Source organism: Magallana gigas, chromosome 8, assembly GCF_963853765.1.
Source record: "Magallana gigas chromosome 8, xbMagGiga1.1, whole genome shotgun sequence".
Lineage (NCBI taxonomy): Eukaryota > Metazoa > Mollusca > Bivalvia > Ostreida > Ostreidae > Magallana > Magallana gigas.
In genome coordinates this window covers 11,478,110-11,534,445 of record NC_088860.1, presented here as the reverse complement: position 1 = coordinate 11,534,445, position 56,336 = coordinate 11,478,110, and the positions used below count along the sequence as shown (strand labels likewise).

Sequence of the window (56,336 nt, the reverse complement as noted above, 5' to 3'; positions counted from 1 at the left end):
ATAGTTAAATTGTTCGTACCATTTAAAATCTGACTATTTCTAAGGTATTTGTAAATAAGTTTCCTTGAAAAACAATGCTTTAGCATACATTACATCGAATTCATCAATTAATTTCAAGAACTAAGTCTTGTCAGGAGCAATGATTTGTGCTGAGGTCCAAACACTGTTTCACTTTCGGTTTGTCCGAGTGACTGCATAGGAGAGTTGATTAAAAATCAACTCCCAAAAACCAAATGCAAAGATATTTATAAAAAAAAAATAGGCATATAATTTTCTCTAATATTTATGTATTAAAAAAAATTTGTTTCTTTTTTGTATATGTATTGTTTTGATTTAGAAAAATGAGAGAGAGAGAGAGAGAGAGAGAGAGAGAGAGAGATATTTATTCATTCATTTCCTAATTATGGATACGCAGTTATGAAAAGTCGAAATCAGTTTACAAGATCATGCACAGATCCAGAATTATTTCCCGAAGGGGGGGGGGGGCGGTAAATATAATTTTGTTTGCCCCCAACTCTCACAACTCCCCTTGAGATGTACCTCTGGATATGCCCAGTTTAGCCAACGCAGGCTTTTCTTAAGGCCCTGTCACACCAAGCTGCGTCCCCACGGCGTGTTCACGGCGTTGTAAAATTCATGAAATCGCCGTAGGATCGCAAGGAAAATTAAGAAAAATGTACAGTTTTATTTGCAAATTTTACAAGTGGAGTCGTCACGGCGTCCTGACGGCGACCGAGGCGTGTTTACGGAGCTCCCACGGTGTACTGAACATTATTTGTACATGTGGGAAAGTAGGCGGGTTTGTTTTGGTACGGGTGATTGGTTTTTACAATGATTGGCTATTTATATAGTAACTAGTACGCATGAGTGGAGATGTTATATAAGGGCGTGTTTTTAGTAAATGAGCCATTCGAAGGCTCCGATTCTTAACTTAGTTCACGTATTAGAGATATTCCCACCCACCCAACCCTTGTTATGATATGTTATTTGTAATAATCGATTTGCTATCAGTATTAAAGTTATAATTTATCTTTTGTAGTTTGATGATTGTACATATGGATGGAGTTAAACGAGAGATTGATTGATCGAGTTGATTTACGGTGATTGGATTTGATAAGAAACAGAAAAAGAGAATTTATGTAATGTGGTTGAATAAAATCTGAGCGCTTCGCCTCCTATCCTATAATAATGTGTTGTTTTATATGGTAAATGATTTATGTTGGTTTGGGTGTAACGAACTAAGAACATAACTGCGTTTCCACGGAGTTCTACTTGGCGATTAACTGCGTTCTCGCTGAGTCTCCGCCGAGCGGTCATGGCGTGCTAGGAGACTTTACCGTGCGTCCACGGCGTGCTCTGCGCGCTGACTGCGTGCACAAGACGTTCTTTACTTCTTGGAAGGTTAATGTTAATATGTACAATTGTATGGAAAACAAACAAGAATTTACAACTAGTAAACAAATGATTAAAAAATTGTTTTGATTTTATGAAAAGGTTCATTGTAATTGAAACATAGTTACTTCTAAACAATTTGTGAAGGACTAGGATTAAACTCTTAGTAGTCAGGTCTACAAAAAAGATCCGTTATTAGTTTTTAGAAAACATAGAAAAGATTTGAAAACATCAGAACCAAATGGCATGAATTCAATCTACGTCCATTGATAGGTCTTGGAATATTAGCAAATGCTACTTTTTACAAAGTTATCTACATCTAGTTTGATAATTATTACATCGCTTGCTATTGTACAACAGCCATTTTTCGAGTTTTCGTGGTCTTGATGACAACGCACTAGAAACGCCGTGGGAGCGCGGTATAAACGCAGAAGAAACGTCACGACAGCGCGATGAACGCAGCAACAGCTCTTTGGGGTCGCTGTGTGAACGCAGCCAAATGGAAAACAACTTTTTCAAACGCCGTGGATGCGCAGTGAGAGCGCGATAGAGACGCAGTGAGATCCCAAAGGACTACGTGAGGTCTCCGGGCAAGCACAATTGACTTATCACTGCGTCTACACTGCGATTAGCTGCGTTCCTTGAGCGCACCGACAGAGCTCTCGTGGCGCTGTTGGAGATCTTACGGCGATCTCACTACGCTTCTACGGCGTGTTTATCAGAACGCCGATGCCACGGCGCGTATTTTGTGCATGTTCAAAGTGCGCGGCGTCGCATGGCGTTCTTCATTGTTCATGGCGATCCCACGGCGATGGACGAAGATGCCGTTGCGTTGTTACGGCGCTGTAGGGGACTCTACTGCGTTTACCTCGGCGTTTTACATTATTTAAGGACGCAGCGGGATCGCCGTGAGGACGCAGCTCCGGTGTGACAGGGGTTTAAAGTAGCAAGCACAAAAACTTCGCGCAATGCCATGCATGTAACAAATAATATTACTCCCGCCATTTATAGACATGCAAAATTTTGAAAGATTTTCAGACTTGAGCTTATATTCTTGCAGCAAATATGTCAGACATTTTATAAATACAGGGGCATTGAAAGATATATCATATTGGGGCGGCGAAATGTATCGATATGTAAGAAGGAGGGGGTGTTGAACCAGATTTAAGTTGTTATTTTACAGTGTGTCAAGTTATTCATGAATTTGATAAATTATATCTATTGACGCTTATTTGATGGCACTATATTAAAAACCAAGCAAAATTGTTCTTTATCTGACAAATTATGTGTATCAAGATAACGCAACTCACACTTATATTAAAGAAGTTTATGTGCATCGTGGGTAGATGTAGAGGGGGAGGGGGTCAGCTGGAGGCTAATCAGCTTATTAGTCTCTGTTATCAGTCTCTGTTAAACTTCAAAGACGTTCAAAAATAATTTTACATAATATAATTTTATATTTTTATAGCTCATAAAATATACGAGATTCGTTGTTTCTAACTTACAACTTGTAATTGATCATCAAAGCAGAAGAACGGTATTTCTTTAATGTCGAACCTATGTAATTAATGTACTGTTAATTGTAAAAACACGTCAGAAACATGTAAATATACCCCCACTTTTGATCGTGTAAACAATAAAGTTAACACTTCGCCGCTCCATTGAACATAAATCGCCGTTATCATCGCCGCTCACATGAATCAAGGTCGCCGTTATAAAATTACAATTCAATCTTATTTTTTAAAATTCATTTTTTGGCAAAATGATCTAGGCAGCGACCACCTCTGCCGCCCCTGTTCCAACACCCTTAAGATATCAAAGACTTGTTCATGTATAACATGTAGGTGTTATTACTTAAAGGAAGAACGACATTCAAGAAAAGGGATGGCTTAATCTCAGACCCTCTCCCTCTTTATCATCTACATTATTGCCAGATCAGATTGTCTTACATGCATAAATAACTCATCAAAAATATGTTTTTATATCTAAATATAACTTATTCGTCCGAACTAATAGCTAATTCGTCCGAACAAATCCTAATTCGAACAAACAAATCACTTATTTGTCCGAACAAACCCTATTTCGTCCGAACAAATAGCAAATTTGTCCGAATAAATCGAAATTCTTCCGAACAAATTGTTATTCGTCCGAACAAATAGCTAACTCGTCCGATCAATTCTTAATTCGTCCGAACAAATCACTTATTCGTCCGAACAAATAACTTATTCGTTCGAACAAATAGCTAATTCGTCCGAACAATTCCTAATTCGTCCGAACATTTAAGATTTATTTATTTTTTTCATCTGGCCCTTCCACGCCGCCGTATTTCCAAGACTAAAATGTAACTTCTCCATATATTTGACGCTGTATTTCTAGATGGACACGGACCTTTTACACTATATAGATTACCAAATGTATATGTGAATGACATCTATATAGTAGATACCCCTGTGAGCAGTCCATCCCCCAGTTATAGGTGACTGTAATATTTTTGCCCGATTTTCAATTCATAAAAGACTATTTGAATTATAGGAATACAGAGAGCAATGCACTTCTAAAATGCAAAAATTGATTGCCACTCTCTACTATAGTAAATGCGCGTTTTAAAATGATATTTAAAGAAGAGTATTAATTAAATAATATTTGATAATGATAATAATTGATAATAATAATAACGTATAATTTGACAATACATGGTCATGTCTACATTGACATGAATCGCAATATATCACATGATCTAGCTGATTTTAAACAGGAAAGTTTGTTTCATTATACCAAAGGCCGTTGCATAAAATTACCTTGTTCACGGTTGCACGTGGTCTATATATGTGGCTGATAGATTTTGTTCGAAATGAGCAATTACCGGACCTTTTCTTTTAATACACCATTTTTTCAGTCAAGCAAACGCAAACATTCCTTTGAAGCGGCAAATGTTATGTACTGGTATGAAAGTTAACGATTGTATTTATATAGTTTTATTACCCTGATTCACAACGCATGCACTGATAAATTCATCAAAAGCGAGAAAAAAAACCCCAAAGCAGATTCAAGCTGTGTTAGAATAGGAGATACGGAGTCTTTTTAAACATAACTGTAGCTCTTGTTTTTCTTTCGCAGTAAAAACCTACGTTATCATAATATCACATAGTTTACTGACTCTTCCATGACCCACCCTTCAAAAGGACAAAACGTCGCCTGTTTATATACATTCCTTCGTCTGCACACAACGTCTCATGTTTACGCACTTTCAATCTATTTATAGAGTTGAACAAAACACAAACTTGTTGTAGTCCATGATAGTCGGGGACTAGCTGCTATACTGGAAACATTCATAAGAAAACTTGAACAGCAGAAGAAAATGTCAACCATGTGATACGTGTAAAAGTGTGACAAGGTAAGCGCATTTCAGGTAGTAATGATTACAGAAAGCTTTGTTGTGATGTATTCTCTTTTGAGAAGTGAACTGGCATAGCCTACAACCACTCCCTCATATTTTGATTCTGGAAAACGTGTAAATGTTGGAACCGAAGACGGTGTACGCTTCTACTAATTTGTTTCGACTCCAGTTTCCCTGAATGTTTGTAACAGACCTATTATTTTGACATTTTAAATATTAGAATGCATGCATATTTCACAAAAAATCAACAATAACCCGCTGTCAAATTATTTTCTCAACTTCTACATCCAGGGTTTAAATCATGAGATTGCTCGCTATATGTGGTTTAAAACGTAGAAAACCTATAGTCTGAAAAACTGGAGAAATATTTTTCGGTGTGAATGCTGTAGATATAAGATTAAAGGTATTTTTCTTATATGTATACAAAGAATGGGTTTTTTAAAATTTGCAAAATTCATAATTAAATAATTAATTGTGTCACAAAAACAAAAAAAATTATTTTAATCATTCTTGTATTCTATATTAACGCTCGTTTTAATGAGCATAAAAGAAAATAAATTTAGTGCAAAATTTGTCACCAAAAGAAATGATTAAAAAGAGAAGAAATACTACTGTGTACTTATAGCTTCAAACAGGCACGGTCACACTTCCCCACGGTTTCGATACACCTGAGTTCACAACTCCATCTCGTGATCTTATTATCTACTTTTTTTTCAACATTAACATCGACAGGTACCCTTATACCAACGTAATGGTTCGGCATGTTTTATAGATTCCGTATACTATGCACAACTGCAAACTTGAGGAAAGTTTATTTCGTGATCTTTTATTTCGAAGATGTGTCATCCCTGTTGTCTGTTTTAATAAATAGTAAATATGTATTTTTCATGATCATGTTAGCATAAATTGATAATTTCATCACGACCGAGTAATTACACTTTGATGTAAGATATACATTGACACGGGTGATATCTTTTCAGTAGAATACTTTGATCTATAATTAAAGGTGATATGTGACACTTCTAGACTGTAACACACCTGCCGACCTTCTTTCGAAATAAAAAATAAAATCAAGTATAATGTTATATCTTTTTGTTTCACAAAATTGGAGCGTTAACCATGAATCCGTAATTCATGATTTCGAATCTTCAATGGGCTTTTTAAGATTTCTACCTTTCCAAAAACTTTTAAAACATATATCTTCGTCAATAGTGTAAAATTTGAAATTTGTAAAATGGTGATTTTTGAAAAATTTAAAATGATGAAAGTGTTTATATTAAAATGTACTTTATCAAACTTATTATCGACAGGTGTCCCATACTACATGTACTTTAATAATTCAACACATTTTATAAACTGTATACACGTACATTGTGCATACGTGAGCTTTTTTTATATGTATTTTGAAAATTTGATTCTGGAAAAGTATATCAGAAAGTCATATCAAATTTTTATGAGGCATTTAGACCTGGTTTACCTTTGTATTTTCCAAGGAGGCCATGCATATCGATTTTACCTTCCAGTGTTTCTAAGTTTGTTAAGTGTATAGCAAATAAATCTACGTGACCTAATTCAAATGTTGACTATCGAAAAGAAACTACGTAAATATCAATAACATTATAAGCGATAGAATTTTATTTCACATCCTGGGTATAAAAACAAGTTCAAAACAAGTTTTTTTTTATATAAAAATATGCTCTTTAGTTTTTTTTTATAGCGAAAACAGATCTATGTCACAAAAAGTTATTTAATATTTAATAAACAGAACTTCTTTCTACTTTAAGGTATTTTGAGTCCCCAGTTAAATCGTTTAAAAACTGCAGGTAAAATGAAATTATTAATTGGTATGATCAAATTTAACAATCAAATGATTGTAATTAAGAAGTTGAATAAGATAGAAAATGTTTATCTTAAATCTTTAGAATGTCATACTTTATTATCATTTAACAAGAAATATTAACGTGTACGTTAATAATATAAATTAGAATATCGTCCTATCAATAAACTTTGTGCAAATACCTTTAAACATTCAGAATTACATTATAATGTTCATTTTATGTTTAATTTTACACGCTTGGATCGTGAAATTGTCGATTAATGGAAAAGTAATTATTTTGAATCTGCGGCGGTGCCTGTATGATGATTTACAATATATTTACATGAATGCTGCAAACAAATAATAATCATCGATTCTGAAAAACAAAAATCGTACTATCATTTAATATTCTTCACCTGACAGTATTTAGAAGACAAAAAAAATGACAGGTTTAATATGTGTCAATCAGTCATATGAATAAGTAGTGTATATTAAAAAGCATTAGATTGGTACTGGAGCTAAGCATCGGATACATATAAGGAAAAAAACCCACAAGCAATGTCACAGTAGTAAATGTATGTTTTGATTTGAATATTTTGACAATTTTAAAGACCTATCATAGTCTATACTGAAATAGCTAGTACACGCATTACAGATGTTTGATCCACCTCTACATTTATCGCGAGAAATATAGCGCGAGAGCACTGTGACGTCATCCATAACTTTGCTCGTCTTTGTTTACGTATCTCAACTCAATACGAAGATATGGAAGCAAGTAACAAATCTCTTGAGTCTCGACAAAGCATATGCGGTACTCTAAACGTGTCTTCAAACCTTAAGACACCGTAAATTACGAGTCGAATTCGGCCATTTTTGGTATAGCAAAACGGGTGAAAACATAAGAGAGCATTATGGGACGTAGACAAAAAATTTGTTTGATAAACTGTAGGTTTAGCTTGTTCTTTTTCCCGCGCACACTGGTTCTTAGAGCTCGCTAAAAGATTGTTAAATAATAGCTTTACTACTTCGAGACTTACGAACTGTTTTTATTTTTGTACCTAAACTAGAGAAACAACCATGACTAACTATCAGAATATTGTCTTCGGAGTTGACCTTGTGAAAGCCGCCCAAGATGAATACGACTTTCTGCTCAAGGTTGATGGCTTAGAATACCTTCGAAACGATGCAGTTCTTCAGTATGCCATTCACCGCTACGAGAACCTTTGGCTTCCTCTAGTCGCATCTCAAAACGACGAATATATCTTGCCAGAATGCTTAGAGCCTCCAGTTGATATAGCTTGGGTGTGGCATTGCCACATGCTATCACCACATAACTACGCCTCGTATTGTAAGTCGTTATTTGGAAAAGTGCTCGATCATTCTGTTTCTAAATCCAAAGCTGCTTACGACTTAACAAAGTCTACTTGGGCACGTCATTATCCCAATGAACCATTCGAATTATGCCAGGACATCGTGTATGGAAAATGTCCCACTGTTCCACCTTATCCAAGTAAAAGCGACTCGTTTGATCTTCTGGCAGCCATTCATCGGCAACAAGACTTTGTCTATAACATCCATCTGCCTCATTATAGAAACATGATGTTTCTTGAAGCGGGATTGACAAGATACAAACAGTATCTTTTTTTGAAGAAAAAACATCCGACAGTATTTCTTGTACCCTGCTACGATATTGATTTGATCTGGCACACCCATCAACTCCATCCAATTGATTACGAACGAGTCACAAAGTCGTTGCTTGGTTGGCTGCTCATTCATGACGATACAGATAGCGATAGAAACCCAGGATCTAAGCTTTCCAATGCTTATGAAGAAACAAGAAAACTTTGGCAAGAGGAGTATAATGAATCATTTATCAAATCAGGTGCCATGTACCGTGGAGATTCTCCAAAAGGTAGACTCTACCTTCTCACTAAACAAGACATTGAAGGCTTCTCAGGCAGAAAGGCAGAAGCAGTTATTGAAAATATTTCTATATCTTTGCCTAATCCAGTTGGCAACAAAAATATTAAACTGAAAATATTGAAAAACAATTGGTCAAAGGGACTTCAACGTATTCAAAAATTAACAGGCAAAATGGGGAACATGACCTGGAATAATCTCAGTAATGTACAATTTTCATATGGACCTTCAGATGCTACGCTTGTTTTTGAGCTAGCTACAAGACATAACTTTTTTGGTGGAGGATCCAAAGCAATTGGTGGTTTTCAAGAACGGTTTGGGTTTTATTTGCACAACCCCGAGCGTAGTAATGGCGGCTATTTCAAATTTGAAAGGGAAATGCAAATGTTAAGCACTGCATCGGCAGCCAAATGTATCGTTGATGGGAGATTTGGATGCCCGTCTCTTGCTGACATCGTTTTACTTTTGGAACCAGGTACCTATGAAGAGGCTAACATGCCAACAAATGTAGATCAATTATGGGGTCCTGTTCCTTTGCCGAAATCTGATGCCGAAAACATCTGCCAAGTTGCTTCGCATAGGTAAATTATTTATTTTAGTAGTTTGTAACCATATAATTGTTAAACTATTCTGTTAACAAAAACAAATATTGGCATTAAAATATAAATCATTCTTTATACTTTCTTTCATTATTAATCATAGATTGCAAAACCCGAATGGAAATATCGTTTTTACTTGCCGGATAATACACAGTGTTAAGACGATGACATCAGTTGTGCATGTTTTCTTCCACGACAAATTGGCAGCAGTTGCACATGTTATTGGAACTGACCAGCTACCAATTGAAACACAGGTTATAAAATGTCTTAACGATCTCCGATCCTCAGCCATGTCCAATAACTCTAAATTTTCGGATTTCTTTTATTTGTACCATGTATAAATATGCCTTCTAAATTGAAAATTTAGACACTTATGTCAATATAACGATCAGTAATTCAATGAAATGCTTGTCCAAGTGGGTCCACGGGTTTCTACTGTAACTACATATAACTAAGGAGTTCGAGTCATTGATGCACCGGTTCAACCCTTTTGATTTTCAACTTTTATAATTATTCGATTATATCTGTCATGGGATTTTTGTAAAAATTTTGTAAAACTCATGGATCCGTGATACATTTCTTTTAATTTCATTTTGGTTGAGGCTAAGGGTCGGAGGACATTCACATTATGTTTTATTTTTTAGAAAAAAAATTGTTCATATAGTATTTAAAACAATGAATGTTTATAACTGGCCATAAGGCATAACCACCAAGAGAAGTTTTGAAACAAACCTTGATTTTAAGAGTAATCTATTCTGAAGTGAAAATTTAGGTACATTGTTAAAGAAGAGATTTATCTGTTGTGACATTTTACACAGAAGGAAACAAAATATGCCACATGCTTTACATTTCAGAAATTCGTATGTTATTTTTTTTATCAAAAATATGTATATGCAGGATGTTTAATCATAAAAATAACACAGGATTGTATTTAAAATAAAAGTGATTTGCATCAATTAAATACAATGTATGTTTCAAAACAAATATTAAGGATTTTTTTCATTTTGACGAACTGATACTAAATTCGAACCTACAAAACTTTAACAACAATCAACATAAATCATCTAGATAAAGCATTTAACAAAAACAAAACTAAATTCCTAGATGAAATATTTTCGTGCTCAGCATGATGTAATTGAAGTAAAAATATCTTGTATCTTATAATTCGTTCACAAAAAAATTGATGTTGAAATGTTTATTTTGTATATTTTTACCTGATGTTGCAATAACTTAGTCCAATTGATTGTTTTCAGACATCTGAAAATATATCCCTCAATCCAGGTGCTGGGGAAAGAGCAGTCCTTATAAAAACTGGAGAAGGTGATTCTATGATACTTATAGGAAAATGGACAGGATTTGTCCGGGGAGTTGCTGGGACTCGAGGTATCTTAAGAATAATATCTTTGAGTAAATTTCAAGGAAATTAACAAATAATTTTTTATGATTTGATTAATATCTTCTTAAAGGTAAGCAAGGAATCCCTGGTAACCCCGGTCATTTGGAAGTTAGAGTATACCGAATTGATGCGAAAAGTGCTCCAACTGGAGAAAAAATTTATCTTTCTCAATATCAACCTCTAGAATATGAAGGTCTAACACTAGACTTGAATAGAGGCACAATAACCTGCAGTGGATTAAAATCGGATAAAATTCTTGAATATGTGACCCTTTCATTTTCTGTCGCTTTGCTACATGTGCTATGTGTTCCTCGCCCAACAAAATGGAAACCAGGAGAGTCTCTTAAACCGAAATTGGCAAAAAGAGGTAGACGAAAAGTGGAAAGGTTTCCAGATGAAGATATGTCCTTCATGATGGCTGCAGGATTGTTGTACTTGACGCCCTCTAATCACTATATATATCACAATTACGGTGCAAACGTCAGTGCAGGATGTGCTTCCGGAGGGATTGTGTCTGATTCTTGTGGCGTTGGCTTCGATCAAAGCCAATGTGTCATCAATTCCGATGGAGGTGATTTTGGTGGCGGGGGTGGTGGAGACATCGGGGGTGGCGACGGTGGGGGTGGATGTGGCGGATGCGGTGGTTGTGGTGGCGGAGGAGGTTGTGGGGGCGGCGGCGGAGGAGGCTGCGGGGGTGATGGTGGAGGCGGAGGATGCGGGGGTGGTGGAGGCTGTGGAGGTGGTGGTGGATGTGGGGGTGGATGTGGTGGTGGTGGCGGATGTGGTGGTTGAGCAGGTTGTCAATCTAAGATAGTAATTACAAGTCTTTAATGCTGTTGAAAAGATTTTTTAGGCGTTTGATTAAAACATGACATGACTGTTGTCATATAAGAGCTTTTTGTGTTGAAAGTACGGAACATGTCACTTAATTATTGCATATATTCTAACATTGTTTATTTTGCTGTCTTATGTTTGTATAATGTATGTTGTCTTTTCTACGAATCATGAACATAACGGATAATCAATGCAATCAATTTTGTATTGATATGTAAAGTGTGATGTCTTATAATTTATATTTACAATATATTACAAAGCTTTATTTAACTCATACCAGATGCCAGATTATTTGCGACGAGGTGGCAGGAGGGTCATGCAATCCTTTTTACCAAATCAATCTCCATTGAGGCGTATAAATATAAAAGTGCATCTATTTGATTTTCCTAAAATTTTGGGCGATATATATTTTATATATATTAAGACCGGTTTATGTTTGTTTCATCATATATTTATAACTGTGTACCGCTTGTATCCCTATCATTTCAGTTCTCTGTTATCTATTCTTTCAGTTTTGCAAAGAACTTTATTCATAAGACATTGCAGCAGAATGAAACAATTATATCGTAAGAATAAACTCTTCTTTATCAGTATCTTATGATTTTGCATTTTTACGCTTTAAAAGTCTTAATGAGGTAAAATTGAAAATGACTGTTTACATATTTTTGTTTTTCATTAAAGATTTGTTTTTATAAAAAGCATTCATTGCTCATTTATGTATAATTTGCTTATGCTCAAAATGAACGTATTAGCTATTAAACCATTTTTAATCAGATCAATGTGATAATGATTGATTTAGCGAAAGCAGCCTTCGTTATACATTTATAATGAATTAGGTAATGTTACCGAGTACTTTAACAATTATATCATATTTGAACAAATAATTACTGCAACACTAAATATGGCCTTTTGTGATTGATAGTAGTTTTTAGTGATAGTTAAAAAACACTTTAAATAGCCAGAATGAAGATAACGGTAAAAGGCGGGAATCACTAGGTTTTTGGGGTTTTTTTGTTTTTTGTTTTTTGGGGGTTTTTTTGTTGGGGGTGGGGGGGTTTTGTACTCAACATTGTCCAAAAAACGTCAAATCACTATATTTTTTCCTTTTATATAATTGTTACGTCATTTTCATTAGCCACTTAAAAGAATCCGAAAGCCCTAAGCAAAATTAAACCAAACCGGAAGTGATCGGGATATTCAGCAAAGTGAAAGTCTCGAGTTGCAACAAGAGGCCAAGATCAAAACACATTTTTTAACTACTTAAAAGTTAATGGAAAACAGTCTCTCCGACAGCAAGACAAATTAATTTGTTTATTCATTTAACAAAACATTTTTTAACTACTTAAAAGTTAATGGAAAACAGTCTCTCCGACAGCAAGACAAATTAATTTGTTTATTCATTTAACAAAACATTGTACTTGCTTAGGGTATACCATAAAATACAAAAAATGAAATATCAAGAATTTTCCTCCAGACAGTCTGCATCATGACCTTGAAAATAATCAATTCGAGGTTTGATAAAAGATGTATAATGGATATGTAATAATCCCTTAAAAATAAAATTCTTTTTTTATCAACTACAAAAGTTGTTTACACATGCAATCAATGACACTAGTTTGGTTTGTGGTATTTATACGCATAAGCGATCAGAATACAAGATATACGCTTGTATATCAATCTATGACTTGTGTAGAAATCAACTCTAAATATATCATACAGTTGCCTTTGAAGTGTACTTTCAAATTAATATGTAAACGGTGTGACCGTTGGACCGAGCGCAGATTAGCACAGTGCAGTTCGATTTTTGTATAATAAAATCTATTTTAAAAAACACACACATATCCTAATGCCTACTCAAATCATTCGTCAAAGTTAAACTAAACGTCGCGTGCTCAGTTTACATTATGACGTCATATTTCAGACGTAAAACGTTCAAGGTTTTTCAACGGAAATACCCGAAGAGAGTTCCATGATTCCGATTTTTTTTATTTTTTCTTTCATTGTTCATCAATTCAATTCATGTGAATGCCGCTGTAATAAATTTGAATACTTTATTTAGTATCTAAAAGATCAGTTCCTTGACGTTAATGTTTTTATTTTCCATCTGATAATTTGATAAGACATACATTGAACAAGTCGTGTTTCTTGATTGAAGCACTATTGAAACTTATCTGGTGTCCTCTTTTATTTCTTTTAATTCAAATTACCTTCTATTGAAACACTGGAACTTATTTAATCGAGTTTAGGGGCAATAAACATCGATAAGTACCAGTCAATCAATGATCGAACTAACTTTTTAAAAACAATATGGCTGCCAATATGGCGGCGCCCAGGGCTGGAAGAATTTTTTTTTGGCCTTAGTACCCCTGATTCAACATTCATTTTTCAATGATTTTCTTATATATACGTGTTACCATTAATCCTCGCTTCGCGAGGCGGGCTTCGCCCGCCTCTCGCTGCGCTCGGTATAATTACAATTTTGCAATTCTTATCAAATTTAAATAAAACATCTACTATCAAACATGTATTTTCGTTGCAAAAATTAATTCTACTGCGTACTTAAAATCATTTTTCAGGATTAATACGCATAAAATTTGTCATTTATTCTTACTCAAAGGAAAAACCAATTTTGATCTTCACATGCTTTCCTTTTTAATGTTGTTAATTTATTCTATGCGGGCTGTATTTAACTGATTTGTTTCATTGCGCAACGCCAGGGAAATTCCAATAAAATAGTTTATAAAGCACAAACGATAGGCATTATAACAAGAATATATCTCACCTTGCCACGTATTTGTATTAGCCGAGAGAATTAATGTCAAATATTTCTAAAGTGAGACAGGTAAGCACTAATTAACATGTTGTTACGATAAATCTTTGAAAAAGTAAACATTTAAGCCAAGAAATCAACAATGAATGTCATGTTGTAAATTTTGAATTAACTGGGCGGATGTACATACAAAATTTACAACATGACAAAATAAAATGGCTAAATTACATGTCTTGATATAAAAATGAATAGTAAAAATTGTATATAAGTAGCTTTAAAAGTTTTTGATTTACTGGGTGGATGTAAATACGCAGCACAGTTAAAGCTGTCAATAAATTCCGTTCAGACAAAAAGTTCGGGAAATGTACAAGTACATTATGACATCACAGTATATTAAAAATCTCAAAACTACTTATTCATTAATTTATTAGCAAAATTAATTTATGCTAACCTTTTAATTGAAAACAACAAATGCTATTACTTACAATTTTGAGGTCCGTTATATCCTACACACTGAAATATAAGCGAGATGTCGTTCTCGCTTTACTACAAAACATGACGTCATATGCTCCAAAATGACGCATTAAGTTAAGTCATTGAAGGCTATCATGCAGTTTTTTAGCGAAGAAAATTAAATGTCATAGATTAACGGAAAATCATAAATGAATATTTTGTTTAACATTATTATTAGTAGAATGCTACCTATATAGACTTATTTTCATTTTGTTATATAAGTATACATCGTATAAAGAGTCAACCTCTGTTTTGTGTAAAATACCGTATATCTTAAAGCTGAGTACCTAAATAAATCACTTAATTGCAAGGGCATACGCTTAACTGATCCTGACAAACTTTTACATGTGAATTTGAAATATGCTATGTAACTTAAAAACTTCTACGATCCTTGTAAAATCTTACAAATTAATTATTTTTTAATGAAATTAACCTTGTGACCTTCAAAATTATTCAACAAATGCATTATAAATTACGGTTACTACTAACAAATAATCTTATCTCACGAAGTTCGCAGCGTTTTTCAAAATCTACGGTATAACATTAAGTTATTTTATAATTCAGTTGTGAATTTTGACATGACTATGCCCTTGCAATATTGAATTTTTCAAATGACCTCAAAACTACAAATACATCTGCTTGTACCATGCGACTGTCATATCACGTGACCACTATGAACATAAAATATTGTACTTTTATATATATATTTTAGAAATATATATTATTTGAGTGACTGTTATCGGTTTTAAAAAGGACATGCCAGTTGAACTAAAGTATATGCGTTTTCATCACAAAAATTTGCCGATATTTTTATTGGCCGCCTTAACTGTACTGCGTAGGCTACAAAGTTTACAACATGGAAGGAACATGACTAAAATAGATTCGATACCCATTACATGTTACTAGCATCTCTTAGAATTAAACTAGACACAACAACGATATTTAATGTATGATAATTACAAAAAAAAGAGTTTATATAAGAGACTAGTATTATTTTTTTAAAGTATGGTTAATGAATTCCCATTTCATTACAAAATGAATTCGTTACGTTAACTTTGAAAGAGCTGGATGGTCAACAAATTAACCCTCTGATCTTCCTAAGATTTTGATATACGAACTGGTAAGCTATAAACTATTGTGTTGTAAAGAAAGAATCCATTACTAGTAATTTATCTTAAAAATGTTGGTGTTCTTCTATATTTTTATTGAGAGTTCTCCATGTAAAGTAGATCAATACAGTCGAAAAATGGCCGCGATTGTCGAGCCTTCTTCATCAAATGAAAAATACACAGATTGTGAAAGTTGAAACTTGATTGTGATATTGACAGTCGAAAGGTTTAAGAGAATGCATATACGAGGGTTGTTAGAAAAGTTCGCGGACAAAGTGATTTACGGTAAAATTGTTATGTACTTTGTAGGATGGCGAATGTTTTATTAAATGACTGTAAACTGAAAATAACTATGCAAAAAATCATATGAATTTGAGTTTTTAAAAAAGATACAGCGATTATTATACTTTGCATGAATAAGATATACGGAGCATCATTTCATGTTTCCACGTCAGGTGACGTCAAACAACTGAAAGTAAAACATGTTACTCTTTTTCAATGTAAACGCCTTTCAGTTCCACACACTTTTCAAATCAATTAACCTATTTATTAAATGAACGTTCATATCATTGTCTTTTTTATACAATGTCGTTTGTGGCATATCGTAGATCATTTAGGTCCAATACACTCTTTCCACGCAGTTTCGTCGATAGATTTAAGGGAAAAGAACGAAATCCATAGGTGCAAGATCCGGGTTGTAAAGGGGGGAGGTCTGCTGCAAGAGCTTAAAATATAAGGTTTTCCATCCTTAAATGTCTGTGATTCTAAGTGTAAACCTTTGTTCTAAAAATAACAGCATCTAAAAAAATCTTTGGGTCTCCTTCAGAGATTTTCCTGCGTACACACAAAATTAATTGAAGGCCCAGTATTGGTGTTCCGAGATGTCCATTGACGTCAAAGTTTTTGACTCATTTTCGAACGTTGTTCGTCCAAATTCGGCGATAAAATGGTTTGAAATTCTTCAAATTAATTGAAACTTTCACAAAATGACCTTCATAAGTCATTTTGATGTCACATGAAATATCATATATTTTTATGCGCTTAAACGGTACATTTTTAATAAGGACAAATGCGTACAAAATAAGTAATTATGCTGTATATTTTTTATGGTTCATTTAAAATATACAAATCTTTACATATTTCTTAGAAAATACCCAAGTTTATATATGAAAAGTTTCGCTTGTATCATGCAAATAGTCCGCCCACAATCGAAATAGTGCGCGAACTTTCCTAACAAATCTCGTCCATACTTGAACTACGGGTTGTTTCGCGCAAATCTGAAACAACTATATTTACCTTTCTCAAAGTGTTAGTTTTCATTTGGATTTTTTAAAGACATCATTTCATTTCGTGATTGATGTTGAGAAAGCTTAATTTTGATAGTGTCTGATTTATTGAATAATTCAGTATATCGTTATACCATGTCAGCTAAAACAAACCTTTTTTTTTAGTTTATTTTAGAACAATAGATATAAAAACAATTAAACAATGTAAAGTTTATATCGGTCTCGTGTATATAGAACATCGGTAACTTTGCATGCCGGAATCCCTCTCTAAATTGTCGTTTACATAGAATTGTTTTAACACCAATTTCGTTTTCGTCCTCTTTTATCTGATTTTTATTCTAATCCACAGTTCATTTTATACCTGTATAACTTGTCAATGAGTGATTTAAAAAAAAATTAAAATAACTTTAATAAAGCCTTTTAAATATTATTTTGTTAGTAAGAACCTACTATGAGTTTCAATGTAACATAAAGAAAGGATATATAAATGATATCCAAATCTGTAGAACATATTTTTTTACCTTCATAGAATAAATATTTAAATTGTTTTACTCGTCTTGCATTCTGCTTTCACATATAAAGGTTCCATTTATATAAATAAGATTGTTAAAGATTAGGTTAATTACATCTGTACTGGCGTGCGACCAGTTCTCGCCGAGTACCATTTCTCGCCAGTACATTGTGACGTCATTTTTCGTCTATAATTTTATGTGCTGATAAAATGACGTCACAATGTACTGGCGAGAAATGGTACTCGGCGAGAACTGGTCGCACGCCAGTAATTAAAATCAGCTAACCGCTTATTAAGGTCTTCCGTTTCCAACGGAAGACCTTATAGTGATTGTAAGGTTTTTAGGGTCTTCCGTCTTCAGCGGAAGACCCTTCTATTATTGTAATGTTTCTTTTTCAGGTTTTTTTTTTTTCTTTTTCTTTTCTTTACAATTTTTGTGCAGAAGATTTCTCGGAGATGGGTGGTCCGATTTTTGTCATATTTTCAGCATCGATCTATTATTATATAAACTTGATACGCTTTTTTTTATTTTGAAAAAATCACTTCCGGTTCGGACTTGTCCGCCATTTTGTCATTTTTTAAAAAGTTCTTGTCCACGTATCTCCTCAAAAACGAGCAAAGATAGAAAGCTGAAATTTTCAGGAATGATAGAGGACATGAACGTCTAGCCTCACGAGGAAAATCATTGTCCGGAAATTCCGAGTACGGAAGCTAGCTGGGGTCAAAATATAGGACACGTTTTTGACGAAAACATCTTGTCCACGCATCTCCTCAAAAACGTCCAAAGATAGAAAGCTGAAATTTTCAGGAATGATAGAAGACATGAACGTCTAGCCTCACGAGGAAAATCATTGTCCGGAAATTCCGAGTACGGAAGCTAGCTGGGGTCAAAATATAGGACACGTTTTTGACGAAAACGTCTTGTCCACGCATCTCCTCAAAAACGTCCAAAGATAAAAAGCTGACATTTTCAGGAATGATAGAGGACATGATCGTCTAGCCTCCCGAGGAAAATCATTGTCCGGAAATTCCGAGTACGGAAGCTAGCCGGGGTCAAGATATAGAACACACTTTCGATGAGTTTTCATTGTCCACACATCTATTTTAAAGCGAGAAAAGATAGAAAGCTGAAAATTTCAGGAATGATAGAGGACATAATAGTCTAGCATCACGAGAAAAATCATTGTCTGGAAATTCCGAGTAGGGAAGCTAAATTTTAAAACTCATATTAAATGTGTTATAATGACCTCAGACTAATTTTAAAACATATTATCTAAGTTGCACTTTAATTCTACGTCTAATAAAATCTTTTTCCAAATGATGGGATGAAATTTAAATTTTTTGAAAATTTTAAATTTAATTAAATCGTTATAAAATGACCTCAGACTAATTTTAAAACATAATATTTAAGTTGCGCTTACAATTTTGTGTCCAATGAAATTTTTATCGAATTAATTGTTTGAAATTTAATTTTTTTAAAAATTTAAAATTTAATTAAATCGTGTTAAAATGATCTCAGACTAATTTTAAAACATAATATCCAAGTTGCACTTACAATTCTGCGTCTGATGACATCTTTTATGAATTGATTGGATAAATTATAAATTTTTTAAAAAATTTAAATTTAATTAAATCTTAATAAATTGACCTGAGACTAATTTTTAAATGTAATATTGAAGTTGTGCTGACAATTCTGCCTCTAATGACATCTTTGTCGAATTGATTGGATGATTTTTAAATTTTTTGAAAATTTTAAATTTAATTAAATCGTGTTTAAATGACCTCAGACTAATTTCAAAACATAATATTTAGGTTACGCTTACAATTTTAAGTGTGATGACATTTTTGTCGAAATGATTGGATGAATTTTAAATTTTTAAAAAATTTTAAACTCATTTAAATTGCATTAAAATGACCTCAGACTAATTTTAAAACCTAATATCTAAGTTGCGCTTACAATTCTGCGTCTGATGACATCTTTCTCGAATAAATTGAATGAATTTTAAATTTTTTAAAAATTTTAAACTCATTTAAATCGCGTTAAAATGACCTCAGCCTAATTTTAAAACATGGTATCTAAGTTGTGCTTAGAATTTCGCGTCTAATGACATTTTTGTCGAAATGATTGGATGAATTTTAAATTTTTAAAAAAATTTAAACTCATTTAAATTGCATTAAAATGACCTCAGACTAATTTTAAAACCTAATATCTAAGTTGCGCTTACAATTCTGCGTCTGATGACATCTTTCTCGAATTAATTGAATGAATTTTAAATTTTTTAAAAAATTTAAACTCATTTAAATCGCATTAAAATGACCTCAGCATAATTTTAAAACACGGTATCTTAGTTGTGCTTAGAATACTGCGTCTAATGACATCTTTGTCGAATTGATTGGATGATTTTTAAATTTTTTGAAAATTTTAAATTTAATCAAATCGTGTTTAAATGACATCAGACTAGTTTTTAAACATAATATCTAAGTTGCGCTTTGAATTCTGCGTCCAATGACATCTTTTTCGAATTGATGGGATGAATTTAAAAAAAATTAAAAAATTTAAATTTAATTAAATCGTGTTTAAATGAGATCATAAAAATTTTTGAACATGATATTTAAGTTGCGTTTTGAATTCTGCGTCTAATGACATCTTTGTCGAATTGATTGGATGATTTTAAATTTTTTGAAAATTTTAAATTTAATCAAGTCGTGTTTAAATGACATCAGACTAGTTTTTAAACATAATATCTAATTTGCGCTTTGAATTTTGCGTCCAATGACATCTTTCTCGAATTGATGGGATGAATTTAAAAAAAATTAAAAAATTTAAATTTAATTAAATCGTGTTTAAATGAGATCATAAAAATTTTTGAACATGATATTTAAGTTGCGTTTTGAATTCTGCGTCTAATGACATCTTTGTCGAATTGATTGGATGATTTTAAATTTTTTGAAAATTTTAAATTTAATCAAATCGTGTTTTAATGACATCAGACTAATTTTTAAACATAATATCTAAGTTGCGCTTTGAATTTTGCGTCCAATGACATCTTTCTCGAATTGATTGGATGAATTTAAAAATTTTTAAAAGATTTAAATTTAATTAAATCGTGTTTAAATGCCATCAGAATAATTTTTAAACATGGTATCTAAGTTGCGCTTACAATTCTGCGTCAAATGACATCTTTGTCGAACTGATTGGATGATTTGTAAATTTTTTGAAAATTTTAATTTAGCTAAATCGTGTTTTAATGACATCAGACTAGTTCTTAAACATAATATTAAGGTTGCGCTTTAAATTCTGCGTCTAATGATATCTTTCTCGAATTGATTGGATGAATTTAAATTTTTTTAAAAAATTTAAATTTAATTAAATTGTGTTTAAATGACATCAGAATAATTTCCAAACATGATATCTAAGTTGCACTTACAATTCTGCGTCTAATGACATCTTTGTCGAAATGATTGGATAAAATTTAAATATTTTGAATTTTTTTTATTTTTTTTTAAATCATGTGAAAATAAATTATTGGACGGAAGACCCACTCGTTGCTCGCAACGAGATCGAATCTAGTTTATTATTATTATTTTTTTCCCAGTTTTTGTCCACAAGATTTCTCAGAGATGACTGGATAGATTTATGTGAACATTTCTGAAATGGAAGAAAATGACAATATCTCGAGGCGTTTTTTTCATTTTGTCAAAAATCGTTTCCGGTCGTCCGTTTCCTGTCCCGCGTTGAAAAGGCTTGTACCAACGAGATCTCAGAAACGGTAAAGACTTGAACATCCAAACTTTGTGGGATGATAGACCTATAGTTGTAGATGTGTTTAAACATTTTTGTTTTGTACGGCGTAACTTCCGGTCGTCACCGGAAGCTCTTGAATATTTTTTGTTTTTACGTATTTAATTAATTTTCCGTAAAATAAAGATATTAGTATAGATCCTTACATATGTCATCTATGTGATGTTAAATCAACAGAAAATTCTACTTCCGGTGAGACATCTCAATCATCTCAGGTAGCTTTTTTAAAACATATTTTGTACCCGCGAGATCTCAGAAACTATAAGTGATCAAGACACGAAACTTTCATGGATGATAGACATTTGATTGAAAATGTGTTTAACCGGTGTCATTTTGTCTTCCGTCACTTCCGGTCTACACCGGAAGAGGTCAAACAAATCGAGCTGTTTATCAGTTTAACTATTTCCCTTTCATATTTTAGTTAGATAAATGAAAAATAATGTACAAAAGGCAAGTATACAAGAAATATTTAATACAATTTACATTGAACACTTCCGTTTGCCCGTTTTCTGTCCGGAGACCAACAATCTTATTTCGACGAGATCTCAAAAACGGGAACGACTTGAACAACCAAACTTTGTGGGATGATAGACCTATGTATTTACATGTGTTAACACTATTTTGTTTAATCCGGCGTAACTTCCGGTCGTCACAGGAAGTACTCCAATTTTGATATCTTAAAAAATATTTTGGTTATTTAGCATTGAAGTAACAATTTAGCTATAGAAATACAAAAAGTCATCTACACATGGTAAAAAAAGTTCTACTTCCGGTGAGACATTTCATATATCTCAGATAGCCTTCTTTTTTAAAAACAAAGTATGAATAAGATCTCAGAAACTGTGATAGATCAAGACACAAAACTTATATATATATTATATCCATTTTCTGTTTACAAGATAACTGGATTTTTTGTGCAGATTAATACATGAGGAACGGAAGACCTTTTTGTTGCTATAGCAACAAGAGTCTAGTTTTTATTATCTTTATTGAGATTTATATTTTTCTATAATCAGAAATCGTTGACTTCCAATTCCTTTTACAGTTTTGTCTTGAAAAACGTTTAATTAATGTTCATTTTTCTTCATAATAATTTTGCTTAAAAAATATATTACATGTTTACTCATTAATTAAATATAATATGAAAGCCGATGTGGAAATAAACATTCCATACCTATTTTTTTCTTCGCTATATTTATATACAGAATATATTTTAAAGTTGGTTTTTGTCCTAAAAATAGTTTGTCTATTCTTTTGTAACCAAACTTTTTAATATATATAAAAAAGCAAAAATGAAATTAAGGCATAATTACGTTATGATTACGTGAAGTGTTTAAATGTACAGGCATTTTAATTTCCCATAATATAGGGGTTTTTTTCTATTTTAGATTTTTCAAATCTCCTCCGTTTCTTTACTTTAACGTTTAGAAAGATTTGTTTTTATTCATTCTTTTTTTAAAGGAACAAAAATGACTCCATGACTCACTATAAAAATATCAAATTTGGGGTGGATCTTGTGAAAGCCTCCCAGGCAGAATACGACTTCCTGGTCAAAGTTAGACATTTGGAATATTTGCGAAACGATGCTGTCCTTCAATATGCTGTTCGCCGCTACGAAAAAGTTTGGCTTCCTCTTGTTGCATTTGAGGATAAAATATCTCCTCAAAATTTAGAGCCACCAATCGATATCGCTTGGGTATGGCACTGTCATATGTTATCACCTCACGAGTATACCAAGTATTGTCGAACGTATTTTAGAAAAGTACTCGATCATTCGATAATCAAAGCAGACGGTGCCTATACGTTTACGAAGGGTATATGGTCACGTAATTTTCCTGATGAACCATTTGAGTTGGACCAGAATGTATTGAATGAACTTATTTCTTGTACTCTCTCACAAGGAGGTAAAACTAAATCGTTTGATCTCGTGGCAGCGACTCATAGACAACAGGACTTTGTATATAACATTCTTCTTCCACATTATAGAGATCCTGAGTTCCTCAAGTCTGCAATAACGAGATACAAAAAATACCTTTATCTTTATACACAGAAGAATAATCTCTCAAATTTTCTCGTCCCATGCTATGACATTGATTTTGTCTGGCACACACATCAACTACATCCCATTGATTATCAACATGTCACAGAGTCGTTGCTTGGTTGTTTACTAACCCATGATGATACAGATTGTGATCGAAATCCAGGGTCCAAACTTTTTGATGCGTATAAAAGAACAGAAAAAAATTGGAGAGAATTATATAATGAGTCTTTTGCTATATCCGGTGCTGTGTTCCGAGGACTTAATCTTGAAGATAAGCTTTATAGACTAACCGTGTCGGATATGGACGGTTGTATTAGCAGAAAAGGCGCAGTTGTAATAGACTTTATTGCTGTAACAACACCTGTTTCCGTCAACAAGGAAACTGTGAAAATTAAAATATTCAAAATCAATGAAGCCAAGGAACTTCGACTCGTTCAAAAGTTAAAAAGCAAAATGGAAAATATGACCTGGAACAATCAAAATCTTACGATTCGACAGGACTCTACAGAATCAACTCTTCTCATTGAGTTATCAGCAAAAAGAACTTTTATTAACGGAGGGTCTTTATTAATTGGCAGATGTCAACAAAAATTTGGGTTTTATCTGCAAAATCCTATGTATCAGAATGGCGGTGTATTTAGTATTGAAAAAGACATGCAAATGTTCAGCACCCTAACGGCGGCCAAGTGTAAGGTTAGCGGAAGTATTTTAAGCCCATCGCTGGGAAATATTGAACTGGTTTTGGAACAGGGTGAATATGAAGAGATCAATATGTCAACAAATGTAAATCAGTTGTCGGACCAAGCTTCTGGACCAATCTCGGATGCTATGGACATTTGTCAAGTCGCCTTGCACAGGTTATTTTTTCACATCTTCTAAAAAAAATTATTAATTAGTACCAATGTAAACATTTTTAATTGATAAGATAATTTATATAATTTGGTTTACTATATTTCATTAATCATGCATCACAGATTACGAAGCAAAAACGGAAAAAGTTTCATTTGCCGGGTCATACACAATGTCCAAAAGATGACGTCAGTTTTGCAGTTTTTTTTTGAAGACAAATTGGCAGCAATTGCACATTTTATTGGAAATGACCAGCTTCCCGAAAAATCACAGGTATTACTTTTGGATTTTATTTTTATAAAATTTGAACCCTATAGACCTCGAATTAAGAAAACACTGATTTAACGATAAACTAAATAAAAATATTCATTATAAATTTATTAATCTAAGGACGAATCTCGGGGAAAATGGTCTCGAGGAATTGTTTTCTGAATATCCTTTTGAGTAAGAATCGATATAAAATCTGAAAAAGAGAGGTGGTGACGGACAAACAAATGATTTAGTAGAGCGAGTGCAGCTCGCCGGCGCACAGTACCAGCGAGCGATGCGAGCTCTAAGAACTATGACGTCACAGTGATCTCGCACTATATTTCCCGCGATAAATGCATTTTTTTTTATAGAGAAATTATATATATATATACTAGCAAGAGCTATACTAAACTGTAATATCGATCAAATTTTTAAGCTAATTTTGCATGCATGTAGGACCTATAGTAAGTATGAGTATGGTGGAAATAAAAGATATGACATTTTAAACTAAATTAAAAAAAAGAGAAAACATTAACAGTTAGAAAAATTATGCAGATGTTTTATATAGTTAAACCATTTAATTTGAAAATGGAAATTTACACATCTACAAACAGGGACCGGGGGCACGGATAACATATGTAATTATAATGCAAAAATAAACAAATAAAAAAAAATATGAAAAAAAATAAGGTAGCAAAATGTATTTATCGTCAACACTTTTGACTCAATAAAACAAAAATTATATATTACAGACTGATCAATTCTCTCCAAAAGTACAGAACAGTTTTAGGGGGAAGCAAGTCTATGTACATGTATTTTGTAAGATTTTGTTTTAAACTTAGAAATACAATATAATATTCTCTCTCCATTTTTCTCTCTTTTTTCTCTCTCTCTCAACATTTCTTTGACGTTAGTTGATAACTAATTAACACTAAGTTGACAATGATGCAAGGTATGTGTAATTCTTGCTGCGCTTGCCACAACGGTAGCACCGTTAAACATATTAAGAAATCGAATCTTTACACGATTTTCTAATATTTTATGTATCATATAAAAAGACGAACGTTTGAAATATCACGGTGTTTAAAAGTAAATAAATCCTAACAACAGGGGAAAACCCGATGCTTTCAAGAGTTTGTATCATTTGTTTATATATGAAGATGTATTCCTTATAAATGCATATTTGTTACAACATGACAACTTCAATTTTTAATTCTTTTTTCATTGTTTCAGTTCCACTGGAACTAATTTTAGATGGCAACCTCAATCATGTGTAATTCTGAATCGGTTTCAAGGTATCACACCGGTGTTTTCACTATATAGCACTCTAGAGGGGAAAAAATTCATAAACTCAGTTTGTATTTTTCATGACAAAATATTCGGAGGAAATGTTATTTGTTACCTATCTCATCAGCTAACACCATAAAATGGGCAAGCGATACGGCTTTTTCTCAAAATATCTAGCTCCAAACAGGTCTACCCTCAAAACCACGTGTTTTCCATTTTTATGTAAACAGACTGCACACTCCCCAGATAGCTGCTGCATGTGCCCTGAAAGAAGTAGTCCCTGTGAAAAAAGATCACCACCTAACAAAATACTTAAAATATCCTACTCAGTGGTACAAAATAATTTAAAACTGAATAAAGGAAAATGTAAATATGCAGTCATGGAAAAATAATTCTGAAGTATCTATGGAACTACAATTGACTAAGTTCATTTTCATTGGTCGATTACCGGTGTGATACCTTTGTTCATTTTCATTGGTCGATTACCGGTGTGATACCTTTAACGACCTGTAAACTGGGAATGACGACTTATAACGCGAAAAAAACTTTCCATATGATCATTATTATTTCTTTTTTTTCCGTTGTATGATCAAAAAGTAATTTTTTAGAGCATTTTTTTAGAAATTAAATTTTCGTTGAAAGAGTCGTCTATTCTAATCTTAATTTTCACTAGTTTTTTATAAAGGCATTGTGTACAGAAAATACACTACGAATCATAGCTACATTTACTACTTGAAAGATCAAAATACATAAAGTAGATAAAAATGAGGCAGGAAAACGTTCATTTAAATAAAACTCATAAATTCATTTTATATTGAATTGATCTGCTTTAAAATTGATTCGGTAAGGAAGCGTTTGAACAATCAAACACTATTTTCAAAACTTGTTCTGCTTTTGTCTTATTTCTGCCCTCGGATACATTAATTTCAAAATGCCATAGCAAATAGTTCTGCATAGATAAGTGCTTTCTGTTCTGGTTTTATCGTTATCGTATAAGAACATATGATTCCCCGAGTGAATATGCTAAATAAATTGTGTTAAAATGTCGTGTGAATGCATATTTCCAGAAAAATACTCGAAGTGCTGTGAATGTCTTGGACAGGTCTGCATGAAATCACCAATTCTTTTTTTAAGTCGTATTTTGATAATCATATGATTAACATAATGTTATAATCATTTTTTTGCATGTTTACAAAAGGGTTTATGGTGTTTAATTAATCAAGTCCCAAGTCCTAAATATATCATTGGTAAGAATATGTCTGTCATCGTATATAAGTACATGTATTCAATTTTCTTATGTAAACTTTGTTTAAACGAAATATATTTTATTCAGAGATAAAATACAGTGAGATTGCATGACACTTCAGGTTCATTAGTAAATATCTACTGTTGATTCTGAGTAAACAAAGGGAAATCTGTAATCAGCGACCATTTAGATTGATGGAATAGGAATTAGAGCCAAATTGAACCTAAGGTTCTCCGATCCTCAGCCTCAAAGTATTTTTTCTTCCTAAAAATGTTATTTATATATCCTTCAAACTTCAATTTCTTAACTTTATAAATCACAAATTAACTTAAGTTTAGAAGAATTTTTGAATAAAGAATAAATAAACACTTTTGGTCAGTACATGAATCCCTTAGAAAGGTGGAGGGGGTTATTAACCGCGTCGATGATGCTAAAATCCTGTTTCCCCTTTTTACAAACAATTAACAATTTATATCGATTTACATTTTTCAATATCGGAATAATGATGTTTCGAGTATAACCTAGTAAAAGAATTATTCAATTAAGTACTTGATTATAAATGGTAAATAAATTGTCTTCCATCGTGTTTTCAATGCTGGGTTTTCCTTCCCTCATGCGCAGTGGCTTTATAGATGGTGAATCACATTAATATTCATCAGATGTATAGCAAAGTTTAAAGACAAATAACTAAAGACAAAATATGTTTTATGAGCCTAGAGTTTGTGAAATGTCTAATCATAAACCACAATAGCAATATTTTGAAAAGAATCAAAAATGATTTACCAGATAACTCTTTTCTTTTCAAAAGAAAAGATAGAAAAGAAATTTTATACCTTAATTGAAATGACAATTATGAATCCGAACAAAGATCGAGTCAATCTTTTCATAACTAATATACCATTTTAAATCATTGACCAAATTAACGTAGAGCTACTCTATTGCTTGCTACCGCAAACATAACGGACATAAGTGTGACTGTTTTAATAAACATTGATTGTGCAATATCGTTTTTGTCTGATTTAAATCTTCTGATTTTTTTTTCATTTCATTGCCTTTTTATATTTTGTTATAATAGTTAATGAAATTCTTAAACAGATTTCGAAAGGCTCCTTATCATTAAGTCCAAGTGCTGGGGAAAAAGCGATATTGATTAAAACTGGAGAAGGGGATTCAACGATACTAGTGGTCAAAAGAGGTATTGAATCGCTTTATTGTATGTATTTTTAAAAATAATGTAAAAGCTATACGTACAATACTTTTAATCGAAAATATTTATCAATTTGGAATAAAAAAAAATAATTTTAATTCATAAGTTCTAATATTTTTTTATTTAACTTGACGGTTTGACAGGTTCCCGAGTTTTTTGCAGTAAAGAAGACCCTCTAAAAATTAAGGTGTACCAACTTGGTTCAACACATTTACAGCAAAAAGAAACAATATATGTTTCTCAATATAGTTCTCTAGAATATGAAGGACTTACTCTTGAACTCAAAAAAGGTATCTTAACTTGCAATAAAATGAAAATGGGTCGAATTCTGCATTATGTGGCATTTTCATTCTCCATTTCACTCCTTCATGTTTTATGTATGCCTTGTGCGAACCCAAAAATGAAATCGACAGGACGAAATCTGGAAATATTGTGTGATGAAAAGACGTCCTTTTTAGTTGCAGCGGGTTTACACCTACCATTCCTGACAAACAACAAATACTATGGTTATGGTGTTGAAAAACCAAAGCGACAGAAAACATATCAAAGAGATTCAGCATTCACTGGAGGAGGACCAAAGAGGACTTATCAAAGTGATTCAGCATTCACTGGAGGAGGACCAAAGAGGACATGTCAAAGTGATTCAGCATTCACTGGAAGAGGACTAAAGATGACATATCAAAGTGATTTAGCATTCTTTTCTGCTGGAGGAGGCTTTGGTGGTAGTGGTTGTTGTGGCGGTTGTGGCGGTTGTGGGGGATGTTGAGTCTGTACACAATAATAATGTAACGATTCATCTTGTGACAATGATTTACGTCAGATATTGCATAGAGATGCTTGGTGTTGGTGTTTCATAAATATTCAATATAGTTGTCAGATCGTTTTTGAATATGGAGACTTGAGTAAATATTTTGTACAGCTACTGATAAGTTCTCTACTTTTTATGCTAAAATATATCCTATATTACTGATAATATGTATCATGGTATAGAGAATTCGTTTGGTATTATGCGATTTAGCCCCTAAAATCAAAGTTTAACAGAAAACAAAATTATGTAAGAAATATGTATGTGAAAACAAAGCATCGTACTGATATCATAATGTCATTAAGATCATCTAATTTTCCAAACAATTGTACAGCATTTAAGTCCTAGTGTATTTTTTATCAGTAATAAGCACAATACAATGTAAATACTTTCAGCTATTTAATATTTTCCTGACATGGTGACGATAATAACCAATGCACTGAAGTACTGACAGGAGTTAGTTTTATTTCGATTCTATTAAAATTTTATTTATTTAATAATAATCTTAAAATGTTAGAAACGCTGGCAATCTGTAATTTGTTATTTGTGCAAATAATTTATTTCTTTGATGTTCTAAGAATTCTGTTAATAGGTGTATAATTCTACACCTTCAGTTTGCACCTATGTAGTTCGAATATTAAACAAATGGGGACTTGGGGCGATGGAGAACATCACAACTAGCATCACGAACTGCCATAACGTTTATAGAGTGAAAACAATATCATATGGAAAACTTTACCTGGTGATTCTAAAACTTTTAAGTTTATTTGTATTAGAAAAAAAACGAACATCAGTAATAGATATCTCATTTATTTTCTTTATTTGTCTCGTCATTGGACACGAAGACTGGAAAAGAGATATATTTCTATTATGCAAATAAAATTTTTATTACTTTTAACAGTTGGTAAGAAACATTTTTATGTTTTAACTCAGCAAAAGAAGTATATGATCAATGTTTTATTATCACATAATAAAGAATGAAAACATGCTGTTTGCGGTGGGAGTTCGATCCTAATTCATAAAGTATGGCTGCATGGATTTTATATGTTTTTATTCGAGGCAAGTCATCGAGCAAGCAAACTCTCCAATCATAAACTATTTCTTATTTATTAATGTGTTTGTTATAAAAAAAAATTGACATTACTCCTTCAATCGATATCATGGGTTTATCATATCAATAGTTGTAAAGTTAAGTTGTTATTTTGCCTCTAAAATAATGCATACCGGACTTAGCCTATGAAATTGAAAATGAAGTTCCAATAATACAATACATTTGACATTTGCATATATAAAAAAGTTACAGGCGGAAGAAATCATTTTTTTTTTCATAATTATTTTAAAAATAAAGTTGATAATGTCTTTAACCTTGCTGTATGTGTGTACAAAATGGTAATAGTTTGGGAAAACCATAGGTAAATACGCTGTTTGAAATACCTGATTAATTGTTCTGTCAATAATTATTTGATTTAATTAATGTCAGATTTCAGGCATTTTAATATTAATGATAAGAAAGAACACATTTAACAATGCACTTAACAAGCTATTGATCACTTGTTATTCCTTTGAAATACAATGCAAAATATAACCGTCGTGGTACACAAACTAATAAGTACCAAAAAGGACACTAATTTATAGTGGTTAAAGAAAACATCCTACATTAAATAGCTCGTTAGAAATGAGTCAATTTCAAAATGTTGTTGATAATATGTGGTGATAACGAACGGTGTTTTAAAATAAAAAGCAGAGAAAACACAACCTCTACAAAAATAAGAGGTATGATCAGGTGCCATGGAGGAGTGATCATACTCTGCTGACACCCATGGTGTGCTCTTTGTCCAAATCGGGAGAAACGAAAATATCTATCAAAACATCGTACACATCACAAGATTTAAGGGCCTCTGATTTTGTAGGACAAGGTGTTCGGCTAAGTTAAGGCTATATAAGGGTTCACCTACCCTCAGCCTTAAACTATTTTATTCATAATAAAAATGTTATTTAAAAAGAAAAAATCATCTCTACAACAACAAAAAATCAACAACAAAAATTGACTTCACCTGTTGTTTTCTTTTTAAATAGAAATCACATGTTGTTATCTTATTTTAACTAGCTAAAAGACAAAATCATTTTTTGATCTCTTGTATCTAGATGTCCTAGAAGCAAAACTGAAAGAATAATGAGAGCAACCATATAAAGCTTAGCCTAAAACAGATCTATCACAAAAAATGTCAATAAAAGTGTTTAAATTAAAGTTTAAATTAGATTCAATATTTTTATCATAAGTATAAACTATCTCTGTTTTAAGACATTAATTATCATTTGTATCATAAACTGATATTTATATATAATGTATAAGTTATAACAATGTTGACTAATCGCCTATTTCGCCAACTTCTTGTAGAATATAAAATCAGATGATAAAATTACTAAATAGTAGTGTATTTTCCGATATACAGTCATATTGTATATTTTATAGGATAAAATGAAATACATTGTATATCGGAAAGAACAGTAGTATTCTGTCAGAATAGACAATATTACAAAAAGATGCAAGTCTAGACGTTCAATTCTGAGTAAACTTTTTCAAGACCTCACAATGCTAACCGCTCGCGCTTATCCTTTGATGGTTGCATAATTGTAGGCATAAAAACGCAGATACGTTAATAATTATGAACGATTTGCTTTTTACAAACATAAATAAAAGTAATGAATAGCAAATTCAAAAAGTTCACTGATATATTTGTGGATACATCGTGGCGGGAACTAGGCGTTAGTTTGTTTATTTCTTTATAATTAAGTAATTTTACAGTTTTTAGCTATGTTTTAGTTGGTTTTGGCTTATAATTATTTACTTCTAACTAATTGTTAAAAACCTTTTTTAAAAATACCGGTATTTCCCACAAAGTTTTGTATTCATTAATATACAATTTCGAAATTCATTATCAAGTGACATTAGAAATATTCCATGCTTTCAAGCTGCATTGTTTTAACGCTATTTGATTGCAAATATGGCAGATATTACTCTTCAAAAAAATAATAATTAGCACGAATTATTTAGAAAAGTTGCCAGATGCATTCGGGGTTTTTATAGCCAAAACAAAAAGTACATCAAAAGTACATCAAGATTTCTTTCGAATTTACTATTGTTTTACCATGAAATTAAGACAACTATGTGGGACAATAAACTGCTGAAAGTTCATAACATTTTACCAGTTGGGTGGATACTTTATATACTACGTTAGAGACAAAATGAGATACTAATTATTGAATTCGATTTATCTTTCTAATGTGAAAAACGAATTAACAATGATTGGTTAACATTAGCTTTTTGTTGAATTTTATACGAACTATATCAAAATTTCCTGTGTTTTATTGTCATGAAAAAAACCCAAATAATAGATAATCTTATTTTGGAATCAAAGCGTTAAGTTTCAATGTTTAAAAAGTAGATTTACAGGCCATGGTTTAAGTATGTCCTCTATTAAAAAAACTCTCGGTCTTAATAAATCTATGGCATATATTTTTGGTTGAACGGCATTATATTCTTACTGAAACACTCTCTATATTGTTGAATTGTTTAACTCTAAGCTTGAATGTATACAAGATGCATAAACACACGTTGGTTTAAAAAAACATTTCTCATACAAAGCTGCGTCATTGTTATGTACTATAAAATTTGTGTCAGTTATCAGATATTCTCTCTCTCTCTCTCTCTGTCTCTCTCTGTCTCTCTGTTACTCTCTGTCTCTCTCTGTCTCTCTCTGTCTGTCTCTCTCTCTCTCTCTCTCTCTCTGTCTCTCTCTCTCTCTCTCTCTCTCTCTCTCTCTCTCTCTCTCTCTCTCTCTCTTCTGGGTACATTTTTACAAGTAACAATCCACTTAAGTACTTTTAAATGAATTTTTAATGTTTTTGACAATCTGGGCGGAGGGGGAGGGGGGAGGGTAAAATCTTGACCAGCTAAAAAACAACTTTATTCTCCATGTAAGTTAAACGTAAATGAGGGATTGAGCGGCGTTCCCTCCCTGCTCCCTAATGATTCTTGCCTGCAAACACAATACAAAACAAACAATTTAATTTTTCACGGTCTGTGCACACAAATTACGTAAAACTTGTTTATGCATTCCATACGTGTAACCTACATATTGCATTACAGATGACGTAAACGTGTTTACTATATTTGTTGTTTGAGTGTCAATCCCAGAACGGTCTTGAATAAAAATTGCGTTTTAAACTCCATGGATGTTTTTAATAAGAAAAGACTTCTTTTAAATGTCAGGTAAGACATCACAAAATAGAAAGTCAGTATAAGATAGATTCAATTTGGGTTGCTTTTTATTTCAAATATAACAAGTTAGTTTCGCTTTACAAATAAATTGAATAGAAAAAATAATTCTGTCTGTTGTATCATGTTTATATCTACATCGAATAAGGGCGGGTGTTTTTCTATCTTTTTTTGAAATCATAGAAATGGATAAAACACTAATTGACAAGTCAAACTGATAAACTTGGTACAGGCATATCGTGATCAGGAAAAAATCATTCTGCATTTGGCTAATATTTTTAAGAATTTTAACCGTTAACTGAAATTAATCTGGTTGGTAAATTCGGAGAAGACTTGTGTTTGCTTCTACTTCTACAGACGTGATAAATTTCCGAAGACAGTAACAAATCTTAAAAGTGATTTTGTTTTTATGGGGACCAAAAGATATTGTACATTAGTAAGATATTGTACATAAATATGCTTATTAAGAATAAGCATATAAATGACGATGCGTCGCAATGTTTCTGTCTAAATGTGTCATTTTTATCACCCTAGAATTTCGGAGTGCAATATTCGACTAGTTTTCTACGATGACATTCAATGGCAAAACAACTAAGAATAATATATACTTTCATTACACAAGTTTTATTTCATTGTTAAGGATATTTTTCTTTTCTTTAAGGGCTATGAATTCATTCAGATAGGAAAACCAATTCCATGACTAACTACGAAAGTATTGAGTTTGGAGTGGATCTCGTGAAAGCCTCTCAAGCAGAATACGACTTTCTGCACGAAGTGCAAGGTTTGGAGTGCTTAAGGAACGATGCGGTACTTCAAAATGCCATTCGCCGATACGAAAGTTTATGGCTTCCTCTAGTTGCATCTAAAACTGAAAACATAAATTTACCAGAATGTTTATTACCCCCGATAGATATAGCTTGGGTGTGGCATTGTCACATGCTAGCACCCCATAAGTACGCCGAGTATTGTCTTTCATTATTTGGAAATGTACTAGATCATTCTGTGACTAAATCAACGGATGCCTACGAATCAACAAAGTCTACTTGGCGACTTCTTTATCCTGATGAGCCGTTTGAGGTGAGCAGCGACTTAATAGACGGAAATATTCTCCATATCCAACTACACCAAAGTAAAAGTGATTCGTTTGATCTTTTGGAGGCCATTCATCGACAACAAGACTTTGTCTATAACATTCATTTACCTCATTACAGAGATACTAAGTTTCTCGAGGCTGCAGTGACAAGGTACAAAAAGTATCTTTTTCTGAAAAAGAAAAATCCAGCTGAGTTTCTTGTTCCATGTTACGACATTGATTTGGTCTGGCACACTCATCAACTTCATCCGATTGATTACGAACGGGTCACAAAGTCTTTGCTCGGTCGTCTGCTCATTCATGATGATACAGACAGCGATAGAAACCCAGGGTCCAAACTTTCAAATGCATATGGAAGAACGAGTAATCTTTGGAAAAATGAATATGAAGAGACATTTGCTACAGCTGGCGCCATGTATCGAGGCGATTCTCCAAAAGGAAGACTTTACCTCCTTACCCCTTCGGATATCGAACATATTTCTGGTAGAAAAACTGTGATCGTTATCAACAGTATTTCCATAACAAAAGTTAATAAAAATGACAAGAAGGATGTTAAACTTCAAATTTTGAGAACCAATTTATTCCAACAGTCCACTTTGATTCAAACATTATCTGGTAAAATGGGGAATATGACCTGGAATAATCAAAACTTACAATTCTCTTATGGTCCTACGGATAAAACAATTGACTTTAAGCTTACCGCTCGAAAAAAACTCTTTAGTGGAGAATCTCAAACTATCGGTGAATTTCAAGAAAGATTTGGGCAATTGATTTACAATCACGAGCTTCAGAATGGGGGAGTTTTTAAATCAGAAGGGAACATGAAATTGAAAAACATATCCATTGAAGCAAAATATATGGTAAGTGGGAGTATTGGACGCCTGTTTCGGGCCGATACCATATTACTTCTGGAAGCAGCTGGTTTTGAAGCAGATATTAATTTGCCGTCCAATGAAGATGAGTTATGGGGCCCTGTTCCTTTGCACAAGTCCAATGCTGAGAACATTTGTCATGTTGCCTCACACAGGTAATATTCGATAATTACCAAAAATGGCATTTTCGGTTTTGGATTAATTCAAGCAAATATGAAACGAAATTATATGATACGAGATTTTATCAATTTTCTGTATTAACGACAATTAACAACCATTTTTAATAGCTTACGGAGATTAGATGGAAATGTGATTTTCACTTGTCGGATCATACACAGCGTTAAGATGATGACGTCAGTTGTGCAGATTTTCTTCCAAGACAAAATGGCAGCAGTTGCTCATGTCATTGGAACCGAACAACTACCGATGAAATCACAGGTAAAATTAGATAGGTTATGTATATTGACATGTATATTGTTGATTTACAATTTGATTTGTTCAAATGCTTTTATTGCAAATGACGTCAAAACTACCAATTTCCCAATCTTTATAAATAAAATACAGCAATGTGTTAATTCAAAAGAAACAGTTCGATTAAAATCTGTGTGGATCATTACAATTTTTTCTTAAGATATCCGGAAACTTGTCATTGAACCCAAGTGAAAAGGAAAGAGCGATATTAATTAAAACAGGAGAGGGTGATTCAATGATTCTAGTGGGAAAATGGACTGGATTTGTTCGAGGAGTACCTGGTATAAAAGGTATTATTTTTAAAAACATTTGCCCATAATAGGTTGCAGTCGACTTTCCGTTAGTGGCATATCATAATATATATTTATAAAAGCAATTTGAAAATAAATGTTAATTTTTATCAAAGTGAATACTAGCAGTAGAGTGTGTCCCAATATTGGTGTTTGTATTATTTCAGGTAAACCGGGTCAGCCAGCAAATTTTAAACTTGGTATCCGAGGTAACCCACAAAACATTTCGAATATTAACATACATTTGTATCAATGTAATTACAATGAAGAGTCCTTCCTGATTCTAAAATTTGCATTTTTTAGCTGAACGGGGCAGGTCTGGATTTTTCGGCATCCCAGGTAACCCCGGTCATCTTGAAATCAAGGTATACAGAATTAATTCAAAACATTTTCAAAGGGAGGAAACCATTTCTATCCCTCAATATGACGTTTTAGAATTTGAGGGATTAACCTTAGATTTTCAAAGAGGGATAATAACCTGCAATGAAATGAAAATAGATAACATTCTTCATTATGTATCATTTTCGTTTTCCATTGCACTTCTTCACGTATTATGTGTGCCACGTCCTGCGAATTGGAAACCGGGAGAGTCTCTCAAGCCAAAACTTGAAAAAAGAGGAGGTAGAACAGTAGAAAGGTTTCCTGACGAAGATATCACCTTCTTGATGGCGGCTGGCTTACACTGCTTGACGCCCTCTAATCATTACATTCATAACAACGTCAATGCAAATCTTTGTGCAAGGTGTGCTTCCGGAGGAATAACGTCGAGCTCTTGTGGCATCGGAATCAGTCAAAAACTAAATGCAATTGATACAGAAAAAGATTGTAATGATGGAAAAGAAGTTGAAAATGCTGAATATGGAGGAAGTTGCGGCGGATGTGGTGGTTGCGGCGGTGGATGTGGTGGTTGTTTGAGTGTAATTAAAAGTGATGATATTGGTGGTGGGAGAGGTGGTAATTATGGCGGTGGAGGAGGCAGAGATACAAGTAGGAGTGCTACATCGAGTTATGGAAGTAGCTCGTACGGTACCAGCAATTTTGAAATTGTACATAGTTTCCACACAAGCTGTGGTAGTAGTTGTGGTTGTAGTGGAGGAGGGGACCATAGTGGTTGTGGGGGATTCTGTGATTAATATACATTTATTGGTATTCAAATGCAGAGAATACACTTTTTACGTAATGTGGTACTGTGAAATGAAGTTATTATTTGTCCCATTGAATAACCACAATAGTTTCTTTATATTCCATTTAGAATTGGCAAATTTATTTGCCATTTGATATACCATATATCAAAGCCGTTAAACTTCGTTACCATTCTTAATCATAGAAATAATTTAATCGTATTAAGAATTCACAGAATTCATCACAATGTTCCAGCAGAAGTATAATTGATAATAAGATATAGACACATATTATATAAAGTCAATGCAATTATACGTAATGTAAAACAGATATGTATGATATATGTTTGATAATATGATATGATTTTTTAATATCAAACATTCGTTTTTAAAAACATTTACTGTGTACAATAAATATTTAAGAAAGCTTGTTAGTCGTGGCAATTTCAAACTTTATTTTAATTCTATTTTTTTAAAAAAAATACATTATAAATGTTCTAGACAAATAACAAAATTATAAAGCCAACATTTCGACAAATTTTCCTTGAAGAATAAAAGTCTCTACCTAAAAATACCATATCTAAACTTAAACGACAGATATGATGCTTAATGTGTTTATCTACCAGCCTACTTAATATGATATGTGATTTAAAGACATTTTAAAAAGTTGAGATAATTTTAAGAATGAGTGTTGTTATCTTTAAATAACGTCTCTGATTTTCTTACGTTTAAGGTGTGAAGGTACACCTGGTGATATTATAAATATTGATAACTGTTAAAAAGTTTCAAATTTTGCAATATTCACCCTACAAAAATGTTATAAATTTTTGGAAAGGAACTAACTATAAAAAGCCCTGGCGGGATTCAAACTCATGACCTGCAGATTCGTAGTAAACACTCTACTTCATTGCGCTACGCTGTTAAGTAACAATTTCGGGAAAGAAAAGATTTATGAAACTATACTTGGCTTTATAGTTTATTTCAATAAGAAAATGTCAAAATACCACTTTACATGGGTAACTAATGAATGCATTTTAGTCAAACACAAAGTGCTGATCCATGCAAATAAATGTTCTAGAGAAACTCATTTTGATTCTTTTAATTTCAAATTAAACTTCAATATCATAAAACATGTACGGTGGTTTTTTTTTTTTAGAGTTCCTTAATATGTTCAAATTTATCGTTGTCCATATTTTCGTCAAAGCAATCGTTTTCGATTTTCTTTCTTTTAACTTTATAACTAATAAACATATCATATTGAAAAAATCAAAAAACATTTGGAATTTAAAGGGGCATTGTCACAATTTTGGTCCAATTCTATTTTTCTGTTTTTATCATTTACAATGCCTAAGGAATGCCTTTAAATGATAAAATGAAATTTGAGAGTCAGTCGTAGAGTTATAAGAAAGATACAGGCTCACAATTCTTTGTCATGTAAACAAGGCTCGTGCCCTGTTTTTGTTTACATCGGTTCAATATACCAGTAACAAATGCAAGCTGATTTGCCTCTGTTCTTTTTCATTTAAGCATGAATAAACAGTTCCTAACGTTTAACACATTAATTTTAGATCACAAAATGGAATTTTCACTTTAACATTCAAAATGTTAACAAAAGCTTTGTTTGAAAAGAAGTTAAGCTATGTAACTCGTTTAAAACTCAACAAATGACACTCAAATTTTGATTGCCTATTAAAAATGCTTACTGAAGATAAATAAATAAAAAAATAATTGTTGACCACAAATTTGTGAACATGCAAAAGAAATTGTTTTTATTGTGTATTTAGGTCAATTTTAGATAATAATAAAATACTTCGTATAGGGGTTATAATAATTTACATGTTTTACTTACGTAATAAGTATTTATAAATTATTTAAAAAGAGAGCCTATACACACATTTTTGAAATTAAATACTGTAGATTGGCAAATATTCACGATGGTTTTAATTTCACTATGTTCGCAATTTATCGTTTTTCCGCTAAATTAAACCCATTGTAAATATCACCATAAGTTTTTTTTAAAACGTGTTAATGCTTATACTTTGATCAACTGGTTTTCTTGAAGCGTGAAATTAAAACCATCGCGATTGGGTATTTTTTGATATATCGTGAATTTTTAACACCATGGAATTAAAACGACTTACAGTATTTATTATTAATCATTTATATTTTACACTACTACTTCGTAGGTTTGTTATTGAATTAATACGAAAATATATTTATGGTTGATTAACTTTAGACGGCGAGGCATCGCCGGCTATGAGATTCATTAACCGGATATACAAATGAAGTCAGTCAGTGACAAACCTAATAAGTGTTTTGTTTTTACCGAGGACTATCAGGTGAGACAAAATGTGATGATCTATAAAAATGCATGTAAATCTTGCACAGTTGAACTATTGAAAATTCTCATTCTCACCTTAAAATAGTCTGAAAATCTTTGCTGCACCTTTATAAAGCTTGTTACCTTTCGATGTGTTATGTTCCATTCAATTTTAAACATCTTCTACCTTTCATCTGCAGATGTTTAAGCAAATCTCAACGCTGTCATTTTATTTTGCCCCACACAAAATAAAGTGCCTTCATTTCAAAACGCAACTACTCTTTTTTGAAAATATTTTAAGAACTGACGTAACGCAGCTTTTGTATTCAATGTTATGAAATGTCGAGATAAGTAAGCAAATTGTCGACCATATTTCCGATTATAATTACACCAGCCTAGGAAAGAAATATATTTCGCAGTCATGTGTTATGTTTTAACCAATGAAATTTTGGTATTCTAAGTCTGGGGAAAAAAAGTATTTTAATGTATTTTGCTTACATGCAAAATTTAAAGATGAAAAAGTGTTTATTGCTCTGAATTACATACCAAAATAAATCTTAATCTTTTAAATTAATTGGTATGCATTCAAAGAAAAAATATCAATATATGAAAATCTCACTGTAATATTACCTGTAGTTATCAAATAGGTAGTTATATGCCATAGCGATATGAATAGCATACCGGTATTCCGTACACCTAATCTAAAGAACCATAATTTTCTAATTTTCGAAAAGGTTACCACGTACTTTGTTTTCCTACAAAGACAGATTTACATCGATTGCGTTTTTCCTCCTTTTATGCTTAAAAACCGATTGTAATGCAGACCAAGATTTTTAGAAACTGATACGACTGAAATCTACACAATTCAATTCCTACCAGCTTAAAATTGGACGAAATCGGTAGCAGCCAAACAAAAGACATAGACTGCACGATAGTGTCATGTTGATGATAAAGTAAATTCTCATATATAGAAGAAATGGCTATTTCTTTTATTCAATGTACTAATCTACATAAACAATGACTTAACTACTTTTACTTATTCTTAATGATTAATTCATCCATTTTTATCCAGAATTATATAAATATAAACAATGAAATTCTTAATGATTCATGCAGGCTAGGAAGACAGATATCATTACAGAACGAAAGATGCCTGTGAAATACCTATGTCAAAATCCAAGTGGCATAACTCTGTCAAATATTGCTCGATCCTGACCAAATACAAACTTGACTCTGATCTATTATTATTAAGATAAATCTGTATGCCAAATATTATATCAGTTTAAGTAACATCTGCGAAGAATTTGAGCGGAAGCTGTTGGTGGTCCGAGCGACTGGCCAACATACAGACAGCCGCAAAGCAATATGGCTTCCCCTCCTCAAAGGGGCGCATAAAATAATTAACATAACACACTAACACGGGTTGTGTACTTTTTCTGCAATGTTCTTATTTTCATACCAGCATGAATCACCAAAGAGAGTAACTTATTATTTAAATCAAATATATGTAAAAACAAAACCTGGGGAAAAAAATTCAAAAGACGGTCGACGGATAACACACATGTACAATAACAAACCATCTGAATATCAATGGCAAAGAAGATTAACTGCCAATAATTTCTTGCGTTTTGAAATTTATAATCTCACTTGAAATGAGACATATGAACACAAACACATTGTATTTGGAAAATAATGTTTTTTATCCAAAATAATTAAAACTAAATTAAACGTTTATTGATAAATTATTGACAATGAAAAGAAATTATTTTCATAAGTTTTGAAGCACACACAACATTTGCACTTAACCTTCTTTCTTTCTTTCTCTCTCTCTCTCTCTCTCTCTCTCTCTCTCTCATAATTTCAGCATGATTATAAGTAAAGCGGCAGTTTGTTGTATTTAAAGCTATAATAGGATTGTTTATGCACTGTTTATTCAGAGTTATGTCCGTCCTCCGTTAAAAGTCTTGTTATGTTCTCGAGTTAGCAGTATATATTCTATTATTAAAGCCTCGCTGTTCTAAAAGCTTCAATTAAGCTTAATTGTCAACTGAAGAAATCAGAGAATTGTTTACATCAACTCAAGCTACGAAAAAAGTCAATTTCATGTAAGTTATATTATTTTTTCGAAATTGATTTGCAATATTTCTTGTGATGAAATCACTTGAGACAAAGTGTGGTATGAATAATAAGATCATATTTTAATTTGTCTATGACTGAGAAAAATAAGTTTTAAAAAATGTAAACAGTAAAGTTATAAACGTCTTGACATGCGTATAAACAAAGGGTTTGTGTCATTTTATGGGGACACTGGCGATATTTGGGAAATACCCTTTTCAGTCTGCTCTGCGGCGTTTTAACACTCTGACCTAGTTTCGTTAAAGGTGTATACATGTATCTTTAAACATAGTTTTTTGTTCTTCAGCTCTTCTTCCTGCTATCTGCCCCCCCCCCCCCCTTGCATTTTTACAAAAAAAATCCAAATCTTCACATTTATAAATTTGCGATAATGATTTCTTTCTTTCTTTTAACTCACTGCCTAGCAGATTTGCTTTTTATTTGTTTATTTACTTTGTTAATAAGAACAAAACATAACTGTTTCAACATTGTTTTTATTGAATTTTGCGAATACTCCTACCTTCTTCACATTTTGATAACGAAATTACGATTTTATAAACAAAATAATTACTTTTGTAAATAATGCATCATTTTCGTTATAATTTTTCTCTAAAATTCTAATATTTATTCTAATGAACTTTCAGTCTATTTAGATGTGAAAATCCAAACTATGGCTACGGAAATAAGTATTCCCTTTGATGTGGATCTTTTGAGTGCTTGCCAAGCAGAATATGACTTCTTGCTTGAAATTCAAGGTTTGGAATGCTTGCAAAATGAGGCAGTCCTTAAAAATGCCATTCGCCGCTATGAGACACTTTGGCTTCCTCTAGTTGCGTCGTGCAATATTTTATCAGAATGTTTAGAGCCCCCAGTTGATATAGCTTGGGTGTGGCATTGCCACATGTTATCTCCACATAACTACGCCTCGTATTGTAAGTCGTTATTTGGAAAAGTGCTGGATCATTCCGTTACTAAATCTACGATTGCTCCCGACATAACAAAGTCACGTTGGTCTAGTTTTTATCCTGATGAGCCATTTGATTTCGACTCCTCTATTACTGAAGCAAACTTACCGCAAGTTCTCAAACACCAAAGTAAAAGCGATTCGTTTGATCTTTTGAAGGCCATTCATCGACAACAAGATTTTTTCTATAACATTCATCTACCTCATTACAGAGATATGATGTTCCTCGACGGTGCGTTGAAAAGGTACAAAAAGTATCTTTTTCTGAAAAAGAAAAATCCAGCTGAGTTTCTTGTTCCATGCTACGACATTGATTTGGTCTGGCACACTCATCAACTCCATCCAATTGATTACGAACGAGTCACAAAGTCTTTACTCGGTCATCTGCTCATCCATGATGATACAGACAGCGATAGAAAACCAGGGTCCAAAATATCTAATGCCTTTGAAAGAACAAGGATCCTGTGGCGTGAGGAATATCAAGAGGCTTTTGCTTCACATGGCGCTATGTATCGCGGAGAATCACCAAAAGACAGACTTTACCAACTAACGAAGTCTGATATAAAAAATATTTCAGGTCGGAATGCTAAAATCGTTATAACTGATATAAAATTAATCTCTCCGCATGAAGTTGCCAAAATTGATGTTAAGCTCAAAGTATATAAAACAAATGTATCGCATAATCCTTGTTGTATTCAAAAGCTAACAAGTAAAATTGGAAATATGAACTGGAACAATCAAACCATAGAATGTTCATATGATCATACAGATTCAACGCTTGTCTTTGAGCTAGCCTCAAGAACTGCTTTCGGAAAAGGATCAAAAATAATTGGTGGGTTTCAAGAAAGATTTGGACTGTATCTGCTAAAACCTGAGTTTCAAAATGGTGGCAATTTCAAATTTGAAAGAAACCTGCAAATGGTAAGCACAATATCGGCAGCAAAATGTACAGTCGCTGGAAGTATTGAACGCCCGTCTCTTGCCGGCATCGTTTTATTTCTGGAAACAGGTACCTTTAAGGAGGCTAACATTCCAACCAATGAAGATCAGTTTTGGGGTCTTGTTCCCGTTTCAAAATCCGATGCTAAAAACATTTGTCAAGTTGCCACGCATAAGTAATTTGAAATTATTCATAACTTGTATCACTCTGTGCGAATAAATAATCTATTCTTACTCAAATGTAACAATTAGTGATATACTAGTTTATTTATATATACTCATTGATATAGATATAACCATTTTTCAATTCTCTTAGATTGCGAAACCCGAATGGAAATGTCGTTTTTACTTGTCGGATTATACACAGTGTCAGTGTGATGACTTCAGTCATACAAGTTTTCTTCCACGACAAATTGGCAGCAGTTGCTCATGTTATTGGAGATGACCAATTACCAATGAAATCACAGGTAATGCAAAAAACCGATTTAGGCGCGTAAAATAAAAGTTCCTTGAATTGTTTCATCAATTACTATATAAAGTTTATATATGTTCATTATTTTTTTTTAATTTATTTTCATTCTGGATGTGTTTCATCAAATTACAATTTTAAGCTTATATATACCTACTATTTAATGCATATATGCAGCTACATTGTAAACTGCATTGGATTTTAAGATATCCAGTCCTGGAATCACATTCCTCAATCCAAGTGCGGGAGAAAGGGCAGTCCTGGTAAAAACCGGACGGGGTGATTCCATGATAATAGCTGGAAAATGGTTTGGATTTCTTCAGGGGAAAGAAGGGGCAATTGGTATAATTCTTTTTAAACTTTCTATTTGATATCATGATCCACCTGATTGTTATTATGAATTTTCCTTTTATTATGTTTGAATTGTAGAATTATTCATTTTTATAACATGTTATCAAGAAAATTTTAGCCGATGCTTTGATAATTAATCAAAATGACCATATTTGCTTCGTTGAAACGTGTTTTAATGTCGTGTTTTACAGACAGACCAAGTACATCTGGTAATCCGGGTCATTTAAAAGTCAAGATAAACCGAGTTATCTCGAAAATACTGCCAAACGAGGAAATAATCCATCTCTCTCAGTACCACCCTCTACAATATGAGGGACTTACTTTAGACTTTGATAAAGGTATTTTAAGCTGTAGTGAACTGGAAACGAAGAAGATTGTAGAATATGTGGCCTTTTCATTTTCCGTTGCCCTCCTTGATGTTCTTTGTGTTCCACGCCCTGCTGGGTGGAAACCGGGGGATTCTCTACAACAAAAGCTTGTCAAAAGAGGTAGAAGAAATGTAGAAAGGTTCCCTGATTATGATATGTCATTCATGGTAGCCGCTGGCCTGCTGACCTTGACTCCCTCTAATCACTATCTCTATCACAATGATAACGCAGACACCTCAACAGATAGAAAGTGCTGTACTTTTGATTTACGTCAATGTGTGATAGATTCAAACACAGACTATTTGTTAAGTAATGGGACTGCATTAGAAGGTGGCTGTGGTGCTTGCGGTGGATGCGGCGGATGCGGTGGGTATAGTGCTGCGCAAGCTAGCGGAGGCGGCGCAGCAGGTTGCGCAGGGGCTGGTGGTGGCTGTGGGGGAGGATGCGGTGGTTGCTAAAAAACTGCCACAAATGCTCCTTTTTATAAACTCTTAAAACACATAGATCTGTTTTCATACTAAGTACTGTATACAGGGTTATTTTCGCCCCGTGTTATTTTCGTTCTTTTACACTTACAAACGGTTTTGCTCGGGCTTAAATTCGCCCAGACCTGCTTGTGTAGGCAAGAAAAAGCTTGGAACATTGGAATTCGCTCGGTCTTAAATTCGCCCGCTGATGAGGGCAAAAGGGCAGAAATAAAACGGGGGCGAATATTTCCTAGTATACAGTATTGTCATTCTCTCAAATAATGTTTACTGAACTGTTTGAAAAGGTGTCCAAATGACAGAGGTATTAGAACCATTTTAACAAGATCTTAGACTTTCAGTAGGACGTAGTTTTATATTTCTTGCGTCAAAACAAGTAAAACATGACGGGGTTTCAAGCGAAATATGCACCGATTGCATAGTCTTAGCTCAAAAGGCAGAAAAATAATGTTGATTTCAAAGAGTCATGGCTGAGTGACTACCAATGAAATAACCATGATTATGTCACATTATATAAAAAGTGCCTGTTTGGGAGGGTAACTGTTGAAATTGACACCCCGAGAAAACCATTGTCAACCGACGCGAAGCGGAGGTTGATAATGGTTTTCTCGGGTGTCAATTTCAACAGTTCGCGTCGGTTGACAATGGTTTTCTCAGGGTGTCAATTTCAACAGTTACCCTCCCAAACAGGCACTTTTTATTTTATTATACTGAATGTCTTAATTTTAAAGACAATTTTACTGTTTTTATACAGAAATAAAGTGAATTTTACGGCGAACCGTACGCGCGTAATTCACGCGCATGTAACAATTCGTTGTGTTACCCGTTACCAAGTGTGTTGCTAACGCTGAGGGTAATAGAACGGATTACCAACTATGTCTAAACTAATCAGATTTCAGTATTTAACATGAAAGTATAATAATGCTTTTTGACACAACTACCCAAAGTCAACGCTCTTGTTAAAATGGTTCTTAATATAATATTTTTTAAAAAAAAGCATTGTATACATGGAACAATTTGTCTCCATTTTTTTTATTTACCCTTTTCGCCCTCGTTGTCAACGAGTTATAAATATTATGCCTTATATTTTCTTTCTTTAAACTCAGCATTGTCTAGGCGAACTCAAAACAGACCCTCCCACCCCCTCCTTAGGAAAACAAATTTTGAATCCGGACATAGTGTACTGCATTTCATGAAAATACCTTTGATTCAACATTTACTAGAAGTGGTCATCAGATTATGTTAGTATAATATAGAAAATGCTTGTACCAAATATTCCATTTGTTTTAAATAACGATAGTTTTGTCAAGACTTTCATACAAATACCTATGATGTTTTGTTATCATTGTTTTCTTGTTTAATCATGTGTACAATTTGAATACAATAAGGTTGATTTATCAAGCTTTGATTGAAACAAACATTTTTAGTCAAACTGTGATCATCTGATGGCTTTTTAAATACAACAGTGACTTAAATTGACCTTAAATTGACCTTTAAGTGCGTCTGAAACAATATCAAAGTTAAAAAGTTACATGTACTAATAGGGAACAAGTGAAAAGCTGTCAATGTGACAGCAAACCGGGTTTTCTTTTATGTAAACTGTATCCATAATCCATGTCAACCCTTATCCAGTGAAATGGAGTACCCTACATGTATATGCAACATTTTGCCAAAAAATGACTAAGTTCAAAAGCTGGTATTTTTTTCATAAATTATCGGAAATCAAAATCCTAGCAATATGCACACCTCTGATATATGTACAATTGATCTGCAAAAGAACAACTTCCTATCTTGAGAACTGTAGGAGGAGTTATCCGTACAATGAGGGTACCCTATATGCAATATTTTGCCAAAAAATTCTAAGTTCAAAAGCTGGTATTTTTTCGATAAATTATCGGACATCAAAATCCTAGCAATATGCACACCTCTAATATATGTACAATTGATCTGCAAAAGAACAACTTCCTATCTTGAGAACTGTAGGAGGAGTTATCCGTACAATGAGGGTACCCTATATGCAATATTTTGCCAAAAAATGACTAAGTTCAAAAGCTGGTATTTTTTCGATAAATTATCGGAAATCAAAATCCTAGCAATGTGCACACCTCTGATATATGTACAATTGATCTGCAAAAGAACAACTTCCTATCTTGAAAACTGTAGGAAGAGTTATCCGTACAATTAGGGTACCCTTTTGGCAGCCGCCCGCCCATCCGCCCGCCATTTTCACCATTTTAATAACCGGATTTTTCCGTTGGAAAACCCGGTTAAAAAAGGTTATCTTCCGGTTTTTCGCCCGGGACCTTTGATTCGTGTTCTAAGTTTCAGCAAAATGCTTTTCAAAACTATGTGTCGAAGGAACACTTCTCGCTGATTTTATCATTCTGTTGTAATCTTTATATCGCATTGACTCTACTTTAGTTCAAAATCTTCCTAAGAAAAACGCCATAAATGTTTATTTCTTGTCATGAAACCCTTAAAAATTGTATTCTATCTGTTATTGGTCGATTTTTTTAACCTATTGTGTTATGATATGAATGATAATAATGTAAACCAATATGTAGTTATATCATTTCTTATTGTTTTACGTTATATGTTTCTGGCATTTGTTTGAGAATGTTGTGAAGTACATGTCACTGTGATTTAAATGTTTAATCAGGGAATTTATTATACAATATCATACTAGTATATTGAAATAGTAATGTAGAATGTTCAGAAATGAATATTCCATGTTCATATATACATCTGACAGCTTTTATAAATTTCTTCTAAATAAATTCAAATTAACATTTGAGTGGCATTCCTTACAATGTATAAACAAGTGAATCATATATGTATAAATCATGATACTAGTATTCTTTACATTACAAGATGTGATACTTATTTGTTCCAATTTATTACCAATTATTAGCAATAAATTCCACCATATTCATGTCATTGAACTGTTATTATGAAGAAGTATAGAGACCCATGAAGTCCAACCTTGTTGAGGGACGGCCTCACTTCTGAAATAAAAAATACATGTATATCAAATAAAAATGTATGTGTTTTGTAAAAGAAACAAAGTATATTGTTGTAACGTTTTCTTAATTCATTTTTATTACAATTTAGCTCCTTTTTGTCTGCCTTACTTTTATATACATGTATATACATTATTTCATATTACTTTTTTTTTGGGGGGGGGGCATATATTTTCCTCCACGGAGGAAGAAGTAAAAAATAAAATTAAATCGATCATTGTTCAGTGTTATAGCAGGTATACTGCAATTCTCTAACATGTATCAAAATCTCAGAAAGCTGACAAAATTTCAGAAAAACTTAGTGAGGAGGGGGAGTGAAAAGCGAATCACATAATCAAGCATTATCAATCGCGCTATTTACTTATTAATTTAAGAAATCTATTTCCCTTGCAATCATCTCTGGCCCTAACATTATAAGCAGGATACCTCAGTTATCTACCCCCATCAGATTTGAAGTCTCCGAAGCAACAGTCTGTTGTCATTAAGTGGAACAGATAACAGTCTTGAACTTCCTTGTCTGATCTGATTGGAGCTTTTTTCTTGGAAACACAACGTTTTCAAGGACAAGATATGGAGGTCTTTGATAAGAATTGAACTCATGCTATCTGCAAACATAATGCAAACCTAAATAATTTTGTTGTCTTGAATTAAATGTTCCAAAATCTTATTTTTGCTAACAAGACAAGATAAAAGACTCAGGGCCTATCGATTGAGAAACCTCTGGGACAGTTTGCGTTTTCGATTCGATAAGAGAAGCACGTTTTCCTTTTTATTGGAAACCAGCTAATACAATGGTGAGTGTCATTACCTAGTTTCCTTTAGAAAACTTTTGCTTTTTTAATCAGTTTTTTCCCGTATCGAGTTCCGAGTTTACATGTATATACTCTGGTAAACTTGATTTAAGGGGGAAAATTCATGCAATTTCATTCTTGTTGTAAACGTCATAAAAAAATCTTCTCTTCAGGTAGAAACAAGGATATATAAAGATTACAATTCATTTACAATAGCATAGGAATTTATCTGAAAATTAATTAACTATTATTTTCTTCTTTTTTTTTATTTATGTATTCATAAGTATACATATCTTTCTATTAATTATTAATCGCCTTATTCTAATCATTTTATAGTGTGGGTTCTTCTGAAATGCCTTATCCTCATTACCTTTAAAAGGACATTGTCACGATTTTGGTCAAAAATTATTTTTTCGATTTTAATGTTTATAATGCTTTAGTAAGGCATTTTTATTAGGCAACCAAAGTTTGAGTGTCATTTGTTGAGTTATAAGCGAGTTTCAGGCCTTACAATTCCTCCCAATGTAAACAAAGCTTTTGTTAACATTTTGAATGTCGAAGTGAAAATTCCAGTTTTATACCTAAAATGAATGTTAATCGTTAGGAAATGTTTATTTGTGCTTAAAATGAATAAGGATATAGACAAATCATTTTGAAAAATTTTTTTTACTGGTATATTGAACCAATGTAAACAAAAACAGGGCTCAGAATTCTTCGTCATGTAATCAAGGCACGAGCCTTGTTTACATGACGAAGAAGTGTGAGCCCTGTATCTTGCTTAAAACTCATCGACGGGCACCCAAAGTTCATGCAGAAATGCATTCATAAAACGTTGTAAACAATAAAAACAGAAAAATAAAATTTGACCAAAATCGTGACCATGCCCTTTTACGTGGTGTGAATTATAAGATATTCATCAGATATGTTTTATATTACAGCTATTTCTAGCCTTAGCCACGCTGCTGTTGCAGATCGTGGAGCCCGCGCCACTTTCACTGACCTGCTCACTCTGCACGTGCACGGGAGACCGAGTAAGCTGTAGGGGGGTAGGTTTGACCTCCATGCCGCGAATTGACAGTGCCTCCTTTAACGGTTATCACCACCTGGACCTGAGCAACAACTTTATTGGCAACGTTCATCAAAATGATTTCCATAATCTTAACCAACTAAAAGAGCTGGACCTGAGCGGCAACTACCTGTCTCACATCGACCGCCATGCGTTTTCAAACATCGCTAACATATCCTTCCTCAATTTGTCCACTAACTCCATAGCTTCTCTGCCTGACGCTCTTCTTGATCTCCATTCTTTGGAGACATTGGATGTTACGAGCAACCCGATTCCTGACAATCCAGTAACCGGCTTTACAGATGGTGTCATGCGCCACCTTGGCACCAAACTCAAGGAATTCCATTTCGGAAGTGACACTATTCATACGTGGCCAGTATCTACGAACCATTTACAAGCGCTGGAGAAGCTCGAACTGAACGGAAGTCTTATTTATTACATCCCGCCTTATTTCATGGATGGTTTCAAGAGCCGGCTTATGTCGTTGACCATCAGAAACACTAACTTGCCGACCACACCCATAATGACGGGATTGAGGAACCTGAGGGAACTCCATTTGGACAACAATCCTTTTCATAACTATGGCATATTGCCTAACTCCTTTACGGGGTTAGATTCCTTAACCACCCTGAGTTTAAGGAGCGATCAGCTTACAGAGTTCCCTCCCATTTTGGAGCTTCTTCCACAACTGACTAGTGTGTCATTGGACGGGAACAGTTTCTACTACATCAGTGATAACGCCATTACCCTCATCAATAGAACAAGAATATCAGAACTGAGTCTCCGAAACTGTCATTTAGATCGGGTGCCGGGTTCTTTAACTGGAGCCAGTCTCCGTCAACTTACTAGCATAGACCTATCAAACAATAACATCAACAGCATTGAGAGGTATGACTTAAAGGACCTGGTTAATCTTCACAAATTATCCATTGCCCACAATCCCCTGCAGTACGTTTCCGAGGAAGCCTTGAAGTTTCAATCCTTGACCATACTGGACCTGAGCGATACTAAACTAAAAACTATACCACGCGCCGTGCAAAACATTCCACGCTTGCATGATTTGCTTTTAACTAACAACGAAATCGATTGTACCTGCGATTTAATCTGGTTCGAGAAACTGTTGAAGGCTCGGCATGGTAGTTTGAACGTAACCGGAAGTTGTGAGACAATTTATCGCACGGTAGTGGAGTATCTCAATCAGTTTATTCCAAAATGTCCGGATTATGTCCGTTAGATATAAACAGTGTGATTGCAATCTTTCAGAAATAGGGTTTGGTGGGTGGAGAAATCTTTAATTTACTGTTCTGTTTATATTTTACCACTCAGACGGAACAAGCTGACACATCTCAAATGCAACAAAACAATAATTTATTGATTCTACCAATGTGACTTTCTTATCCGAGGAAGAGTTAAATTCATATATACTTTCTTTTTTGTAAAATTAAAAATATTTTTGTGGGAAAATATTTCGATAAGCCACGTAATCATATCATACTTGATTTTAGAATAAACAACCAGCAATTATTGGTAGTTTTCCTGTGTTGTTATAATATGAAGAAAAAAAATAATCAATAAACAGTATATACCTTATTATTGTTTTAATGTTAATTTAAAGACATATTGTTATGTGTCTTTATTAACTCAAGACCAGTTTACTTAGGTTCAAAATAAGTGTACAGTAGAAGTAATAAAGATAACAAGAGGCCCAATGGGCCACATCGCTCACCTGAGCAACACTGGCTTTATATGGGCGTTCAAAGGATATTGTGCCATGTGGCCCCTCGGTAGATTAACCAAAAATGAATATCCGAATTGTCACTTATTTTTGCATATACTTAATCTTTGACATATTTACCTTCATGGAATACCATTTTTACCGAAAATAAAATCATATGCAATATAACTAAATTTTCAGTTGGTGTTCACGGTTAACTTCCAGTTCCCTTTATTTTATCCCCCCCCCCCCCATCACTTTATAAAACGATTAAAATACATGAGAGCATAAAGGTACATTTTCTCCCTCCACTACTTGCTACTTATTGTATTTTTAAAAATTCTATATGTGAAAGAAGAAAAGTGTACCTCAATGCACCAGAATGAATGCGCTCAATTCCTCAATTTAAAAACACTGAAAAATTTAATTGGCCTTCTCCATTATAGACGATTGTCATTTACCAGGCATGAATTCATTTCGTATGACCTTTCATATCCTTACTCATTTGATTGAAGAAAATAAACTTAACTGAAAATGTTGTCACATATGTTAAAGAGCTATAATTCAAATTAATGTATTGGCAGGCATGTCGCTCTATTGTACCAAGGCCCATCCATTATTTTCATCTTTATTAAAAAACAACAAATGTGTATAAACAAAGATGATTTTCCATCGCAATAATTTTTTAAGAACACCGATAATGCTTTTATCCTCATAATAATAATGTGTCAGGCCTATGGAAACTGTTTAAAAGGCATTGTTTTCATTTACTTGTGTTCAAAAAACTATCAAAAATTTGTGTAGATTTTATGCAATTCATCGTTGAAGAAGGGGCACCAGAAAGTAATTACAGCATATCATCCTTTTAGCAAGACATTTCTATTGATCAACCAAAATTTCAGTGTCAATCGTAGAATCATAAGCAAGATACATAGCTTGGTTTGAGTCATGTTTTTGTTCACATGAGTTTATTACATTCAACTTAAGAATGTTAAACTTGGTATTTCCTATTCAGCATAGCTGCATTTAAAATATAAACAAACTAAAGGATGACCTCAGCTTTGTGTACAAACATATAGTAGCATTGTGCGCAAAGCTCTGTATCTTGCTTATAACTCGAAGCTTGACTCTCAGGTTAGTAAAATTATAGGAATTTGTAAACAATTAAACCAAGAGAAAACTGCACTAAAACAAAGAGAAAACTCAATTTATTTTTCATCATATATATACTTTAGTTATATATTTCTAGCAGCGAGAATAATCTCCGTTTAGATTGAAATTGCTGAACATCTTAATAGATCATGTTGCATTAATCAAGTATTACGTAAAAATAATACCGAATTACACGCACCACCATAATTTGACCCCCCCCCCCCTGGTGGCCCCACCCTATCCCCTGAAGTCATGGTTTGAAAAAACTAGAATGAATCAACACTACCTGAGGATGCTTCCACACAAGTTACAGCTTTTCTGGCCAATTGGTTTTTGAGAAGAAAATTTTTTAAAGATTTTTCACTATGTATTCCTGTAAAATTCGACCCACCCATTGTGGCCGCACCCTACCCCCGGGATCATGGTTTGAACAAATTTGAATCTACACTACCTGAGGATGCTTCCAAACAAGTAACAGCTTTTCTGGCCTACTGGTTTTTGTTGAGAAGATTTGTTTCTATGTATTACTATGTAAAAATTTCGACCCCCCATTGTGGCCCCACCTTACCCCCGGGGATCGTGATTTGAAAAAACTAGAATGAATCAACACTACCTGAAGATGCTTCCACACAAGTTACAGCTTTTCTGGCTAACTGGTTTTTGAAAAGAAGATTTTAATGATTTTTCTCTATTAATTTGTATCTAAAAATTTGATCCCCCATTGGGGCCCCACCGTACCCCCGGGGATCATGGTTTTGACAAACTTGAATCTACACTACTTGAGGATGCTTCCACACAAGTTACAGCTTTTTTGGCCGATTGATTTTTGAGAAGAATATTTTTAAAGATATTTCTCTGTATATTTCACCTCAGGTGAGCTAACAATTATTTATGTCTCTGCTTCATGTACACGCAGTTATTATTTCCATCAGCAAAATTAATCTCCGTTTAGACTGAATAGACGAGAAAATACTTACAACTAGCCTAAAACACATTGCAGTAATCAACTATTACGCAAAAACCACACCGTATTACCATTAGAATTTGTATTTTAGTTGTTAAAGTACCGTACCTGTTAATGTATCTTATTTTCCGCAAGTAACGGTCAGCTGTCTTACTTTCCGATGTCTACATTTGATTGGTACGTAAAAATTACAAAATACAGGCGATAGTTCCCCTAAGTTACAAACCGTAATTCATGAAAACGAAACGAAAATCAAAACAAGCTAAAACCATTGTCAAAGGTGAAAATGTCAACGCATTGGAATATTTAATCTCAATTGACTTCACAAAATCGGCATTAATGTATCTTGCACGTTTCAAATATTCCTTTCGCACGCAAACTGTTCCACAACAACCAAATTCATCTTTGTCAGATTGACCTATTTCTTATACGTTCAAAATGGCCGCTTCTTGTTTCAAAGAGGGTTTTGAGATATGGAATACCGAACCCGAAGTTAAACTGATTGACCCTCATTCTCTCTGTCTTATTATCATTTCCGTAAATTACTCAAATTTGAAACAGAATTAGCCCTTAATTTTTGCAATTGATATTTTCCTTCCCATAAGGATAATTTATGCTAAAGTACGTTGAATTTGAGTCAGTAGTTCTTGAGAAGAAGATTTTTAAAAATGCACCCCCTTTTTCTACAGTTTCGAGGTTTTCTCAGCTTTGAATAAAGATAGGTCTTTCATTACTGCAATTTATATTTGCCTTTTCATAAGGATGCTTTGTGCCAAATTTGGTTGCAATTGGATAAGCGGTTTTAGAGAAGAAGTTCAAAATGTAAAAAAAGTTTACAGACGGACGGACGGACAGGCGGACAGACGGACGACGCACAAAATGTGATCAGAATAGCTCACTTGAGCTTTCAGCTCAGGTGAGCTAAAAAAATAAGTTGAGTTTACAATACAGTAGGTTGTTAGAGTTTGCTTTTGGAAGAACAGACTTTAAAAATTTTCTTATTAAATCTTGACATTTTTTTTTAGTTTTTCTACATTATAAGTATTCATAAGCTCGTTAAATTTTATAATATTTGGGTTTTCATAGTATCTCTTGGACAAAAACATTTTTCTATCCTTTACATAATTTGTACATTCTAAAGTATAATGAAATTCATTCCAATGCTATTATAGTCACAAATTGTACATTTTCTTAGATTTTTACCAATATTATGCCATCTACCTATTTCTATTGGGAATTGATAATTACATATTCGTTATTTTGTTAACGTGATCCGTAGATCTGTAGGTAAAATCAACAAGTACTTTTCTAAATTGAAATTTGTTTTAAAAATTCTATAATTAATACATTTATTGAGTAATTTTGTATAAACTGATTTTGTAATATTTCTTTAACAATTGACTTAAGCCAGTTATTACTACATAATGTTTGATTTTCCCATATTCATGTATGACAACCCTCATGAGTTGAGAATATCATTTACACATTTTATCCATGGATGTATAAAAGATCCATTTTTGTAGCATCTATAAAAATAACAATACGTTACATTATTATAGTGAGTTTACTATCGTGGGCTGTTAAAACACTCACTTTATTCTTAAAAAACATCCTTATTTTATAAAAAAAAAATTAAACCTTTTTATTTTATGATCTATTTCTAAAATTCACATTTTCAAGTAACACATTCAAATAAGAAAGGCATGCAACTCCGTACTCGACGTCTATCTGCCTTTCAGTGATTGTATATTAAAAGTATGATACACTATGAAATATGTTCACATTGAAATGATTGTTGATCGTTTCGTTTTTGCTTTCTTTTGTTCATTTACTTTATTTTAACGAGACACCGATTGGAAATACATCGATTAAATCACTCACATCTCGGTAAATCTTATTTGTTCGGGTGCATCAGCTATAAAAGAACGTTAACTAAAGATGTGGACTTCTAGCATGAGTTTGACTTGTAAATGACTGGGAAAAAATTAATTTTTTTAGGGGGAGGGGGTCAACTTTTATACTTATTCGCTATTGATGAAAATAAAAGTACCTGCGGTAGTCGAATAGCGGGTCAGTAGATCGAAACTATACCCATTGCGTTACCGGGATAAACACTAAACTATGGCGATATATGGGTTTAATTCGCCATATTATAAAAAGTAAAAGTCACGAGTTTTCGTAGGATCCTTAAACATGTTCCTTGCAGGCAAGTAGCATCGTTTTTTTTCTTGAGGGGGGGGGGGGCAGCAGGCATGATTGGAACTTTTAAAATATCACTGTTTCTTTACTTATATCAAATTAAAAGTGGGGGGCAACTCCATGTTAATTCAATTTTTTGTATGTAAATTTAAGAACAAACTTTGCTGCGCAAACAAGTGCCCCCGCCCCCCCCCCCCCCCCCCCACGTGCCTGCCTTGCGATAAACCCTCACTTCCGTTGATTCTAGATGGACGCAGTTAGCAA

At 33.2% G+C, this 56,336-nt stretch overlaps 4 protein-coding genes across 12 annotated transcripts; all 4 read left to right on the top strand.

Moving 5' to 3' along the window:
* The first annotated feature begins 4,631 nt into the window (after window positions 1-4,631).
* On the top strand, window positions 4,632-11,476 carry LOC105328318 (uncharacterized). The gene is made up of 5 exons (XM_034473387.2): window positions 4,632-4,786; window positions 7,673-9,106; window positions 9,228-9,378; window positions 10,378-10,507; window positions 10,591-11,476. Exons 2-5 carry the CDS (start codon window positions 7,683-7,685, stop codon window positions 11,310-11,312), a joined length of 2,427 nt encoding a protein of 808 aa, XP_034329278.2. The 5' UTR covers window positions 4,632-4,786; window positions 7,673-7,682; the 3' UTR covers window positions 11,313-11,476.
* A 2,354-nt stretch (window positions 11,477-13,830) lies between these two features.
* On the top strand, window positions 13,831-30,313 carry LOC105349186 (uncharacterized). 4 transcript variants are annotated; one of them, XM_011458878.4, is made up of 6 exons: window positions 13,834-14,196; window positions 22,807-24,243; window positions 24,361-24,508; window positions 28,113-28,212; window positions 28,368-28,514; window positions 28,683-30,301. In XM_011458878.4, the coding sequence occupies exons 2-6, from the start codon at window positions 22,823-22,825 to the stop codon at window positions 28,988-28,990; spliced, it is 2,124 nt and encodes a 707-aa protein (XP_011457180.3). In that variant the 5' UTR covers window positions 13,834-14,196; window positions 22,807-22,822; the 3' UTR covers window positions 28,991-30,301. The 4 variants fall into 4 exon arrangements, with proteins under 4 accessions (XP_065924070.1, XP_011457180.3, XP_065924071.1 ...); XM_066067999.1 differs by having other exon boundaries at window positions 13,836-14,196; window positions 23,965-24,243; window positions 28,683-30,305; XM_066067997.1 differs by lacking the exon at window positions 13,834-14,196 and adding an exon at window positions 15,485-16,483.
* Window positions 30,314-32,993: 2,680 nt separating this feature from the next.
* On the top strand, window positions 32,994-46,151 carry LOC105349200 (uncharacterized). 6 transcript variants are annotated; one of them, XM_066067995.1, is made up of 10 exons: window positions 32,995-33,302; window positions 33,970-35,428; window positions 35,561-35,711; window positions 35,905-36,034; window positions 36,202-36,243; window positions 36,338-41,580; window positions 42,244-43,475; window positions 43,810-43,960; window positions 44,169-44,304; window positions 44,505-46,151. In XM_066067995.1, the coding sequence occupies exons 2-6, from the start codon at window positions 34,005-34,007 to the stop codon at window positions 37,165-37,167; spliced, it is 2,577 nt and encodes an 858-aa protein (XP_065924067.1). In that variant the 5' UTR covers window positions 32,995-33,302; window positions 33,970-34,004; the 3' UTR covers window positions 37,168-41,580; window positions 42,244-43,475; window positions 43,810-43,960; window positions 44,169-44,304; window positions 44,505-46,151. The 6 variants fall into 6 exon arrangements, with proteins under 6 accessions (XP_019918237.3, XP_065924067.1, XP_065924066.1 ...); XM_066067994.1 differs by having other exon boundaries at window positions 42,244-43,563; XM_066067992.1 differs by having other exon boundaries at window positions 42,244-43,669.
* A 2,627-nt stretch (window positions 46,152-48,778) lies between these two features.
* Window positions 48,779-51,633, top strand: LOC105325936 (leucine-rich repeat-containing G-protein coupled receptor 5). Its single transcript, XM_011425735.4, has 2 exons — window positions 48,779-48,980; window positions 49,916-51,633. The coding sequence occupies exons 1-2, from the start codon at window positions 48,978-48,980 to the stop codon at window positions 51,275-51,277; spliced, it is 1,365 nt and encodes a 454-aa protein (XP_011424037.1). The 5' UTR covers window positions 48,779-48,977; the 3' UTR covers window positions 51,278-51,633.
* Window positions 51,634-56,336: the final 4,703 nt, after the last annotated feature.

Excerpts from the sequence above, each read along its gene's own strand:
- LOC105349200 (XM_066067995.1), top strand. The coding sequence starts at position 34,005 with ATGACTAACTACGAAAGTATTGAGTTTGGAGTGGATCTCGTGAAAGCC. Across the intron at positions 35,712-35,904 it reads AACTACCGATGAAATCACAG|ATATCCGGAAACTTGTCATT; the intron begins GTAAAATTAGAT and ends TTTTTTCTTAAG. Across the intron at positions 36,244-36,337 it reads TTTTAAACTTGGTATCCGAG|CTGAACGGGGCAGGTCTGGA; the intron begins GTAACCCACAAA and ends TGCATTTTTTAG.
- LOC105349186 (XM_011458878.4), top strand. The coding sequence starts at position 22,823 with ATGACTCACTATAAAAATATCAAATTTGGGGTGGATCTTGTGAAAGCC. Across the intron at positions 24,244-24,360 it reads TGTCAAGTCGCCTTGCACAG|ATTACGAAGCAAAAACGGAA; the intron begins GTTATTTTTTCA and ends CATGCATCACAG. Across the intron at positions 28,515-28,682 it reads TACTCTTGAACTCAAAAAAG|TTGCAGCGGGTTTACACCTA; the intron begins GTATCTTAACTT and ends CGTCCTTTTTAG.
- LOC105328318 (XM_034473387.2), top strand. The coding sequence starts at position 7,683 with ATGACTAACTATCAGAATATTGTCTTCGGAGTTGACCTTGTGAAAGCC. Across the intron at positions 9,379-10,377 it reads AGCTACCAATTGAAACACAG|ACATCTGAAAATATATCCCT; the intron begins GTTATAAAATGT and ends GATTGTTTTCAG. Across the intron at positions 10,508-10,590 it reads GGGAGTTGCTGGGACTCGAG|GTAAGCAAGGAATCCCTGGT; the intron begins GTATCTTAAGAA and ends ATCTTCTTAAAG.